The sequence below is a fragment of the Nelumbo nucifera genome, chromosome 8, assembly GCF_055504915.1.
Source record: "Nelumbo nucifera cultivar China Antique chromosome 8, China Antique-T2T, whole genome shotgun sequence".
Classification (NCBI taxonomy): domain Eukaryota; kingdom Viridiplantae; phylum Streptophyta; class Magnoliopsida; order Proteales; family Nelumbonaceae; genus Nelumbo; species Nelumbo nucifera.
Window position 1 is genome coordinate 23,559,189 of NC_142656.1, and position 72,089 is coordinate 23,631,277.

The window sequence follows — 72,089 nt, forward strand, 5'->3', positions numbered from 1 at the left end:
CCCAATATGATTTGGAAATACATGGATACAGTGGAAAATTTGAGACATACAACAATACATAGGATACATATATCGGTAATTCGAAAACTAATTTTGTCCGTGTGACTTGTCCTATATTGACAGTTCTCAAGCCCGGTGAATGGGAGACTGGATATGCTCCTCACACTTCTCGCCTCACACGCACATCCGATCATGCATTGAGAACATCTCCCATACTTATTAGTTATTATTCACGGGAAATATTCTCAATGCATGGTGGATGTACCTGTGAGGCGCCCATTTATAAGGAGCAGATCCTGTCAAGGTGAATGGGGCTTGGATCTGTGATAGTGCTACCCACAAGTTGTTCCTAAATCCCTACCCATGGGACATTACAGCTACGCATTGGGAATATGTGTAGCAGATCTGGAGTGGAATGGAAATAGTCGTATGAACTTGCTAGCTGATAATCACTTTCATCCATCTCTTGAGTAAGATCACATCTCCGCCCCACAAGGAGCTGTCCCACAGCATATTTTTGCCGTGTATTGGGAGCATCTCCTGATGATGATATCATTGGGACTGGTACTATTATTGGGAGATATTTTCAATACATGGCGGAGATGTGTTGTAGGGCGTTGTGGGGTGGAGATGTGAACTCTGGTTTCTGCTGTGTATCGGAGGTTTCCTAACCAATCACGATTGAACACACCAGTATTTGTTACATTGGTAAATTAATCCTATGTGTAGCAGCAGTGGATCGTACACATAGCAATTTTCTCTAAAAGTGATTTGAGAACTCAGTTTGCCAAGCCACACGCTCAGCCACTCTTGTTTTAGTATTATATTTTTGGGTTAAGTATATTGCAGCCCAATGAAGAATTCTGAATTACAGCCTTCCATAGTCTATTAGTAGCCCCCTTATAAATTGCATCCTACCTATGAATTTGACATCAATTCATGGTCAGGATTCATTCTCCGGTGGGGTGAAAGAATTCTGAACTGGACTAACCAGTCATTTTCCCTATATTTTTCAAGTTTTTTTTCTTTTTTTTTTCTCGGCTTCATTACACAAGTGGCGCTAATTCATCCCCATCTTCTTAACTCTTGTTGAGATTTGATCCCAGGTCTCAACAAGTCAGAAGTCCTACCAACTGAGCCACCATCAGTTATTCTTTTTTTTTTCAAGTTTGATTTGATTGGCTTTAAAATCTCAAAAAATGCCACTGTGGTGTTTCAATTTATGAAATTATTTAAAATTTCATTAAGACTTTAAAGCATTTCTTTTAAAACCACCATAATTTGGCATTAAAAAAGAAGAATTAGAGTAGGGAGATAAACGGTTTTTAATCAAATTTTCGTACTACAAATTTTTTTTGTTCACTGTCTTCTTCTTTCTCCACCTTTCTCTTCTGTGGTATCAAGACACGGAAGAGTCATTTGATACTATGATGAAGTGCTCTTTCATCCAAGTTTTTTTTTTCTCAATTTGAAAAAGTTGTTCTTTGCAAGCTGTTCTCTTCAAGCTTTTTTTTTGGTAGATATTTTTATTATAATTTTGAAAATGGGATCAGATCAGACGATTGAACTGATTGACTTGAGAATCAATCATGGCTCTGGATCTGACTTTGGACTTCAAAACCGTCTAAACTACAGTTTGGACTGAATGATTGGACCATTTGATCTAAGAACCGGTGACCAAAGTAGTTTCATTTCCCAATCAGTTTTTAAAACCATGATTTTCATCAAGCATTTTGCCCATGGCAGTGGAATAAAATCTTTTATTGTTGAGGATATTGTTAGGTCAAGCTCAATCAACTTCCGATCTTAAAAGCTTCATATTTTTTATAACCAGTTTATCCTCCAATGACCTAATACTGTGAAACGTCTCCAATAGAGATTGCCCACTTTGTTGTACCCATTGGACGTAGACTAAAAAACTGGCTTTTCTACTTCATTTTAGCATTGAAAACCACCTGTGTGAAATAAGGGAGAGTTAGCTTATCCAAGGTTAAAAGTGGAGTGGGACTTCTTATTTCAAGTTCTCGCTGATATTGGCTTCTGACAACATTTTTGCTCATTAATGTACAAATCTCTACTTCTAATATGGCTATACTAGTGAACTGGTGTTCCCGGAAAGTCATTCTCAAAGTTACCTATTATCTCCTTACAGAAGTACTTTTTCATTTTCACTTTTTCACTGATTCGCCTTTTTTATACGTGGACATTTCACTTTTATCACTGGTTCACTTTTAACCTTTAGTGAAGTCATAGCACTAGTTCACCCTTGGGTCCACTTTTACATGGACCCTCCAATAAAAAATTGCCCCATCAAGAGGCCTAGCAAGCTCCTCGCTCCATCAATCTCTCTCTCTCTCTCTCTCTCTTCTTAGATCCTTAGGCTGCGTTTGTTTGCGATACAAACGTCGAACCGGGGTATTTATGTACTCCGGTTCACATTTGTTTGCGATACATATATGTATCGAAAATGAGTGTAAAACTATATTTTCTGACATGAATGTATCGATTGAAGAGTGCATTACTGCATCGATTTTTTTGATGCAATCTTGCTCTCTTCGCTCGACGATGTAATTAGGGTATGCATTTGCTTTCAACTGTGTGAGAAAAATAGCCGTTTTAGGTGAGAGGAGATCTGCTGTGCCATCGCCCCCCTCCCCACCGCCTTCTAACGGTACTTTCTCACCTCCATCTCCGACCAAGGCATGGTCGCCGGTGGTCGGCGATCAGTATCTTGTGTTTTTTTCTGACTTGTGTTTTGCTATGTTCATTTTTCATGTCGTTTGGTTGCGGGGTTCCTGCCAATCTGATAGGAGGTTGAAGATCTTCACTTCGATCTACACAAGGTAATGTTAGATCTATCTTGAGCTTCACGGATCTGGTATTTTGCTTCGACTAATAAAGCTTTTCATCATTTTTTGTTGATTCTTTCTCAGACCTAGCCAAGTTTACACATCTTTCGCTCTGTCTTCAACAATCAAGTACGTGCATGGTGAAATTCTTCTTCTTTGTTACTCGGCTTCCTAATTAATCATTTTTTATGTTATCATTCTTGTTTGATGGAAGTATCTTCTTGAATATGTGATATTTTCCTTTGAAGGTATATGTATGATATTTGCCTTTGAATATGTGATATCTTCATTAACAAAGCTATGAATTATAAATTGCATATATATAGCACAAAAAGAAACCAAATGAAACCAAATTTGGAGAGATAAGAGGACGCTCTGTGAAGAAATGAAGACTAGAGAGAGACTCTAGTTGGGTTTCTTTTAGTAGGATTGTTCAATATGTTTATGACCCTGATTTTTCTTTCTATTTGTTTTGCTTTCATAGTTAGTTGAATTTTTGTGTTTTGAAGCAAGTTAGTTGAATTTTCGTTGGTGGTGGATTTATTGATGTCTTGCATTCGATGATGCAATGTGACTTTTCTCTCTGTTTATTTTATTTTATTCAATCAGTTCAAGTGTTCAATAGTTTTCATCTTTTCTCTTATCTTCTGAAAATATCTTTTTATATTTGTATTTATTTATTTATTTGGTTTCATGAGGATACACAACAGGGGTAACCTATCTCCCATACCCACAACATCCAACCTGATGGCAATGGGATTTGATCCAGTCTCTGCTACAACTAGTCAAAGACCCCTATGGGGCCTTTCTTTTTCCTTGCTCTAATTTTTGTGACATAAAAGATTACGAAACTAAGTACAAACCATGAACCTGGCAATTAGGATCTACATCTCCAAACTGATGGCTTCATTTGGTGGACAAACCAGGGTATTAGGCTCTAATGCCATGCATCCTTTGAGGGATTGAAGGGAGAGATTGAATGTTCAAAATAATGCAATATTAAATTGGCTTATCCTGAAAATAAAGCAATATTTAATTGGTTCATGCAACTTTACTCATGGTTCCCTGCACCCAATTATTTCCAAATTAAATTGAAAAGTTTGGGCCAATGATAAATTAGATATTTGGGATGACAATGCATCAAGTTTTATCTAAGCACATTAGCAACACTGGGTTATTGAGAAATTGTTCAAGTTTTATCTAAGCATATTAACAACACTGGGTTATTGAGAATTTGTTCAAGTTTTATCTAAGCACATTAACAGAACTACAACCCATGAATTACTTTAGGAAGGTAATTGAGAATTTGTTCAATGTTTTGTTTCACTACAACCTAAAGAATAGTTTTTTCCTCTACATGTTCTTTATAGCCTTTGTATAAATCTTTTAATTTGTCTACCAAAATGGCTGCACAAAGCTAACCTGTCCCACAAGCAACATCTAGTCCATTCCATTCCAGGAAATGGACTGAGTTTGGAAACCAACCTGGAAAAAAAATTAAGAAAGAAATATAAAAATATGCAAACAAACTAATGGATACACCACTATAAATTAAGGACTTATGATGCATATCTAGGTCTTCATAAAGGATCTAACCTATCTTTCCACAATCTATGTAATCCAACACTCCTTAAATCATTCATCAAATCATAGTTTGGAGCAACACTACTGAAAACATTACCAACCAATTTACTCTTTTCTTCTTCCTTAACATCCTTGACAGAAAAACTGATGCATTTTTATAAAGCTAGACAGGCTAGCCCCTACCAAATAAGATGCATTTTTAATACCAGTCCATTGCATCAGAAAAGTCCCTTTCTATCTTCATATGATTTTGATGTTTGAATCTAGTGTATGAAGGTGAAGTATCAAGGAAGGGGAGGTTTAGAGTAGCTGCTGATGTAAACATCTTGTTCCACTTGCTGCCAATTTGGCTAGGGGAGGCATGGATAGAGCCAATTCTTGTTGTTTGTTGGAACATTACATAGATATGTCCCAAAAAATTAAGGTCCCAACATAGATATGTCCCAACACAGATATGTCCCAAGATATCTATATCTTGAAGATTTTAGGATTGAAGGACCTAAAGTAATGGCCCACTAGTACCCAGGTAACTGTTGGCACCTTCACTTGAATACTGAAAATATAATAATATCCATGATAGCAATAACCGAAAAAATTAAATTCTATGATACTTGAATTTGATAGCTTGGTAATGAACCAAACTAGGTCCAAGACACAGTCTGCAGTTTTCCTGCTTCTCAGGCCAAGCTGGAAGCAAGACACAGATTAAATTGAACTCCCCATTTGCCTCTGGTTTTATCTTTGTAAAAATTCCTTACTACTGAAGCTAGTTGTGGTAGATCCAATTTTTTAATAGGGTTATTCTTAGGGGACCTACTGTGCTGTTTGTGATTGTGTCTTTTTTAATAGGGTTATTCTTAGGGTACAGGCTGAGATCCTACTAATATGGGTCTATCCATATTGCATACATCATACAATTTACAAGTGAAGAATCAACGACAAATTGAAAAATAACTCTACTTCTAGAGGATAGAGGTTGATCATATATGGTTAGACTTCTATATAAACATTGACTTATCAGATGTAGTGGATAAGTGTTGCATGACTCAATTTTTCCCTCACAGCAAAGATTAGATAGAACTAGGGCGAAACCAACCCTAACCTATATAAAGCCAATCTGCACAGGTCCACACCAATTCTAAGGTTTATATCGGCTTTAGCCAACTCAGTTGGCTACTCTTAGAGTGGCTAATAAGCTTCAACCTGAAACTGCAGTTCATAATTGTTTTGAACTTTATTTGACAATTCTTAATATAGATAAAAAATTTGGTAGGGTCTCATGAATCCAACAAGGGGAATACCTCATGATGTAAGATTTACAACTTGAATGTGCAAACTTTATAGCTCTAAATAGTGCTTTCATTGTAATAGCACTCTAGACATTGCTTTTTCCTTTTATAATGACCCATTCCTTTCATAAATATATTGGATAATTCTCATGGGCTCTTTTGACTTGTCAATCAAGCATGGAGGTAACACATGACACTATGGCCAAGCGTAAGTGGATTAGTGTGGTCATTAGTTCCATTATGACATATCTTGCGGTGGTTGTCATCATCAAACAGTATACTAAATCTGCGAGTTGAACGATGCAGGAGGTTAGAAGCCTAGGGAAGGGAGTGTTTCTTAACACTATATTTAGTAGTGAGTCATCTTGTTTATCTCAAATTAGGATGAGAAAGCCATGTTTTGATTCCCTTTGTCATTTACTTGTTACCTATAGTGGACTTCGGCTAACCATTAACATGTCTGTCGAAGAGCAAGTTGCAATGTTTTTGCACACTATAGGGCATAATGAAAGGAATAGTGTCTTACATGTTACCTTCAGGCGTTCACAAGAAACCATAAGCCGGTATTTTCACAAAGTCCTGCATGCTGTACTTAGATTGTACATTTTGTTGGTTATACAACCTACTGGAGAACAAGTACCACCGGAGATTAGGAATGGCTCCCGGTTTATGCCATATTTTAAGGTATGTAACAGATTACTACACTTTTTACCTTAACACCTCCCTAGATCATGAAATTAACATAATTTAGTTAAATGTAGGACTGTATAGGTGCAATTGATAGGACCCATATCCCATGCAAAGTGCCTGTTGAGGAGCAAGGCACGTTTCGTGGTAGGAAGGGGAAAACAACACAAAAAGTAGTGGCTGCAGTGACATACGATTTAAAATTCAATTATGTATTGGTTGGGTGGGAGGGTTCGGCCACTGATGCCACAATCCTATATGATTCCCTGTGAAGAGAATGCAAACTCCACGTCCCAGAAGGTAACTTAAATTGATACTTCATCATTTCTAATACTCGAACACTGGACTCCATTGTCTTAACTAATCGCTTGTTGCCAATGATCACTCAATGAAATATAGGAAAATACTACTTAGTAGATGCCGGATACAGAAACATGCCAGGCTTCTTAGCACCTTATCAAGGCACTAGATACCACTTCAATGAGATACAAGGGCGGTTGCCGGAGTCCCCTCGGGAGATTTTCAACCACAGACATTCATCATTGAGAAATGTAGTGGAACGTGCTTTTGGTGTTTTGAAGAAGCGTTGGGCAATTCTTGATGCAACACAACATTTTGACATTGACATGCAGGTCAAGATTGTGATAGCTTGTTGTGTGCTTCACAACCATATAATGGGAGTTGATCCGCATGACCGGTACACCCAAGAAGGGATATATGAGGCAGATAGGCAAAATACATCCGATGGGGATGAATTTGTGGCAGAAAGCGCCAATGTAGATTCTCTTGCACCAAGGCTACAAAGAAATGAACTAGAAAGGTGGTCCACATTTAGGGACCAGATTGGGTCAGACATGTTTCAGGACTGGAGGAGACTGTGAAGGTGATTAGGAGTTGTAGTATTTGGATTAATTGCACATCATCATTGTTAGAACCAATTTGTGTCAATTGTAGTTCTTATAATGTTTAAAACATCCAATTTATTTGTTTTATTAGATATCCATGACTTACTTGTTAGATAGTTTAATATATCAACAATATTGTTTAAACACCATATTTTTGTATTGCACACTTACTTTTATGTTGTTGATTACTAGAGGTATTTTCAATATTTCTTTATGATAATGTATGTACATGTCTATGTGTTATTTATTTACTACATGAAATAGAATACTTTTGGCCAGGGATGGTCTCTAGTAGAGATACAACAAGAACATCTATTAGTAATAGGAAAGATGGCAATAAGGGAAATGATGTGTTGTCTATCTTTCAAATTATGTCCAGCAAGGGTGATCGAAGTCGACAAGTAAGATGGAATGATGCTGTGGATAAGGTATTGATTAAGCTACTTGTTGATCAATTAGCATTGGGCAATAAGATTGATAAGGGGTTACGAACATCTACATACACATCAGTATGCAAGGAGATGACTGCCCGCTTCAATATTGATATGAGAACACCCCATATTAAGAGTAGAGTGAGAACATTAAAACCCATATACATGGAAGCCAAGAAGCTGCTCGGGACTAGTGGCTTCGGCTAGAATGAATCCAATAATCAAATCATAGCTGACCCAGTTGTTTGGGATGATTACATCAAGGTAAATGTGGCATATTTGGTTCTTTAATTAATGTTTAAAAATTAGCAACTGGTAATGATGCCATCTACAATGCAGGCCAATCCACTTGCACTGTGTGTTAAAGGCAAGGTGATGGAGATGCTTGAGGAAATAAAAACAGTTCTGGGAAATGATCAGCCTACGGGTAACAAGGCTATGGTAAGGTTTGACTCCATGACTGAGTTTGTAATGCTGATGTTGATGGTGCTGAAGAGGATGACCCTGAGTTCAATAATGTGGCAACAACCTCACTGACTGTTGATGAATTCATCTATGAAGATGGCACTCAATCAGTCTCCAACAATAATCGGAGTGTAGGTTCTTCAAGCTAAAAAAAAAAAAAAAGAGTGCATGGATCAAAACCGAAGCCCAACCAGGACTTTATTGATGCAATTGACAGAATGAATATTACAATATCAAAAATTGCATTTGCACTTACAGTGGAGACTGAGATGGATTTCTTAAACCGTTTATGGAAGGAAGTTATGGACTTGGAAGGGTATGGCATCCAAGTCTGGAACACTGTCTTTGGGTACCTAGGTGAACATGAGAAGGAAGCAAAGATTTTCCTTGCAAGGGACAAGCCATTTAGGGCTCAGATGGTCCTATCCATCATATCTAAGATGACTGGTTTTGGTGAAATGCAGTAGTACCTCTTCTCTTATTATGAAGTTTAGACAATGGAAGTTTAACATTTCAACTCTTTTTTGTTATAACTTAGGTTGATGCACTTGCTGATAAAATATATTAACTAGTTGGTGGTAGGTATAGTAGCTTTTAACACTCTTTTTAGTACTTATTTATACATTGATACTTTTGACTTATTGATATAATGGAACTTTCTTGCTATATCTCTTTGTTTGTAGTATGTCATAATCTGTCTGTTTCTTTGCAATTTACTCATATAAGCTTGTCAAAATGATGAAGTGTGTAGGATGAAAAAATCTTATGTTGTGTTCAAGGGGAGAAAGCCAGGTGTGTATGACTCATGGCCCGAGTGTCAAAAGCAAGTTGCTGGGTTCAGAGGGAATTCTTATTGTTCATATAACAGTTGAGAAGAAACTGAAGATGTATACTATAAGTATTGTGAAGTACAACTAGATACAACATATTCCTTTGAGAAGTTGGTTGTAGAGCCATCCACATCAACAATTAGGCCATATCTGATAGGAGGCATCATTGGATTCTTTACTGGGATTGTGGCATGGGGGTTGTTTAATTAGCCAAATCATTTGGAATGTTATGGAGAGAGAGAGAGAGAGAGAGAGAGAGAGAGAGAGAGAGAGAGAAAGAGAGTGAGAGAGAGAGAGAGAGATGTGTGAGGGAAAGAAAGAGATAGGGATGGTTCAAATGCAACTGAACTAAACACTAGGTGTGTGTGTTTGTTTTCTTCTGTTATGGTCATGGGTTTGTTTTCATGTATTCCTTTTTATCATATTATCATTAGCATGTCACTTATATTGAATAGGAACCACATGTTGGGTCACTTATCATTTTCATTATCAGATCTGATTTTATCATCTATTATGGATCACTTATAGCGGGAACCAAATTTCATCATTTGTTTTCATGTAGCTATCCTATGTGTTCATTATCGGATCAGATAAACTGATCTCATCACTGTATATTTATCAGTTTTTAGCAGGTCACTTATATTTATCAAGCCTCATTGTTTGAAGGCTGACATGACATTTAATGATTTGTGAATGGATTGATTAGTAATTGTGAATCTAAACTATTATCAGGTATCATTGTTTGAAGGCTGACGGTACCTTCAATGAAATATGAATGGATTGAGTAGGAAATGTGGATGGATTGTTTAGGGTGTGTTAGAATATCTCATGTTTGAATGAAATGTGAATGGATTGAATAGGAATGGGAAGGAAATCCAACAGATGAGTAGATATAGAGTGATATAGTTATCATTCTCATATTTGTTATCAGATGAGTAGATATATGGACTGATATTCAACAAAATATGGGTCTGCCCATATAGTCTACATCATCTTAATTTGAGGGAGATCCAACCCATGTTTCAAAAGTTCATTTGTTAACAAATGAACAGATATATGGATACAATGCGGTGAGAATGCGGTGTGGATGTTGAGAAGAGGAGTTGGATACAATGCAGTGAGAATGAAGTAGTTGCTAAGAAGAGAAATTGTGAAGATGTCACGACAGCAAAGTTTGAACAATGATGTAGCTGATGCAGAATTGGATAATGGATCAGAAAACAAGTTGAGTGTGGAACTTCTAATCAGCTAGGTGCTAATTATCATTGTTTAATCAAATTCAATCAGTTGGGCTTAAAATACCCACAGATGTAGTCAATGCAAAATTGGATAATGGATCGGAAAACAAGTCTATGTACGAGCCTGGATTTAGAGAAAATCGATGATGGTGTGGAACTTCTAACTATCTAAGCAAGCTCTTGTGTAGGATTGAAATAGAATTAAGAAGATGTTTCTCTCCTGCACGAAAATTGTAAGGATTCCTTCACACTAATTTAAGCCAATTTCCGCTAGAAGAAACCTCTCGTATATGAAAGACTGGTATGGATTAGTTGCCACTAGCTGAATTGTGGATTCGGGACTGTAACCATTTTGGCAAGCTCGACCGATTGGCCTCAAACAATATTAGGCCGAGCTCATATGCACATTTACTATCACTATGGTTATAACAATGGATGGTCCAGATTTCTTGCACCTGGACTGGTGGTTATTATTGGAAAAAGCACACTAGGTAGTTAGAGCATTTATGTTTGCTCTCATAGTTTGCATCGATTTCAAACAAATGCCAGCAAATTTGTGCCCTGATTTATATAAATTCCAAACAAATGAGAAGAGTGCAAAAACATACTAACTCTTGAACTGACTTTGCACTCATGAACCGGGATGTGTCCAAAAATGCATGGTACATATTTGTATTTGCATTGGAAACAAACGCAGCCTTAGTGACTAATATATGTGGTCATTGTGTTGTCTTCCATGTTTCATTCCCTCCCGTGCAGCACCGTCACTATCACTAAGGCCCCATTTGGTTCACGGGAATAGGGGTCTGGAATTGGAATCGGAATGGACTATTCCGATTCCAACTATTTGGTTGGGCGGAATCAGAATCCCATTCTCATTCCTGCTGGAATGGTATTCCCCCATTTGAGGGAATGGCCATTCCCTGCCCCTCCCTTGGGAATGAAATCCCATTCCTGCTGATTTTAGTTCTCATTTTCTTTCCTGTCTGAACCAAACAGATTATGGGAATGAACCATTCCGATTCCAATTCTGAAAGATTTTGATTCCGATTCTAATTCCAGTTCCAACTATGAATCAAACGGATCCTAAGATCTATCAAATCACTGCAAAGCTAGTCGACCTCAGTTATGTTGACTATACTCGCTCTATCTTAAACCAAATCGTTTTACCTTTTGAGTATACTGTTGGAACTCCATGATTGGAGGCGTAAAACTAAACAATTTCACTTACATTGGCTTTCCTCAAACATCTCTAAAATTGTTTTCCCTTCTCGACCCTATCCTTTCTCAATGTAGGTGAGGAAGACTTTGGTGTTGTTAAATTTGGATTTGAATCTGACTTCTATGTGAATAATTCATTGTTTGACATGTATTACAAGTGCTCCCATACCAAATCTGCTCACCATATGTTAAATGAAATGTAAGAAAAAAATGTTCACTAAAATTCAATCATTTCGGGGCATGTTCATAGGGGAGAGACTGAAAAGGTACGACAGTTGTTTGAAGAGATTCCAGTAAGAAGGAACGTTATAACGTAAGAAAAAGATGAATTTCCTGAAACTCAATCATCTATAGGATTGCAAATGGATCGGATCGGATTTGTTAAGAAAGTCTGACTAGTCTGATTCTGATAAGAATCTGTCAATTTTTCAAGAGCACGATTCGAATCCGATTTGATTAAAATTATAATAAAAAAATTTGATGATTTAATATAAATAATATATTATTTTATTTTATACTATATAATAATATATCAAAATATATAATAGCTAATCAGATCGGGTTATGGCGGATCTGATTGGTCTATACTCAAAATTGATACATCAAGTTAACGGATCAACTCTTCCGATCCGATCCAATTTATTAGGATGAAAAGAGATGTCCAAATCCACCTCTTATTAGATTAAATTCATATTCAAATTTGATTGGATCCCAGTTATTTGCAGCCCTAATCATTTCTGGGTATGTTCATTGGGGAGAGCTTGAAAAGGTGCGACAGTTATTTGAAGAGATGCCAGTAACAAGGAATGTTATTCATGATGGATTAGAATCTACCACCCACAGAAGGTTAACAATAATAAGCGCATTGCCTTCTAGTATAATATGAGTAAATTACATAGATTGAAAAAAATTCAACCCCCTCCATGCTTTGAAAATCCCCACCCCCCTTATCCATGTTTTCTACTTTTTAGCTCCCTTAAGAAAAAATCTTAGTTCCGCTCCTCATACCAGATGGTGTGTAAGTCCATACTATGGGGTAAGAAGCATGAATAGATGGTTGCAACAAAGAAGTTTGACACAACAAATTATTCACCGGGCTAGATGTGATCTGAGAGACGAGATATGTTCTTCATTTCTTGGTGTTTGGATCTATCAAAATTCACCACTTTGTGTAACTCTTGACTAGTAATACTATCAAAGCAAATAAAGTTATTGAGTGCATACATGACCAAGTTAGACCTAGCTTTGGCCCATGAGTGTTCTAATATACATTATAAAGGTTAAAATATATAGCAAATATGAAAGGATATATGACCAAATGACCTATTTGACCACTACTTGAGACTTTATAACTTTTCTTAACTTTTACAAACAAAGAAAAGTTATTGAGCACATACATGCCCTAATTAGGCATATCCTTGACCTATCTGATCTTGAGTGTCCTAAAATACATTATAAGAGTTATCACACCAGAAGCATGATCACTTGCCCTTACAGCAATTGCTTTAGGGTCAAGAATTGTTTTTTCCTGATTTTCAAGAACCAAGAAATATTATGAAGTACATAGGTGCCTAAATTAGGCATACTATTGGCCATGTGCAATATTAGGCCAAATGGAACATGACCAATGATATACTGGGTCAAATGGCTTCAAGTATAAAACTATAAATATTAGAGGCTTCATGGGTGTTTTGGTTAAAGATGGAACCTAGCATGATGTTTTTTGAAAACCGAGATAAATTCTCCTCCTTAAATCCAAAGTATAATTTTCTTGTTTTTCAATAATCTTCACTATTAAAAGAGCCCTCATTGGTAATTGAATACAAACATTAACACTTGAGTGCTTAAACAATTTCTTCAACCTTTCAGTTTAAATATTTTTACCTATGTAAATACTTTGTCATATGATTTGCTTGATTCACTCAAATTGTGAAATATACATATATGGACCTACCTATTTGTACTGCCTCTTTAATCCTTGGTGCAAGTTATTCTAATTTTCAATTATAACCTATATTAGGATGAATTAATGGCTTGCTCAACCGTATTCCTAAAATCACCACTTTCCTACTATTGATATATAAGAAAAATATTTTTTATTAGGGCCTTGTAAATCCACAAAGTTGCTCATCATAATAATTATTGTAATTAAATCTTTACTTGGTTAACCTATGGTGATAGGGTTATTGGAAAAAAAAGCTTAGGCAACAGAAAAATTACTTTAAACCACAAAGTACATCAATATTTGAAGATAACATTAATAGTCATTGGATACACTAACTTGTGTAAAAACCTAAAATTTTTAAGAAACAAAATTACTACAGAACTCAAAGCTCTTTGAAAGCTCAACATCTTTTCAACAATATCATTAATTCCTCTAATGAGAAACAATTATTCCATTTAAGATGAGCCTATCTTGGGGTGTAAAAGATTATATTCTCTATTAACATTGCAGTCATACAAATAAATTATATTATTTTAATTTCATGGCACTTTCCTATAAAGCCATATGTCTTGATTCTTTAGGTTGTGCATTAGATAATGAAGAAAAAAATTCTAGGAACTCCAATAATGCTCTCCATCAACATTGTATGAATCAAGAATCTTTTCATCGAAATGTAAATGCCAATAAAGGGAAATTCAAGTTAAACGTCATTGAGGTAGAATAAAATGCACAATCTAATACTTAAATTACCTCTTAGATGAAAGGGGAAATCGACATATTCACAACTTGTGTATTAAGATTAGACCTTATCAATAAATTTTCTTACATAAAAATACAAAAAATAATAAACCATTAATTAGTAAACTTCTAAATTGCATTTTCAACTCAAAATCTTCATTGGATATTCCAATAGAAGTTATTTCTAATTCATTTATTCAAGGCATGGTTTTCAAAACCGGACCAGACCGTAGGGTCGGACCGGAAAAACCGAGAACCGGTCCGTTCCCCCCCCAAAACCGGATTTTCTAAAAAAACCATTGATTTTGGTTAGCAAATCGCTGAACCGGGTGGTTAACCATTCGAATCATTTGAACAGTTTTGACCATTTTTTATTTTTATTTTTAATTTTTTTTAATTTTTTAATTTTTTTGTTAGAACGAGCCGACCGTTCAGTTTGAATGATCAGACCGTTTGACCTGGTAATCAGACCCCTGACCGGTTCAGTCTCCGGGTCGGTTTTAAAAACCATTATTCAAGGTTCAGGATCTGCTTGTATTACAATCAAAATTAGAATTGGAGTCAAAACTGGAATTGTTTATTTCCATAGTTTATTTGGTTCATATAGGAATTAGAATGAGAATTGAAATCAAATGGAATGAGATTTCATTCTTACTAGAAATGGGGAATGTGATTCCACAAAGAATGGGAATAAGATTCCAATTCTGTCCAATCAAATAGTTTGAATCAGAAGGGCCCATTTCAATTCCGATTCCAAACCCTTCTTCCCACGAACCAAATGGGCTCTTATAGTGTTTGATTTTTCATCCCAATGTTGATTTTCATGAATTTTTGAATAGAATCCAGATTTATTAAATATGTGATCAAACAAAATCTAGATCAATAGATATATTCAATCAAATCTAACCCATTGGGCCCTTTGTTTGTTTCTTTCAAAACTACTCATGAAATGGGCACAAATAAATTGACATTAAATATGCCATGTAAAGAAGTTTTTCTTTCAAACTACTTCTCTAGTATACATGCATACAGAGATGAGAACATAAAAAAACTATAAAGAATAAGTACTAGAAAAGAAAAAGATATATACTTTTATCAATGGAGAAGAGTCTTGTCTTGGGTTAGGGCTTGAAAATAGGCCAACCACAATACAAAAGCATGTGAGGGAGAAAAAAAGTGGAACAATAGTCTGAACACATACGAGAGAGGGGAGAGAGAGGTGGTTCTATTTATTTGAGAGGTTCAACAAGTTAAAAGAGAGAAAGTTGCAATCTTGGGAGATATTAATGGAAAAAAGAGGGGGTGCTAATTAATGGAAAGGGTAATTCTGTCATAAATACAATGTGTATTTCATACAAATTTCAATGGATACACCTTGTATATTAGTGCTCTTATATAATATTTCTTTCAAAAAGTTGCTTTAAAGCTGTTATTCTGAAAGGAGCATTCCTTTTGATGATATTAAGAGTAAAAATACATAAGCCACCGAACAAATGAACAATGACTGATGCTAAAAAGAAACCAACCAACCAATATACCACCGAATGCTAGCTAAAGCAATAGATCATTAAGACCTCCAAACAAGAAAAATTGACAAAGTAGACACCATAGAGGAGGGGGAAATCAATATGGATGGACCATTGGGGGGCCAACCATGGAGTGGGGAGTAGAAGGGGAAAATATACATGGTATGTGGAATTTTGGGCAATAGGCTTGGGGTGGCTCCCTTGGCTCTACCCTTGGCCAAGACTATTTCTTAGCTGTTTTTTTACTATTTTTGTTGATTGTTATTTTTATAATTGTAATCTGAGCATTTTATGACTGAAATTTGCCTATTTGTTTTAAAAATAATGAAAATTTGCTTCAGTTATAGATGATGTAATTCTAATTTACGTATTCATACATATGAACGCGACATGTATGTTGTTAATTAATTGGGTATGCCTACGATTTATTTTCATATGATGAAAACGAGTATGCGGTATGCACATATGCGCTTTATGTATAATTTATGTGTTTCCATTGATTGTGATTCTTAATGTTAATTTATAGGCATTGCTTTGGTACCTTTAGAATTTTTTTCCAGATATGTTGGATGAAGTTGCCATGGAGCTATATTTGTAACTGAGTCATTTCTTGTAGGCAATAGAAAGACGTGTCACTAAATTGAGGTAGTGTAAGAGGGCAACACAATTGCAAATTTTAGCTAGATCAACTTGCCACTTTGGATAATGTCACATGTATCACTGGATCTGCGAGCATATCTAAACTTTTATTGATCTTCCTTTATCTACATGGTGATGGCTTTTTCTTTTTTATACATTCTATTAGTGTGAACCTCAAATTTCTATATATACTTCTAAAAAGCATCTTTTATTTTCAAATGAAACAAGGGAAAGTATAATCCTCTTTAAAAAGTCTAGCATGTGGAACAATATGTAGTGATAAAAGTAAATAAAACTTTTCACGTTACATGGACAACACTTAAAAGGTTTTGTCTTTTTTGAAGGCAAGGTCATTAAAGGTTATGGATGTGTCAATAGGTTTATAGTCAGATATATGGTGTTATCTTATCTTATATATATATTTAATACAAAATGGTACAAAAAAATGGGAGATGTAACAATATGAGGAATGAGTAAAAGTAGGGGTGGCAAATGGGTGGTTTGGGTAAGGGTTGAATACCAACCCACCCATATTGACCCACCAACCCACCATGACCCATCATTAATCTTTATTAAAGGGTCATAATCCACCCTAACTTTAACCCTAATCCACCCATATTGACCCACTTGACCCATCCACATTGACCCTTACCCATCATCATCCATACTGACCCATCTAGCCTCACCTATTAATACGAAAATTGGTCGGGACGACTCATATAAACGAAATAAAAACTTTTAAGAGGAACATTTTTCAAGGCTGCCATGTGACAAATATGGGTTGGGGCAACCATATACCCAAAAATAACATTTTTGAGAGAATCATCTTTCTTAAGCCTGCCATGTGACAGAATTGGGCCAGGTTGACTCGTATATTCAACAAAAATAAAAATAAAAAACATTTTTGAGAGAACCATCTCTCTCAAGACTACCACATGGCATAAGCAAGTTGGGTCGACCTGTATATTTGAAAAAACATTTTTGAGAGAATCATCTCTCTCAAGACTACCATGTGACAAAAATAGGTTAGGTCGACCCGTCTATCCAAAAATGCAAAAATTTTAGATAAATGTAGGAAATAGAAGAAAAATTGCAGAAAATGAACAAATATAAAAAATGCAAAAAAAGACAATACCAGAAAATTATGAAAAATGCAGAAATTATGCAGAAAATGCAAAAAATAACAAAAAAATCAGAAATTTTGCAGAAAATTCAGAAAATATAAAAATTACAAAAATGCAGAAAAATACCAGAAAATAGTATAAAAATGTAGAAAATGCAAAAAAATGCAAACCTTTTGTAGAAAAATCAGAAAAAGCAAAAAATACTAGAAAATTACAAGAAATGCATGAAAACACCAAAAAAAGTGCAAAACTTATGCAGAAAAACACAAAAAAAATGTAGAAAATGTGGAAACATACTAGAAAACTTTAGAAAATGCTGAAAAATAAAAATTGCAAAATGTATAGAAAAATACAAAAAATATAGGAAATAGAAAAAAATACAAACCAAATGCATAACATTTTTTATAAAAATAAAAAAATAAAAAAGTACTTAAAATTTGTAGAAATGCTTGAAAACACTGAAAAACATGAAAATATATCATAAAGCATGGTAGAAAATGGTAGGAGGAAGTCTCGACCTTTACTCAGAAACCCTCGACCTGAACAAAGATTTTTGAATTACTGAAACCAAGATTTAAAGTATCAGTATTGGGTATCATATCGGATAAAATAGATATGGATATGCTTTGGAAATGCATGGATATAGACAAAAAAATATGGAAACATTTGGATACGCTAGGGAAATACATACAAATTTTATAAATACAATAATAACACTAAATTTAAGATCAAAATAATCACAAAAGAGTATATAAATACATAGAAAATGTAAATTTTAATGATATATATGAAGAAATATATTATAATTAATATATTGGGATGCATAGATATCATAAAATTTTATTTATAATGGATCAATCAAGAGTCCAAGACACTAAACATATACACCTATTATACTTTAATTATTATATCAATTTTTATTGTTTTATTTTACTATTTTAATTTTTTTTAAATTAACAAAAAAACAATTCAAATTAAAATACCAATTAATAATTTATAAATACATAATCTTAACTTAGAGTATACCAAATTTTTTAAAATTTCTAAAATGCATATCATATAGAAATTCATAGCTTTTAAATACTAAAATAATTATTCCATTATTAATATTTTTATTTCTATAAATTTTATGAATAAAAATCATTTTTTTGAAATAAATGAAGATTAGTGGATTTGATAGATTCAATTTAATATTATATTCTTCAATACTTTGTTTATAATAGTTTTAGTTTTTGTAAATAATAAATATTTTGTTATTTCTTATTAATGTAAATTAAAATATTAGTTAATAATTTATAAAATATAAAAATTTTAAGATTTATATCATGTGAAAATTTTTAAATTTTAAGTATTAAAATAATTATTATATTATTAATATTCTATTTGTATAATTTTTTTTGATATTAAAAATCATAATTTTATATAAGTGTGGATTTGATAGATTATGTATTCTATTAGTTTATAAAATATTAGTTTTTAATTTTTGTTAAAGTTGTTAAATATAAATATGTACTTTTTGTTTAAATTGCATGCGAGAATAAAATTTAATAAAATCTATTTTATTTCATTTATAATCACAAAATGAAATTTGGCATGGTGGTTTACAATGACAACGAGATGTGGACGCGTTAGGTGGTTTGAGTTTGAATCACCTCAAGTGCCTTTTTTATAAGACTTAGGGGTTGTTTTATAGTGTGGATGAGAAATTGATGGGTGTGGAGTAGTCCACACCACACGACATTTCGTAGTTGTTTTGGATTATAGACAAATTGTATGGATTGGACTAGTCGACACCCATAGTGGCATTATGTAGAATGGAGTGGACCACTCTACACCACTCCACAAATGCATCAATGAATTAATATTTACCAATAAATATTATTTTTTATAAAACAATAGTAAAATAATTAAAAAATATATTTAAAATATTTAAAAATATTATTTTATTGATAAAAATATTGAAAATTTATAAAAATTTAAAAATTAAGTAAAATAATTAATATTTTACATCATATAGCCAAAATGCAACTGTAGGAATTTTAAAGATAAAATTGAATGTGTATCTCTGCGTATCTACAATCTGTCTTAGATAAAAAATAAACCGTGGAGGGAACGTATCCACGAGTTTTTCCCATTGATGATATATTGGAGTATGGACGGGACCGGTCCTATCTACACCTAATTGAATGGGTATTCATTTTGTGGATGGGACCAAAACCGTCCACGAGATTAACGTGGTGTCAAACACCGCTTTAGTGAATATAGATAGATGATTGAAGAAGATCTCAAATCCAATTCATCCTAACTCCTTCGACTCAATCCACCATTGACCTTTTTCTATTGACCATAATGGGTCATTCGACCCATATTAACCCGCCAATAGAATGGGTGAGTATGGATGGGTTCCAAGGTGGGTGGGTTGGGATCAAAATTGTCAATTCTAGGTAAAAGGCATCTACAGGTGTGGAATTGGTGAAATATTTATCACTAAAGATTTAATTAGTTATAATGCTGCAATTGAAATGTAAAGAAATGTATAATAACAAAATCATGTGTTATTTATAATTAGATAAACTTTTCACATTACAAGAACGACCCTTAAAAGGTTTAATATTTTATAAAATCAATGTCATTAAAGGTTATTGTTGTGTCAATAGGCTTATTGTCGGATATATAGTATTATCTTATCTTATATATATTTAATACAAAATGATGCAAAAAAATGTGAGATCTGGCGGTATGAGAAATGTGTAAAAAACATTTACATGTGTGGAGCTGGAGCATGTGAAATCAATGAAACATTTATCACTAAAGATTTAACTCTATAATACTGACATTGAAATATAGAACAATATGTAGTGATAAAAGAAATTATCATTTATAATAATATAAAACTTTTTACATTATAAGAAAAGTCCTTAAAATTTTTTTCTTTTTTTTTAAGGCAATGTTATTGCTTTATCAACAAATTTATTATCGAATATATGGTATTATCTTATATCTATATAAATACATTAAGTTGGAATGTATACGAAAGAAGGCCTGAGAATGCAAGAAATATAATCTAACAATAAATTTTGCTTTTTTTCTTTATAAATTACATGAATGTCACTCTTTCCTAGAAATTCGTTCTCATTCTTTCCTTAGAAATTACAAGAATGTCACTATCACTCCTACTAATACTATCTCTTTTTTTTTACAAATTACAAGAATGTAACACTCGTATTATGATTCACACGTGGGGATGCCATTTTTTAAGGCAATGTTTTTAAAGGTTATTGTTTTATCAACAAATTTATTATCGAATATATGGTATTATGTTATATCTATATAAATACATTAAGTTGGAATGTATACGAAAGAAGGCCTAAGAATACAAGAAATATAATCTAACAATAAATTTTGTTTCTTTTCCTGATAAATTACACGAATGTCACTATCTCCTACCAATTCACTTTCTCTTTCCTTAGAAATTATAAGAATGTCACTCTCACTACTATCAATACTACTATTTATTTTTTCTTACAAATTACTAGAATGTAACACTCGTATTATGATTCACACGTGGAAATACCATTTTTTAAGACAATGTTCTTAAAGGTTATTGCTTTATCAACAATACCATTTTTTAAGGCAAGTTTTTTAAAGGTTATTGCTTTATCAACAAGCTTATAAGGGGAGACGTGGCTATATGAAAAATCAATAAAACACATCTTCATGTGTGAATCTAAAGCATGTGAAATCAATTTCGTATTTGCTACTAGAAGAAAGTGTTATTGCTTTATCAAATGTGGAACAATATATAATGACAAAATGATGGTCTTTAAAAGAAAGTGTTATTGTTTTATCATTCGCCATTGAAATGTGAAATAATATATAATAACAAAAGAAAGTGTTATTTATAATTAGATAAAAATTTTTACATCAAAAGGAGACTCTTTAAAATGTTTCACTTTTTTTCAGGACAATGTTCTCAAAAGTTATTGCTTTATCAAAAGGCTTATCGTCAGATATATGGTGTTATTTATAATCAGATAAAGTTAGAGCGTGTGAAATCAATTTTCATATTTATTATTAAGGGGGTGTTTTTTTTGGATTTAGAGAGGGGAAAAGTTGATTAATGGGATTTTGATTCTCATTAACCAAGAATCTCATGTTCTTTTTCCATCTTTATGTGGAGACCAGGGAAATTTATTTTCTTAGGTATCACTTGTCCAAGAAAGTGATACACATCTCCTTGGTGGGTAAATAACTTTTCCACATTTGGAGAAAGTTGCCAACACTTGAATGGGACAAAAATTCCCCCTTTAATAATGGATTTCTATGGAAAAATGGTCATTGCTTTATATACCTGAGAAATAAAAGGTGAATGCACTTACTTAGATAAGTGTTTCATAAGAAAAAACTTACCCAAGTAATTTACCTAGGTAAGTAACTTACCAAAAAGCGAATGGGGACTAAAGATTTAATTATTTACAATGCTTCAATTGAATGAAACAAAAAGTACTAATAACTTGTCCTTTGTCATCTTCTTCTTTCATGTTTAATGCTAAACATCTAACTATTTATAATGATGCCACTAAACTCCTACCTCTTATATATTTGTTAAAAATCATCTTTTCTTTTTCATTTTATTTATTTGAGTTTTATTGAACTTAACTAGTTAAACCGTTTAAACTTTTTTGTATAAATTCAGAATGAGGTAAAAAATCATTGACTTGGTAAAAAACCATCTAACTTATATGGTTGGACTGTTGACCTGTTTGACTCGATGATTGGGTCACAGGTTGTACACTAAATGTGTATACAAACTTTGGGAGCCCATAACTTTGCACTCAAATGTTTGATTGAGGTGATTTTTTTTAATTTTGTGTAAATTTTCAAGATCTATTTGTCCCAATGAGCCCTAAGCATCTTACCTTGCCATTTTTTCCAAAACCCTCTTTTTTTGCCTCAAGTTGCAATTTTTAATACTTTTAACAAACAATTGGTCCATTGACTCATTCGACTCAATGACTAGGTCATGGGTTGCATATTAAATGTGTATTAGGGGTGTTCACGAGTCGGGGTTGGGTCGGCTTTAGTCATTTTCTTCAACTGACCTGACCTAGTGGGTTTATTTATTGACTAAACCGAAACTAACCAACCTTGAAGCAAAACCGACCCAAACATGAAGGGTCAGGTTGGGTCGGTTCATTGGTTTAGTCAGTTTATTTAACCTCTCTTTTTTTTTTATCTTTTCAAAACTAAAAGTGAAGACTCCAACTGTTGTCTCTCCGTTTTACTTTCCAAGAGTCCTTAACAGCAATGCTTGCCAAACCCAAAAAGGTAATAAATAACTTTGTTTAACCTCTATTTTTTTTCTCTCTTTCCAAAATTGAAGAGTAAAGACTCTAACAATCCAACATGTATGTCCATTCCAATTTCCATGACTCATTCACACCAATGCTTACTAAACCCAAAAAGGTAATAAGTAACTTTACTTAAATTTATACTTAACTATGACAGGGAGTAGGGTTGAGTAGGGACTACTTAGTAATTACTTAAAACATATAGGGTCGGTTCAGTTCTGTTCAATTTCAGCTTTCATGTATAAAACCCGAAAACTGAACCAAGTTGTTAGTTTATTTTCTCACACAAACTGGAACCGATCGGTGGTTTTGAAAAATTGATCAACTCGAGTTGGGACAGGCCGGTTTGGTCGGTTTGACATTTAATGTGAACACCCCTAATGTGTATGCAAACTTCGAGAGGCCATAACTTTACATTCCAATGTCTAATTGAGGTGATTTTTTTTTTAATTTTAGGTAATTTTTTTGTGATCCATACATCCGAAGGAGTTGTAGGCGCCTTGCCCTGCTATTTTCACCCCAAACCCCTTTTTTGGCCTTTAATTAGATTTTTAATATTTTTAAAAATAAAAATTTAAAACTAAATTAAAATATATTTAGGGTTGCTAATGATTTGGACTTGGTTGAACCCGATTGGTTGAACCTTTCGAACCATCACCCGGTTAAGATTCCAGGTCCAGTTTGAGTAAAACCCAAAGGGAGGTAAAAAATTGTTGACTTAGTCAAAAACCATTTGACCCAAATGGTTGGAGTGTTGACCTTTCAGACCCAATGACTGAGTCACAGGTTACACCGTAAATGTGTATGCAAAATTCAGGAGGCCATAACTTTGCACACTAAATGTGTATGCAAACCTAGTGCCTTGTCGTTTTCACAAAAGAAAACCCTTTTTGACCTCAAATTGCAATTTTGGATATGTTTTACAAATAAAAAATTTAAAATTGAATTAAAAACATAAATTAAATGTAAAATAATTCATATATTACATGTAAAATATAATTATACATTATTTATTAAGAAATATATGTTTATGCATACCTACACACATATGTTTGAATTTCCACATGGCTAACCCATTCAACCTAGACAATCGAACAGATGACCCGTAACCCTGCAAAAATGGTTTGGCCTTTGGGTTGTTTTTTAAAACATTGGCTTGGATCAATCCCCATAATAAATGAAATTTTGTTTATTGATTTATTTTACTAAATTAAATTATTCATTTATTTATTTTAAGAAATTTAATAAATTATTATCCATAAGTTTTTATTTATTAAATTCAAGCTGAGCCCAATGTTTAGGGTTGTCAATGGATCGGGTATGGTTTTGGATAGCTTGGACTAGTCCTGTCCCAATTATTTATTTGTTTATTTTACTATATTATCCATAGGTTTAAATTAATTAATAATTTACTTTACTAACAAATTATTTCTCTCTCCTCGAGCCTAATATATAGGGCTACCAATAGGTTAAACTTGTTTACAAGTTGGATTGATCGAGTTTGGGCTAGGTTTTGCCTTTATATCAATAGAACATATTTAGGCCCAAGCCCAAGCCCAGCTCAACTATTGGGCCTAGATCTTGAGCCCAAGCTTGAATCCTAGCCTAGCTCATTGACAGCCCCAAACCAGACCCAACCCATTAATAACCCTAAATATTAGGCTCGGGGAGATAAAGAAATAATTCGTTAGTAAAATAAATTGTTAATTAATTTAACAGTTTAGTAAATTAAATAAATAAAAATCGATGGATTATATTTTACTTAATTTATTAAAATAAATAAATGAATGTTTTAATTTAGAAAAATAAATAAATAAATAAAAGATCATTTATTATTAGGATTGGATGGGTACAGGCTATCCCAACTAGACCTATTCATGGGCTAGCTAGCCCATTGATAGCCCTAAATTAATTAATTAAATAATTTGAGATAGCCTTCAATGAAATTTTATTTGTTTACTTTATTAAATTAAAATATTCATTTATTTATTTTAATAAATTAAATAAATTATTATCCATGAATTTTTATTTATTTAATTCAACCCGAGCCCAATATTTAGGGTTGTCAATGGGTCAGGTTTGGTTCTGGATAGCTCCGACCAATCCTGTCCCAATTATTTATTTATTTTACTATATTATCCATATATTTTATTATTTAATTTACTTAATTATTCAATTAATTAATTAATAATTTATTTTACTAATAAATTATTTCTCTCTCTATCTCTCTCTCTCCAAGCCTTATATATACTCTCTTGCTTGTTTGTCCTCTATCCCCGATCCCTACAGTGTTCTGAATCTCTGAATTTTTTTAGATAATAGTATTTTCTTGAAAAATAAATTTATTTAAAATATATAAAAATTTTAAATTATAAATAATGTTTTAAATATGTTTTGAATATATATAATATACATTTAATATAAATAACACACACATATATATAATCAGGGTTAGGGTGGGGCAGGGACCTCAATCCCTATCCCCTGACCCCGACCCTGACCCCAATTAGGGATTCCTATTAATTCTTGTCCCATCCCTTCCTGCCCATTGTCTAGGTGGCTTAGAAGACGATTGGTGTTGGTCAATATTAAGGCACCAGGCATCTGTTGATGATGATAATATCTTGGAAGCAAATCCAAATCGATCTAGAATAGATTGGTAGGAAAATTGTGGAAAAATGTAAGGGTGATCCTCTTGCGGTAAAAACATTGGAAAGGTCTCTTACATTCTACATCTGAAGAGAAGAAATGGGATCGAAAATGTGTTAACAAGTAAAATATGGGAACTGGAAGATATGGATGGTATATATAATGCCAGTTCTAAGATTGAGTTACCTACGCCTCCCAGCAGAGCAGATCTGAAGCTTTTCTTTGCTTATTGTTCCATTATCCCCAAAGATTATGAATTTAGTAAGGAGCAGTAAGTTCTTTTATGGATCGGGGAAGGATTTATACATCCCGAGGGAAATAGAGAAATTGAAGATATAGGTAATGAATATATTGAAGAGCTATGTTTCAGGTCATTTTTCAACCGATATGATCAATACGGTGGATTTGTGATGCATGACTTAATTCATGATTTAGCACAATTTATTTCAAAGGGTATATGGTTTGTATTAACAGAAGGGCATATGAATCAAGATTAAGTAAGGCTGTTCATGGGTCGGGTTGGGTCGGTTTACTATGGTTTTTCCAACCGATCCAACCTGGTTAGGTTACCTGACATAGAAACTGAAATCGACCCAGTGTTAAGCAAAACCGACCTGGTCGGTTTGGGTCGGTTTCGGTTCTAAGTTCATCCCTGTGATAAAATCTTGCTAATTTTAAAAACAGTTATAAATTGAACATCATTTTAGCCATCTCCTATGATAAAATTTAAATGAAAAGTTAATCACAAAAATTGTTCATTAATCACTATTCACTAATCCAAAATTTCTTGCAACCATTCAAAAACTATGTGGCCTAATGGGCTTTGGAACTTCATGTTTGAACTAGGAACTAAGTCAGTTCGGTTCGGATCGGTTTTGATTTTCTTGTGTGAAAACCAAAACCGACCCGAATCATTGGATTAGGAATTTGCACAACCCGAAACCGACCCGTATTGATGAAAATCCGGCCGACTTAAATTGGGTCAGTCCGGATTAATCGGTTTAATCGGATTGCGCCATCTTATGAACAGCCCTAATGATAAGTCGTCCAGGAATACAAATTATATAAAGGCTCGTCATTTATCATTACTTCATAGCTGGACGAATAGTACAATGGATGATGACACCATGGACCAATTAGTTCAGAGTAATAATAGTTACTTCACGCACATTTCTGCTACTAAGTTATACCAGGCCCAATGAATATAAAATAAGTATTCCAAGCCTAGTAAAAAAGTTTGATAATTTATTTAATACATGAATATGCTTACGTGTGTTTTTTTTTGAAGGCTAATATGCTTATGTCTGTTGATATTGCGTCATCTTGACTTGTATTATTAGCGATTGCCAGACTCTCTCCTGGACTGGTGGGATTCAAGGGATACCAAAATCAGTGTGGCCTCTATCACTTACAAACATTATTACTCAAAGGACTTGGGTCAGTTGGATTATTTGAAAACATAAGCAGCAACATTGTTAACCAACGACTGGTGAGACATGGAAAAAAAAAATTCATGTTGTAGATACATTTTGTGACGTTTGGAAAAAAATTAACGACGTTTAACTGACATGATCTGGTTTTTGGTGACGTTTTTGTAAACGTCGTTGAAAGCCAATATTTAACATTTGAATTGACTTTTGATGACGCCAAAAGTCATTATTTGGTCATGTTTAGATTAAACGTCATCAGAAGTTAGTTTTGGCGAAGTTTAATCCAAATAGTAAATGCTCGCTTTTTTTGATGATGTTTAAGTAAACGTCACCAAAGGTTTAATTGATGGTTCATTTCCTCATTTGAACCACCAAGCCCTTCTTTGTCAAGCTAGGTCTATAGTGGTGATTGAGTCTTTGGTTCATTTGTACAACTGGTCAATCAATAGAGTTATTTCAACGGTTTTGATGCTCTGTGAGCTGGGGGCCCCATTATCATGCCTAAAAGGGAAGATCATTGGACTTAGAATGGACCCAAATTCTATTACATTGTAAATTCTGAGAAAGAAGAGGTTGTCGAATTGGTTGGGCATGTAGTGATGGGTTGTGTGCTTTCTAAGCCGAGGCTTCTATGTTACAAGGGTTCCAAGACAACGGCTATGAGCCTATGACTACAACTGTCAGTTGGTTGTTCAGCTCGAGTTCTTGTTCTTCGGGCTTGTTTTCCTAGATTGTTCATAGGAGACGTAACTATCAAGGTAGCCTTATTGGACCAGGTGCTGATCTCATTCTTGAGTTGTTGGTAATTTTCGGTGTTGTGCTTGTGACCTTTGTATGACCCGCCCGGATGAGCATACACACCCCGCTGAACTACCTATTGCAGTTGAACACACCAGTGCTCATTGTGGGCTCCATCTGAGATCCAACTATCCTGAACACAGCTGGCGTGTTCAACCGTGATAGGGTGGTGTACGGTGTTTGTCCCGATCTCTGCTATTATTAGGTTTAAAGCATGTTGGGCTAGCGAAGGAAGGGTTTGTTACCAACTTTTGAGTATTGGGAACTGGTTCCAGTTAAGATACCTCGATCTCTCCTTTGTAGTAGCCTTTACCATTTGCAAACGTTGCTACTTGAGGGCTTCAGTGATCATGGGACAAAGGAATTTACCTGAAAACATGGGCACCAGCCTTGTTAACCTTCGACTTATGAAGATTAATAAGTACAGAATTCATCATGTTCCAGATGATTTGAGGTTGCATAGTAAGTGCGTTGGTGTAAAGAATGTAATCGTGTCAGGGTTAGAAAATCTTGACAGTGTTGATGACATTCCAGATGCCATTTTCAGCAACAACAATCAAGTCTTTGTCGAGGACTTGAACATTAGAATGGGATAATGGGATTGGAGTTGGAGAAAAAGCAGTCGCTGTGGCCCAACAAGTAATTGAGCATCTTCGTCCACCAAAGATTGATAACAAGGTACTTGAACTCACAATCAAGGGGTATTATGGTGAAAGATTATTGCCTACTTGGTTGATAGAGATGTCCAATCTAACAGAGTTGAAATTGATAGGATGTAGATCATGTAAGGTTATCTCCTTCCCTCACCTTGGAAAGCTAAAGCACCTGACAATAGGTGATATGGATAATTGGAAAGGAGGAGAGTGGTCATCAGCCTCGACCTCAGACACAGGTGGAGCAAACATAAACCAAGATGAAGTTAATGATCGTGACATACGAAAATTATGTTATCAGCCACTATTTCCTCATCTATCGAGTCTTCGTATATACAAATGCCCCAAACTAAGAACATCGTCAATTCCCTATCACCTTCCTTTCTTGACGTCTTTGTGGATAGAAAATTGTGAAGGACTGGAATCCCTACCCCAAGGGATGCCCCGCTTATTCATATCTCTTGACTGGTTAAGAATCGTAGGATGTCCTCGCCTAATGGCCTTCCCGAAGGCGGGGTTGCCAATCAAACTAAACACCTTTGAGATCAGTGAATGCGGTGAGGGCAAAAGGGGACTCCTACCGAAGGGTGTTGCTTTGCACAGACTTACTTCTCTTCAACGATTGATCATCATGGATTCTTCAGGTCTCAAGTCCTTTCCGAAAGATGATGACTGGCAGCTTCAAATATTGGAGAAATACCTTGCCGGAAGGAGGACTCCCCTCCCAAATTCAGGATTTAGAAATCAGAGGGTGTCCTCTTCTATGACAATCTTGCGAAAAGAATAAAGGCAGAGATTGGAACAAGATAGCCCACAGCCCCAATATAAAGATTGATTACGAATTGATCCAAGGGAGATTTTGAAGACCACCCTTTTAGTGGTGATAACATCATACTGGCCAACCTTGGAGGTTGGCATCAAGAAGTGACCCTTATTCACGCGCATTTGCTGCCCACGTCTTAGCAATCCCATATTGTGACAACTTCTATGCCAATATCTTGTTACATCATACAAAGGGTGATTAGTCACGCATTCGGCTGAGAATCCTCCTTCACAAATATGAGAGCTGTAAATACCAAGCAAGCCTTCATCTTTATGACTTCTCAACTTCTACGGTGACTGCAAAACAGAGGAGTCTCTCATTGGCTGACACCAAAGCAACAAATCAGGTGTCTGTTTTCATTTTTATTTTTTGAGTAAGAAATTTTTAAAAGTTGAATGGATTATTCTAGATTGGTACGTTTTTTCATTTAAACAGAAGTATTCATTTGAAGGTTTGAAATTTAATTTTTTGTTAATTTTTATCTCAGCAAAACTTCATTTATTCTTTCATTTGTTGGTAATTAAATTACCTGGTCAAACCACATAAATTTTATTTTGTCTGGTTCATGTGCACTGAAGAGAAATATTAAATATTTTTCATTAAAAATCATGGCGCTTTTCTTCTTCTTCTAATACCAATCAATGAGGATAACATATCCAGTATCTTGGTAGACCATCGTGGAGGAGTGTCAAGTAGAGGCTTTTATAGGGCATAACAATCACTGTAAGGATTTTAAACCATGGCCACTTGTCTGTTCATTCTGTGTTTTGAAAGCTCTGCTACATCATATTTACCCTTTTAGATTTTTTCTATGATACATCCAATTCACAATTCTCACTTAGAGGAGAATTTTCTTTTCTTTTCTCTTTAATTTGTTTTTCTTTTGAGAAAATGTAAAATAAGATTCTGTTAATATCAGCAAAACGCACCCATACAGAGATTCGCAAAACACACCGATACATGGTAAGGGACTGTTCACTGGGGAATATATAGAGATTCTCAAAAAAAACTAGTTACATAATCTGTCAAAAACAAGTATTGGAATGCCTTCCTTTAAGTAAAAGATTAAGGGCAAGCCAAGAAATCAGCATCCCTTTAATTTTTCCCGCTACCATAGCCTCCTCACAAATTTTATTTTCCAAAAGTCCGGCTGTTTCTTTACCTCCACAGGCCAGAAATCCGCTGCAGGATCATCTCCCATAACAGCGTCCCCTCCTACTCAAACATGAAACCTGCCATCCTTCTAGAAACTGTGGCACCAACTGAGGGAAACCTATATGAATCCAGAATCCCAAAGATACCAAACACTCTTCTCCACAAAGAGTAGGCAAAATTACAATGGAGGAAGAGATGACCAGCTGACCCCAAACATATGTATGCATGGAAAGCTATCTACTGCCATGCCCTTTAACAGATTTTCATAGGCTATTTTCAAGGAGCTATTCAACCTAAAAGCTTAAGCTGTGAGGTGGGGTACCTGATTAGGTATTTATTCTCTAACACACTCCCTCACCCATACCCTATGCTGAAATTTAATTATTTATAATTGAGGTGATGAGGATCGACACTGGACCACTTCGTCAAACAGGCTCTGATACCATCCCAAGGAGCCATTCAACCTAAAAGCTTAAGCTATTAGGTGAGGTACCTGAATAGGTATTTATTCTTTAATAGCCATATATTTAACTAAAGCTGCCTCTCCCATAACAGAAAAGAAATCATTGATGGGATTGTCCTATTACCAAACTTTTGAGCAAAAAAGCTACTTCAGAAGAAAATAGATAATTGTACATTGATTTCTCTGAAAACTTCTTGTATTATAAATAGTTGATAGTAGTTCAACGACAGAGTTGACTTCCTAATCATTAAAGTTCCTTATTAACTGAGGGTTCTACACTATAGAGCCATTGCATATGCCATAGTTATCCCTGACAGAAGACTCCTTGTTTTGAGCTATGTTAAGCAGAGGAAAGTACTCCTTTCTGAGAGGTCTTTCTACAATCCAAGCATCCTCCTAGAAACCTACCCTAGCTCCATAACCCATCTCATATCTCACCGCTTTTGATGAAATGACTGAAAGATTTTTCTATACCCTTGCACAAAGCACAACCATAAGAGGTCCATCTCACTCTGTATTCCATGAGCCATATTTATCAAAGGTAATTCTTCTCCATAAAGAAGAGACCTCCTCATTGTACCTCCAGAACCACTTCCCCAATGAGGCCAAGTTCATCTCCTTTAACCTTTTGCACACAAGTCTCCCAAACCTTTTGGGGAACTCACTCTCCTGGGCTTCCTCCGATTAGCAAGATGGAATTTAAACTCATCTCTGCAGCGCTTCCATAAAAACTCCCTCATCTTCCTCTTAATTTTATTTGCCATACACACGGGCATTGGGAAAAGTGCCATCGTAATAAGTAGCTAGGGAGACTAGACAGAACACTTTTAGTAAGAACCAGCTTGCCACCTTTAGATAAGAACTTTCTTCCAATCTGTTGTATCATCTTTTTGAGGTTTACATTAGTATAACTAGTGTTTACCTCATTCCAACATCAATTTGCTGGCATATGACTTAAGGTGATTTTTCTACAAATATCAAAGTTTTGTCTAGAAACCAGGAGCTTATTTATTTGTTACTTTTTTTTACCACTGTAATTTTCCCATCTTAAGGTAATCTAACATTATAGAAAAACTAAATTTCACTGCAAAGCTATGAATGTTCTTTAACTTTGGCAAACTCCTTGAAGAAGCAGCACAACAAAATGGTTTAAATAAGAGTAGAAAATGTTGTTGATCTTGGGTACAGAAAGGGGTCTTTGTGTTGATACAGCGATAGGGATTTTCTTCCCCCAACTCGGGGAGACAGAGTGCTCTAATTTCTCAAAAAAGGAAGTGACTACCACTCCTTCGCCTATGCTCTCTCCTCACATCTCTGCCTCAAGTAAATCCCTCAACTCTGTTAATTCAGTTTTGGCTACTGATGAGTGCTCTGTGTCCCTTGTTCTAGATTCTCCTCCCAACCAAGAGTCGAAAGCCCTTGGTCTGAAACCAATAGTGCGTCCACAAGGGGGGGAAGTGGGTGAGAAAACTTGCAGAGAGACAAAAATATGGAAAACCATGGGTGAAGTGGAGAGGAAGGAAATGCAAAGAGGGAGCATGGAGGGGACGAAAAGGGTTGTTGTTGGAGGTAATGTGAGAAGGAACGAGAAGTTTCCTAGGAGTGAGGAGAGTGCAACTTTAGAAAAAGAGGAAACTAGTGGGGAAGAGTTAGTTGCAGAGTTTGTGAAAAAGTTGGGGTGCAAGCTGAAGAACCCGAATGATCTAAAAGCCTACTTGCAAAAAAAAAGAGGACAACAAGATGAAGAAGAGAAAGCTGAGTGAAGTGGAGAGATTGAAAATAGATATTGAGGGGGACAGAAAGTTTGAGGTGAAAGGGGATAGAAGAAAAGGGTCTAAATAGATCTTGGAGGAGTTAGGGTTAAGGCTAAGAGTTTTCAATGAGAATCCTAAGTTGGAATGTGAGGGGGTTGGGCAACATTAGGAAGAGAGCGACAATTAGAGAGGTAATTAAGAAGTTTAATCTGGATGTGGTAATGCTTTAGGAGTCCAAAAGAATGGATTTTGATTGCAGATGGGCAAGGAGTGTGTGGAATTCTAGGGGTATAAAGTGGGTGGCTGCTCCCTCGTGGGGTTCCTCAAGAGGGATTATGACCTTGTGGAAAGAAGATTTACTCATAGGTGTGGAGGAGCTAATTGGAGATCATTCTGTCTCTCTAAAGTTCAGAAAGGTGGACGATGGGTATGAATGGGTACTAACAAATGTGTATGACCCCAATGACTATAGGCAGAGGGAGAAATTATGGGAAGAATTGAGTGACATTAGAGGCCTCAGGGATGGACCTTGGTGTGTGGGAGGGGATTTTAATGTAGTGAGATTTACAGAGAAAACCATCAACCCCAGACAGAGAGTGACAACAAGTATGAGAAAGTTCAACCAATTTGTGGACTCTTTTGAACTTAAAGAACTTCCTTTCCTAAATAATAACTTCACTTGGTCCAACCTTCAATCAAGGCCAATTTGCTCAAAGTTGGACAGATTTTTGTTCTCAACAGATTGGGAGGAACATTGGGGCAATATTACTTCTAGGGCTCTCCCAAGACTTACTTCAGACCACTGGCCTATAGTGTTGGTCAAGGAGGAAATAAGAGGAGTTGGGCCTACCCCTTTCAAGTTTGAAAACATGTGGTTGACTCATCCGGGTTTCATTTAGAAGATCAGAGAGTGGTGAGAGCAATCTAATCTGGTAGTTGATTGGGAGGGAATGAGGTTCCACAAGAAACTCCAGTACTTAAAATCACAATTAAAGGAGTGGAATAGGCTGGAGTTTGGAAGATTAGAAGAGAGAAAACAAGTTCTGGTGGAGCAAATTGAGGATTTGGACTTGAAGGAAGAGAGAGGTTCCTTTGGAGAGGAAGAAAGGAAGTTGCGATGGGTTTTGAGGAGGCAGATGGAGGACATCTTGGTTAAATAGAAAATCAGTTGGAGGCAAAAACCCAAGTGTAAGTGGCTAAAGGAGGGAGACAGAAACACAAGGTTTTTCCATTCAGTGGAAAATGGGAGGAGAAAGAAGAATCTCATCTCTAATTTGGAAGTTGATGGAGCAATGTTGTCCCACTCGGTAGAAATTGCAGAGGCTTTAGTAAACTACTTCAAATCTATTTTTAGAAGGCCTATGAATGAGAGTGTGGTTGGAGGGATTGGATTGGCCAACTCTAAGCGCAGAGAAGAGAGTGGCTAGAAAAAACTTTTGATATGGAGGAATAAAGGAAGCAGTATTCTCAATGGATAGGACAAAAGCTCCGGGTCCAGATGGTTTCACAATGGCCTTCTACTAGGACTGTTGGGAAATTTTGGAGAATGATCTTAGATCAGTTTTTGTGGAGTTCTACAGAAGGGGAGAAATAAATCTGGACTTGAACTCAACTTTCATTGCTTTGGTCCCAAAGAAGAAAGATGCATCACAACCAAAGGATTTTAGACCTATTAATTTGGTGACTAGCTTGTACAAAATCATTGCAAAGGTGCTGTCTCTCAAGATAAAGAAGGTGCTTCCCTCTATTATTGCACCCAACCAATGTGCTTTTGTGGAGGGAAGACAGATCACTGATCAGATTCTCATTGCAAATGAGAGCTTGGAGAGCTTTAGGAAGTCAAAGAAGAAGGGAGTGGTTTGTAAATTGGATCTGGAGAAGGCTTATGACTTGGTTGATTGGTCTTTCTTGATGGAGGTGTTGAGGAGTTTTGGTTTTGGAGACAGGTGGTGTAAGTGGATTTGGGGCTGTGTTAGGGCTTGTCATTATTCTATCCTGGTGAACGGGACTGTGGTTGACTTCTTTCCTGCGTTGAGAGGTCTAAGACAAGGAGATCCTCTTTCCCCTTTTCTTTTCACCCTGATTGTTGATGTGCTTGGGAAATTGATCCATATAGCAGACTTGAGGAATTTGATAAGAGGGTGGAGAGTAGGAAGGGAGGAGGTTCCCTTAACACTTCTACAATTTACAGATGATACTATCATGTTTTGTGAAGGAGGAAACTTCAATTGGATCCAGAATCTAAAGTTGATAGTACAACTCTTTGAGTTGATATCTAACCTCAAGGTGAACTTTGATAAAAGTTGTGTGGCGGGAGTGAATGTGAATGAAAGGGACCTAAGGGAATTTGCAGGTGAGCTAGGTTGTGCAATTACGGACTGGCCCCTGACATACTTGGGCCTCCCTTTAGGAGATAATCCTAAGAGTTTTAGCTTTTGGACTCTAGTAGCGGAGAGGTTTGAGAAGCGGCTGGCGGTTTGGAAGAGAAATTATCTTTCTTTAGGTGGGAGAGTCACTCTCATTAGGTCTACCCTAGCTAACATGCCTGTCTACTATCTGTTAGTGTTTAAGATCCCCTCAAAGGTTTCAATCTTTTGGAAAAATTAATAAGGAACTTTCTGTGGGAGCCTGGAGAGGAAAAGAGAGATCATAGGGTGAGTTGGTCACTAGGTGTAAAAAACTTTTTGGGATTGGTAATTTCAAGAAAAGGAATATGGCCCTACTGGGGAAATGGTTATGGAGGTTTTCATTGGAAAGGGATAAATTATGGAATAAGATTGTGGCTAGCATACATGGGCTGGAAGGCAATGGCTAGGATCCTGGAATCTTGGCAAGGGCCTCAGCTGCTTCTCCTTGGAAATCCATTCACAATCTGCTTCTAGTTTTCTCCCCTTGGATCAGGTATGGTCTAAACTTTGGTAACCGAATAAAATTCTGGGAACAACTTTGGGTCGGGGATTCTCCTCTGAAGGACCAGTTTCCTTCCTTGTATGCTCTGTCAGACTTGAAAAATGAATCCATATCTTCTTTCTTGGTCCCTTCAGCTTCCACTTCTGGCATTGGGTGGAACCTAGGCCTGCGTAGGGCAATTAGGGATACAAACATGGATAGCTTGGTAACTTGCTAGCCTCCCTTGAGATTGTCTTCCTAAACCCTGCTAAGGAAGACACCAGATTTTGGACCCCTTCTAGCTCTGGTACCTTTTCTTGTGCTTCATTCTTTTAAACCTCAACTCAGCCTCCTATCCCCTTTGGGTTGTCCTTTCCGGTTAAGGAAATTTGGAGCAGGCCTATTCCTCCTCGGGTTGGTTTTTTTTGTTGGGAAATTTTCCTGGAAAGAATCAACACTTTAGACTTACTTCAAAGAAAGAGACCCAACTATTGTTTACTTCCTAATAGATGTGCTCTTTGTAAAGCTGATGGGGAATCTGGCTACCACCTCATGGTCTCTTGTAAGGCTGCTAAAACTGTATGGGAGTGGGTTTTCTCCCGCTTTGGGTGTTCTTGGTATCCTCCAGAGACTATCCAAGGTTTGTTTTCCGACAAGGAAAGAAGCGAGGGAAGACTATGTGGAGGTGTATTAGGGCAGCGGTATGCTGATCATTGTGGGAAGAAAGAAACTCACGTATTTTTTCCGACAAGGAAAGAACATTGGAAGATTTGTTAGATCGAGTCCTTTTAAGGGCTGTCCACTGGCTAAAATATTTGGAGTTGTTTTCAGATTTTCCTGTGGATGACTTACTATGAAACTGGAAAGAGATTGCTTCCATTGCTAGATGCAAGAGGACTCTTTGTCCATTTTGGTCCCCTCCCCCCTCGGGCTTTATAAAGCTGAGCTTTGATGGCAGCAGTGTAAGGAATCCAGGGCCCTCTAGGATTGGAGGAGTTTTCAGGAATGAGGTAGGGATTGTTATTGCTTTATTCTCTGGCCCTATTGGAGAAGGTGACTCTCTTAGGGCTGAAATCCTTGCAGCGCCTGAAGGAATTCGAAGAGCAAAGGAATTAAATATCAGCCGTTTGATCCTGGAAGGTGATTCGAAGGTGGTGGTTAGTTGGTTGAAGACAAAGGACAGTGGTTTGTGGAACTTTAACAATGAAAAAAAAAACAGTTCTTATGGCTGGGTAGGGACATTGAGATTCAGTACAGCTGGGTGAAGAGGAGTGCCAACTCATTTGCGGATGGGTTGGCCAAGAAAGGAGTGAATAGAGAGTCTGTATTTTGGGCTAGTTTTTAATCTTTTCTCTTTGTACTCCCTTTGTTTTCTGTTTCTGGGAAGATAAGATATTTTATCTCCACTCTTGTATCCATATTCCCTCTTTTCTTTTAATTTAATGAAGCTGGTGTTGTCGATAAAAAAAAAAATGTTGTTGATCTTGGTGGAAGATAGCTCTCTGCACTTTTTAGGATATCTCATTTAAAGGCATGTCTAGTGAATCATCTACATATAGTAACTGTTATAACTTAAATTTTTTATTTTCTATTTTAATTTGAAACTTCTTTTTTTTTTTTTTTTAATTCTCTATGTTCTCGTATATTTTAAATAGTATAGATGTTTGGAAATATAGGCAATTAAAATCTGAGTTTTCCACTGCTGCCCTATGAGATCATCCAAGGAGATACTTTTGTATTTAAGCTTGTGGAGAGCCAGCTGTATGCATATCTCCAAAGATGTAAAGCTATGCATATTGTATGAATCAGATTAAATTGTAGAGCTATTGCATAGAAAAAATAATGATTATTGAGAACTGACTAGAAGTTGATTCAAGTGGATTTTTCTTAACACATAACTTGGTTATGGATATCAAGTTAAAGAAAAGAGGTTCTAGTGCTGCAAAAGGGTTTGGGCCTTGACCCTAAGGAAGGAGTAGTGTCATTTGTCGGCAAATGCCAAGATTGCAAAACCTGAGCCCTAGTAGCTCAATTTAAGGACATGCTAAAGCCAAAATGGTCACATCTCATGGATTGCAAGCCAGTCCTCAACATCCTAAACCATGAAATACTGTGAGTCTTATTTTACTTTTATTTTATATATTTAAATACTTTAGAACACTAAACAGAATGGAATGGCAGAATAGGACTTGTGTACCCAATCCCATGTAGTTGAGACAAGGCTTAGATGATGATGATGATGATATTTAAATGCTTTAGAACCATAAAAGCAAAAATAAGCCAATTGTATATGGAATAAATTTTTTTCTAATAAGTAAAAAATTAGTTATTTATTAGTTAATGAAAGGATTTAAATTGAAGAAGCTACCATTGGACTGTTTTCGAACGTCTATGCCTTTCTCCTAGTATTTGAACCTCCATGCATGTATTATTCGATTCCACCTCATATTGATTTTCTTCCATGTATGACTTGATGCAAAAATCAAGCTCTGTTTTGCTTTTGAATGTTAAGCACAAAATCCTCCAAGATTCTGTTAATTATAGCCATAATTTATATAGTCAATCTGATGACAGCATCAAGATTTCACTTTGGTAGGATTTCATCATGTTGCTCCTATCCATTTTGTGTTAGTATTCAGATTTTTGTTGATATACGGTATTGAGATATAATTCTTATCTTAATTTTCTTTCATATTTTCTTCATGTAATTCAATATCCTGGTGTTCATAGTATTGTGTCAACAATAAAATTTAAGATTGTTGTTTGTTAATCATGTACGTGGCCTTTAATGTTAATTTTATTTTAATAGTTGTAGCAGGTTCATATTTTTTTAACTTAAATATTTCTATTGGAAAATTTTATAAACTGAAATACACAGATATTTACATATTGGGCAATATAGTACCAGTTGATTACTTGAGTACATAAGTTTTAACTTAAAAATTGTAAGTAACAGATTGTGATCCTTTGTATCTTGTTTCATCATTGTCCCTAAGGCTGGGTTTGTTTCTACACTGGTACAGAAGTATGGGGAAACAACTCTGTTTTGTTTTTGTTTCAGTTTTTTACTTCATTTTGCTTTTTAGATGAAGTAAAATAAACCCTGAAGCAAAATAAAAGCCAAAACAAAGGTGAACCAAAATTTCCATTCTTTTTATTTGCACTCTCATGCATTTGTACTAATGTAAATAAAATTGCATTGCAAACAAACAGAACTTAAGGGTTACTGAGCCTAGTGGATGTATCTTTGACAACAATTTAGATGGCATCAGAAACTAAGATGACTTGAGATCACATTCTTTAATCAATTGACTTCTTTAGATAAGTGAGGAAGATCTTTGTACCTAATATGGTAATGGTACAATTCAGTTTCCTTTTTACACATGTGACTGAGTTTTTATAATCAGCATCCCTTGAAACAGGATAGGTTTGTATAGAACAAAGTTGCAAGTTCAGAGGAAAAAGGAGTTAGAACCAAGCGAGCTGATGGAAGCAAATTCCCCTACCATAATTTCTCCTTAAACAGTGTCTCTAGCAAGCACCCCAGCAATTAAGCAAGCTTATCTAGCAACTAATGGAAATAAGGTGTTCAAACTCAATTCCAAAGAAAAATGAATTAGTCTCTCTATGACCAGGTAGAATGATCTCTCTCATCCACCCATTAATGATCTGAGAATCTGTTTTCATCACTAACCTTTAAACCACAAACAAAAACATGGTGTGAACCCTTTTTTTTTTGATTTTGGTAGAGGAGACAAGATCTCATTTCCTACAACTTTATCAACATGATGATTGAGCTCAAAACATATTAGGCCTGTTCAGTTTGCAGCCGGAATTGGAATGATCTATTCAATAGCCTGTTTGGTTGAGACAGGAATAGGAATCAGCTAAAATGGATCTCATTTCCAAGGAAGAGGGAGAGAATGACCATTCTCTCAAATGGGAGAATGCCATTCCACTAGGAATGGGAACGGGATTCTGATTCTAAGCAATCAAACAGTTTGCTATTCTGATTCCGGTTCCAGATCCTTTTTCCTGCAAACCAAATGGGCCCATTGTTCTATTTAAGCCACTTTAAAACTAACTGGTACCATTTATTGAATATGTTACAATTGCATTTTGCATCCTAGGCAACTATGTCAACTTTGTCAACTTTGTCCCTTGTAATATAAATAAAAAATGCTGTGATGGGAAATTTAGGTGATTTCTCCAATTTGTGCCTCCCTACTTGCACTTTAGTTATGTTGGTTCTTTCCCCATCCACATGCCTAATGTTCTTGCCAATGAACTTTGATTTGTAAATATTTTATATTCTAAATAAACACAAAAAATAGGAACCTTGGTAGATATTTTATATAATCTTTTATAATTGCAATATAATGTACAAATTAGTGAATCTGGAAATGACTCCATCGTGTCATGATGAGAAAGATTAACCTATCTTTAGGGAATTCATTATTTACATTACATGTGAATTCATTCTATGCTTTATTTGTACGTCTCATCTTACTGTCTCATAGGTGTTTTCTTTTTCTGTTTTTTTTTCAAAATTACCAAGGTATCTATGATGAGAATTTTGAATATACAAGAAATTTGTGTCAAGAGCAATTGTATTTCATGCAATAAGAAGTATTGCAGAATAGGCGATGAGATGTTCATATGAATATTTTTGAATGCAAACGAGGGTAGCAAACATGAGGTGTTAATGTAGGTAAATATGATATCCAATATTCTTCTTTCTTTATTTAAATAATTTACAAATTTACCGTAAGATAGAAACCATAATTTCACATTCCTGCATCACGGTTTTCTGTATGACACATATATTGTATATTTTTTTCTGAACATCTGCTTTTACTACTTACTTGCACACACACACACACACACACATCAACCATCACCGTCTTCCTTTTGTTTTCTTAATTTGACTCCAGATTTTTTTTGCCAGTAATTTGACTCCTGATTTTGACTATGAAGGAAAAACTAATCTTAAACATTTTGTATAAAGAAAGATAAATTAGTCAAATGGGTGCAGAAATTTTGGAGTGAACGTTGTTTATTCAATTGCAGGTTTTGCTTTTTATAAATTATATTTTATTAAAAAAAGGTTTAAAGTTGAATTTCCAATTTTCCTTAATGAGTCAGTAGCCTTTGTAGTTCGCATACATGGATGTAAATGCATATGCACATTCACCTACATTGCACTCATAAGCATACAAATTCGTAAATTGCCTGCCACTCTATGCATAAGGATAAATCAAGTGCTGAAATCTATATATAACTGATGTAAATGCACCAAATACAGCTTGAGCAGGATGATTTTTGGGTGACCTTATTAACTAACATCTTTGAGAAGTTCTTAATGGATGGAAATGGAAAGGTTGCTGAGAGATGCCCACAAATAACCTCACCTTTCTAGATTGAGGTATGCTTTGTTTGTCTAATTTGACTTTTAAGGTTTCTTAATTATTATTAGTTCTGGCCTGAAATTTTATTTAAATCTAAATGAAACATTGGAAATGTAATACAGTATTCATGAATTGTTATAGGTGCAAATCGGACGGGCTGGGTTGGGTTTTAGCTCAACCCAGGCCCAACCCTAAGAATTTGGCCTGAGCCTGGACCAAACCTCAAGTTAAGCTCAAACTGTTCAACCTGAGTCCAACCTGCATTGAAATTTGATGCACCCAGGTTGGGTTTGAGCCTGGGAGGGGTTGGATTGGTCAATCAATCCATACTAAAAATATATATATTTTTTAAGTCAGTTTACACTAAAAATAGATATAAATTTATTAGGCGCATGCTGTGGGGACTGAAACACATATCCATACTAGGCGCTTGTCAAGGAGTGCCTCACCCAAACGCCAAGAAAAAATGTATTAGTTTTCATAATAGGATATGTCGCATGTTGTCATGTTTTCGTGATGAGGAAAGTAAAAACAAAATAATCTCAAGGGTTTCACTTTGACAAAAGAATCGAATGAGGAAGAAGAGAGAACAGCCGTCCATCGTTCTCACACAATCCTCTAAGTCAAGGTTAGTTAATCAGTTTCCTCCTTCCTTTTGTTCTCTTTTTCCACTGGTTTAAAACAGTGGTCACACCCTATTGTTCTCCTCTTCCTTGTTGGATTAAAATCGTTCTTCTTTCCTGGTTTGAACAGGGGCTCCGCCCCCTTCTTTTGTTCTGAAATTTCGTGCGTGTTTTCAGCTCTTTTTCCTTCATTATTGGTGTCTGAAATTCTTCATATTCTTCTTTTATTTTAGTATTTTTTTCACCAGCTTTTCTGGATCTAGAACATGGGCTCCACCCTCTTCTTTTGTTCTTAGCTTCTTGCATTTTTTAGCCCTTTTTTTGTTCTCATCATTGTCTGAAACAGGGGCAGAGCCCCTTCTATTCTTTGTCGTATTTTTTCTTTTATTTTAATATTTTTTCACCCTCTTTATCTTGGTCTAGAACAGGGGCTCCGCCCCTTACTTTTCTTCTTCATTTTCTTCTTAATTGTTCTCATCAAGTAACACTGCATGAAACACAAGCACAAAAGTAAGTGCAGAATACATAAAACCAAAAAAACTAGTACAGAAGGGGTAGAAATCCATTGGCTTCTTATTTTTAAATTCCATCGCTTAGGCGAGGACTAGGTGCCCGTCTAGGTGCCTGGGCACCCCATGGTTGCCTAGCCTCGCCTTGGCGCCTTGAAAACTATAGTCTATATATGCAAATATACATGCATATAATCTGGAGGAGCTCAGTCTGGGATGAAGTTGAACCAGACTTAGGTTGGGTTCAGGTTACTCAAGGGCCTAGGCCTGAGCCCAGTTTGAAAAAGAAGAAAAGCCCTGAAAATCCAAGTTCAGCCCATATAAAATTACCCGTTGGATTGGGGCCGCCCAAGTTATACCCCTATGAATTATTAGACCTATTTTGAGTATAGAAATGAATCAAATAGACTGTTTCAATCGTCATGGTCACATAGATGAGCCAAGGCTTCAAATCTTTGATATAGTCTATGAACTGTTCTTAAACAATTCCTTGTTCTTATTTCTACATTTGATCCTTTTTGTTTCAGGACATTCAGAAACCACTTGCAGCATAAATTTCAAGCAACTACAGACAAAGTTTTCAGAAATGCACTTTGTTCATGTGTTTTTGAACCCCCCTTACATTGAACAAGTGATGGTGATGGAGAAGTTTGAAGAGTCAAAACTGGAATTTCATAGCTTTTATGTATTTCTGAATTTTTGAAAAGTAGTAGTATTGTCATTTTGATCATTGTATCTGGGGTTCAGTAGTTTGAATTTTCTAGCCATAGTGCAGTTATGCTTAAATTTTCCGTGTCATTGGTTAAGTGGTTTAAGAATTATTTAGTTTTCTTTAAGAATCTGTTGAGAACCACTTTAAGCCAAACAAGGTCGAACAATGATCCATCTGAGAAATTGGGAGGAAAGAGATGCAGGATTTGATGGGGACCCCCCCTACTATAGAGGGGGTATATGGAGTTTACCCCCACTTAAATTTTTTTGCTCAAAAAGTTAAACACAAGACACGATGAGAAGAAAGGGAAAACAGTAGAAATAAGCTTAAACAGAGAAATGAGGAGATAAAAGAACCTGATTGTTGACTCCCTTGTTCTAGAATCATGTGGAAATGTCAACTGAGTCATTGTTATACATATATCTTGGAGGTGTGGGCTGTCTTGGACCAATCTCTCCCTTTATTCTTTTTGTAACATTTTCTCAGAAGAGAACAACCATAGATTGCTAAGATGCTCAATTTGGTCTGAGAATCCCCTTTTTCCGACAAAGATGTGAGCCCTGGAGCATTATGAATCTCCAATAGAAAGGACTCTTTCTTGAGATGGAAACAATTACTGATAGTCAATTTTAAAGACATGTAAGTTTATATTGGCACTTTTGGGTAGGAGTTCCCTTTTGTCCTCACCACATCCATCAATGGTTACTCGGCATAACTGGTTATTAGTTGGTAACCACTCATCGGGAAAGGCCTTTATGAGAGGGCATCCTATGATTGTTAAATTTTCAAGAGATATAATGTTGTGTATCTCTTCAGGCAAGAATTTGAACTCCTTACATTCTTTTATCTCAAGATACTTCAGTTTGGCGCTTGGTAGTCCTCCATCAGGAAAGGCCATTAGGCGATGACATCTGTAGATGCTTAATTTTTCAAGAGATCTGAATAAACTATGCATCCGTTCAGGTAGGGATTCCAGCCCTTCACATTCCCATATCTCCAGGTTTTCCAAGCAAGGAAGCGGATGGGGAATTGCCAATGCTTTTAGCTTGGGACAGCTATATATGCGAAGCTCCTTTAGATAAGAAAATAGTGGTTGATGATGATCTGCAGAAGAAGAAGAAGAGGATGAGGGTGATTCTTGTAGGCCATGATCATCACCTTCCACTTCATCTATGTTTGTTCCACCTGAGACAGATTGAAGACCATTCTCCTCCTTCCCAATTATCCATTCCACTTATTGTCAGTTCCTGGAGAAAGGGTAACATCCCAAGAGGAGATAATGGGATAACCTTACATCTACATCCGATCAAATTTAAGACAACTAGTTTGGACATCCCTGCCATCCAACTAGGGAGTCTTTCACCATAATATCCCTTGATCGTGAGATTACGTAGGCTAGTATGAGCTGGATGAAGACACTCGATCACTTGTTGGACCTTTGCTACACTTTCTCCAATGATGTAGACTTTATTCCATTCTAACCTTAACACCTTTAGGTCTTGATTGTTGTTGAAATTAACACCCACAATGTCATTGATGGTAGCAACATTCTCTAACCCTGACAATGATAACTTCGCTTGCCCCTATACACTTAGCATACAGCTTCAAAACATCTCCCATTCCTTCATTCTTGCATGGAATTCTACACTTGTATGTTGGTATCTTGACAAGTTGAATGTTAATAAGGCTGCTGCTTATGTTTTCAGGTAACTCATCTAACCTGTACAACCCTTCAAGTAATAATATTTGTAAATGGTGGAGGCTGCAAACTGCTTTTGGTAGCTTTTTAATCCCAGTCCAAGAGAGGTCAAGGTATCTCAGCAGCTTCAAGTTGCCAATGGAGTCTAGAAACCCATCCTCACCCAGTCTAAGATGGCGCAAGCTCAATACACGAAGGTATCTCCATTTATCAAATATGTTATCAAGCTTTGCTACGAGCCATGGGATGCTAATCATATAACCGGATCCACGTAGTAGTAGAAATGTGCGTGTTGAACTACTCTTGCTCTTAACTAATTGGTTTAAGAAGGCATCATCGTCTTCATTTATTGACTCTGTAATAAGCAATGACAAATGACGTGCCTTTTTAGGGATACTAATATTTCTTTTATTTTTTGACCACTCATCATCATTTTCATTACTTAGTCTAAAACATATATATATCCTTAGAAATAGACTGCTAAATCGTGAATCAGGTCATGCATCACAAACGATGTTTTGTTATTTCCATAATATTGAAAAAATGACCTCAAAAATAGCTCATCAAAATACTCACTGCCTATGTTTTTCATTTGTTTTCTTCCTTTATTAGAATCTACAATAAATCCTTCCCCTATCCATAAATGAACTAATTCCTCCTTAAATGTGTATTCTTTGGGGAAAATGGAGCAATAAGCAAAGCATCGCTTCAGATGAGCTGGGAGATATTCATAACTCAATCTCAATGACGATATTATACCCTTATCATCATTTTCTTCTAATTCCCACATTTCATTTTCCAATACAAATTCCCATTCCTTTTCTTCAATTTTGAAATGTAGAAGGCTTCCAAGTGTCTTTACTGCAAGTGGCACACCCCTACATTTTTCCACAATTTTCCTACCAATTGCTTCCCATTTCCCCATATGTCAAAGGAACTTGTAGGACTTCCCAAGCATGTGGGTCCTCGTTCCAAACATCATCCAAAAAGATCAAAAACTTTTTACCACACAATCTCCTTGAGTTTCATTTGGAGTGTCTCAAGTTTCCTGAGAAAACATGGTTCCATGGTAGCAGACTCGATGATATCTCTTGTTATCTTAGCACTATCAACTTCTTCCGATAAACGAACCCACGCTTTGAGGTCGAAATATCTGTTCACTAATTTCTCGTAATTGTATACAGACTGAGCAAGCGTTGTTTTTCCAAGGCCACCCATACCAACAATGGGAATCACCCCATAAATTTTCTGGTCACTTGGACCATCCCAAATCAACAGTTTGGAAATTAAGTTGATCTTATCAGTCTCTCGACCATAAAAATAAGATTCATCTAATAAAATGGAACTCGTTGAAGACCTATTTATGATTTCGTTACTCATCCTCCCTTCTCCATAGATACTTTTCAATCCAAGCACAGTCATTCGATTTTTAAGTTTCTCTAGCCTTTCGTTCATCTTCTTTATCTCAGATTTTATATCGTTTTTTATTTCATGGGGGATGGAGCAGCGTACCTGGTATTTCTCAACATAGATTCCATACTCTTCAATTGCGTCTTCGGCATCATAAGCCAGATCAATGAGTTGATTTAACCATTTATTGACTTCCTTCTTTATTTTCTCTGGTGTTTTCTTGTTATTCTGTGGCCGCTCCACATCCACATCCGCATCCGTGTGCACAGTCTCGATCATCAGCAGCGTTTCCTCTAGCTTTTCGAGATCTGCATCAATTCCACAGTCGGGTGAAGAATCTTTGATAATTGGGTTATCCAATTTGTCGAACAACACCTTAAAAGAAGCTGATAGAATTGGTTCTCCCACTTCAGCCATGATCTTGTTCTGATAGAAAATAAGACATGCATTCAAGAAAGATTCAGAGATCGATCTTGAATCTTACATATTCATGTGATGACAATTACTGATTACAGGGTACTCTCCCCTCCTTCCACGAAGAAGCAAAAGTGGACTCTCTTCCCTCTGTTTTTTTTTTTTTTTTAATTTTTTTTTGCGCGTGTGGGCATCAATTGACTTTTTTTTCTTGAATCACCCCAGGTTGAACCGTTGATATAGAAATGAAAATTTAAGCCCAATTGGAGGCTAGCACATCATTTGTATCTGTATAATTCTACATAATTTCTTCTTTTCATAATTTTGTATAGAAATTATCCGAGACATGGTTATTTCCTCTATGAATGGATATTAGGAATTGATGTAGGCTCATGTGGCAGGACCCATGGTGGTGCCATGTGGCATCGTCCGAATGCAATCCTGACCGTCTGCTGCTAACCACCTCCAACCACTCCCTGAGTAAGGTCAAGTATAAATCGGGGTGTCCCTCTCCTATTAAGATCACTTGGCTCATTCCTGCTCTCGAATGACCTCGATTGAGTTCTTTCCTTAGGTCTCGTCTGATCCCCTTTATGCATTTAATTAATTTGATCGTCGGAGTGTTCACCCCTGGGATAACACTCGAATACATCGGCCCTCGCATACATAAGCCTCGGACACGTCAGCCCTCAGCTAAAGAAACGTATTTAACTTATTACCCTCAACCCATCCTTGACAGGAGCCAATCAGTCAACTGACCGTCTATGAACGGAATGGGACGAGCTAACGAATTCAGTCGGTTTGTTTGAACGATGTTTGCTAAATGAAATTTGAGTAAACAATGTTGGAGCCTATATTATAATGCTTATCTTGAATTTCTTGTGGCCATGGTTGCTCTGTTATTCTAAAATTCTGATGGCGCTAATGAGACCTGATTTTGTGAAATAGGGCTGTTCTCATGGGTCGGGTTGGGTTAATTTATTAGTGTTTTTTTAATCGATTCGACCTGGTCAAGTTGTCTATAGATCAAACTGAAATCAACCCTCTATTAAGTAAAATCGATCTAGTCAATTTGAATCGGTTTGGGTTTCAATCAACTCCAAGCTTGTACAATGCACATGAAGTCAAAGTGCTAATATTATATATAATATTTCAGAATATATTTTATAGAAATATATATTTAAAACCAAAACATATATACAAATATATTGGAATATATATTTTTTAATTTCTGAAAATATATATTTTAGAAATATATATTTGATATATTTTATAATATATTTAAAAGAGAAAATTCTCGATAGGCTTCATGTACCTTAGGCTGAGTGTCAATTTAGTATCCAAACTTTAAAATGCGACAATCTAGTATCGGAATTTTTATTTTGTGACAATTTAGTACCTATCGTTAATAAACCACCGATTTAACATTTTTAAAAATGTAAAGATTACCCTTAGACAGTTCGTCATCTTCTTTCTCATGAAACAGAGCACAAACACACCGATTTCGGAACGTCAGTAGTGGGCTCAGGACCTGACGCTAACTTCGGCCTTGCCCAATGCTATGGGGACCTCTCCTTGCTCGACTGTGTACTGTGCTACGCTTAGGCTCGTACCATCCTTTCCCAGTGTTTCCCCTACAACAGGGGCCGCATATTCTTGGACGGTTGCTTCATGCGGGCAGAGAACTATAGCTTTTTCCAAGAGTTCACCAGTTCTAATGACCAGGCCGTGTGTGGGAATGCCACCCGGAAGGGACAGAGGTTCCAAGAGTCGGCCAGAGACCAAAATAAGCTTGGTTGGACATTCCCAAAACAGGGGCAGAGCACCCAGAACAGTTTATGTGAAAGCTTTTCTTCCCCTACCAAACTAACCGAGTATCAAATTAGAGCACTCAATGAGTCGCAGCAAATAGTGGAGTTTCAGAGACCCGGAGCTTGGCTGGACATTCACAGAATATGGGAGCATCAAAAACAGAAACAGGGTAGTGCTTTACCGCTCATCCAAAATCCAAAACCGAGTGAAAAACCATTGCTTTCCGGCATGAATAATGTTTTCCGGAATTATTCCGACATGAAAATAGGCCGATGACGTGCAAAACCGTGCATAAAATGGGTAGAGATTTACCGGTCAGTCTCCCTGTTTTATGCTCATTTGGACATTTTAATTTGGGGAAACCATATTTTGGGGATTTTTTTGCCATCAATGGGCCGTCTTGGGTGTGAAAAGACGCTGAATATCTCCCATGAAACACTACTGTGTTCGCTGATTTGAGTGAATATTGTATCAAAAAACGGGTGAAGAAGAAATAAAGATTCAAATAAGCTAACGAAAATCCAAAAGAAAAGAAGAGGTACAATACTTGGAGACAAAGAAGAATACAAAAGAAAAGAAGAGGTACAATACTTGGAAACGTATTAACTTCCCTAACCTCGCTGAGAACAATGATGGTGATCTCTGGCTTTTCTTTTTTTGAATTTCTGTATTTATTTTCTAGGATTCCAGGTTCAGATGATGCATTAAAACTGGTAAAGATCCAGACCCTTAATGACAGTAGCTTGAACTTCAAGTACTCTACACTAGAAAAGGCCACTGGATCTTTTGATGACGCCAGTAAGCTTGGGCATGGAGGATACATTAATGGAAGGATGGCTCATAAGTGTGGACGGTTGGGAGTTTACATAGAAGAGTAAGGTTGGGAGTATACACTTGAAGGGTATTTTTGTTTTTTTGCATGCCACTTAAGGGCTGGTTAACACCGGGTATTAGATTATCGCAAAATGATGGTATAAGTACTAAATTGTTACGTTTTAACGTTCGGTTATTAAATTGACACTTGGCCTAAAGTACAGGATATTTATCGGAAATTTTTCCTATTTAAAACTAAAATATTTATATTTTACAGATATTTTTTCAGAATATATATTTTCCAGATAACTTGGTTCGGTTCAATTTGGTTTTGATTTTCATACATGAAAACCGAAACCGACAGATAATAAAAAAAATGATCGACTCAGTTGGATTGAGCCGGGTTGATCAGTTTGGATTTATTTATGAACAATCCTATCGCGAAATTTGAATTCTGAATGAAACACCAAATCAATATGATTTTTTTTTAAGTTTTTGATGTTTTACTGTGAATGTTTGATATAACCATAGGTTTTTTATAATTTTTAATATTTTTTACAGATTTTTAAGGGGTGTTTTATGAAATAAATAACTTTTTTTGGTCATCTTATGAAATAAATAACAGTGTTTACAAAATTCGACAAAACGACCAGATTTTAAAAATATATGTTTGAATCAGTGAAGGACAAAAAGAAAGATTTTCGATAAAATTACCTTTATACTGAGGTCTCTCACTCTTATTTTACAAATGAGTTTCCTGCTCCTTCAAAAATCCATAAACCCATCCGGACTATACAACAGGATAGTCCATCGCCCAAGCCTATAACCCGATTAACCCCCAATCCAGGTGCACGCCGGATTCCGGATTCGATTCAAGTTTACAACTACAACCACATGAAAACTTTACCAACCAGCCGGTTGACACCTTGCTTCAATTCCTTTATATTTATTAATAAAAAATTAAACTCTTATTCTATAATTGTGAAATGTGGATTTTTCACAATCCTCGCAGCTGACACCGAACGGATACGATTTCTCGTCATCAATAAAAAAAGAAGGGATTTTTAGATTACACTTTAATTAAAAATTTTAGCTGTAGACCTAAACAATTTAAAATTGTAAACAGTTCCACCTATAGTACTCATACCCACTCTGAATTGGTATAAAAACGAACTGGTGACCGAACTGGTTAGGGGTCCGATTATCGGTTCAAATAGTCTAACCATTTGATCTGAACAGTCAGCCCATTTTAACAAAAAAATAAAAAAATTTAAAAAATTAGAAAATAGTCAAAACCGTTCAAACGGTTCGAACAATTAACCAGCCAGTTCAACGGTTTATTAACCAAAATCAACGGTTTTGGAGAAAAAACGGTTTTGGAAGAAAACAGAACCGATCAAATGACCGGTTCCCAATTTTTCCGGTCCGGTCCAGTTTTGAAAACGCTGTTGTATGACAGAACTAGAAATTCTGGGAGTGGACTAAACAGTAAAATCCCCCAAAAAAGAATACCATGGCGTCTGTATTATATTGGTGCTACTGATTTTTTTTTATTTCTTTATTTAGGTATATATATTAATATTACTGGAAAATTGTATGCCATCTAACAAACAGATGGTTAATAATAAGTATTAAATTAGAACGTTTTAGAAGTTTAAATACTGGATTGACACGTCTTAACGTTCGGGGACCAAAGCGAGACTAGGTTCCAAGTACGGGATACTAATCTGCAATTTTCACAATAAAAGAAAAGAACAAAAAGAAAAAATTTGGGGGCCATGAACCAACCCCCTTCCACCACCCAATTGAACTGATCATGGCCAGACCCGTTTAAACCATCAGTTGATGATTATTTTGGCTCAGGCTCAGTTTGAAAAGAGTATAAATGCAAATATGTACAGAATAAATACATACAAAATATAAGGTTTTACACTCTACATATTTACATTTGTACTCCTTCCAAACTCAACCTCAAATTAACTCCATACATGTGGCATAGTAAGAAGTAGGGGGTGATTATGGGCCTAGGCCCAGTCTGGGTTTTCCACCTATTATAAGGGCTGTATCCAGAGGCTTGGGCCATGTTGGACCGTGCTTGATCCTGAATCTATATTTTTTATTTAAAATATTACAAATATATTGTATTTTATATTGAATAGCATATAATATGCATATAAATTATTATTTTTTATTAAATAATGTAGAATATTACATACCCAAGCCTGAAATAATCACCCCCTAACAAGAAGTGTAGGGAGAGAAAGAAATATCACTACCCTCTTCTTGAAGGTTTCTCACAGAAAATAATTAATATTACATGGATGACTATTATTAATCTGAAGAGTGACTAATTTATGGTAAGAGCATCATTTTTGTTGAAATATATTATTAATATAAGATTTAACAACCCTCACCAAAAACTATATAAATAAAGACCTTGAACAAGTCACCCCAAAGGAATAAATCTAATTAAGGTTTGATGTAATCTTGATTTGATTGATTATTGAAATAAATTTATTGAACTTTTAAAAATAAAAAGAAAAATCGCCCCAAAGGGACAAATCAAAGTTTCAGAAATTAACTAGCAGAGTTCCTCTGATACATGGGCTGGTGTTAAAAGATGACCAACTTAAGAATTGTGCTGATCAGTCAATGGTCCCACCGTGTGAATTTTGTTAAATGTAGAGACAAGGGTATCAAATAGGATTTGTTAATGTAGGTAGCTAAGATAATCCAATCTTCTTTTTTCTTTTCCTAAATAATTTACATATTTACTGTAAAAAACGACACAACTATAATTTACATTGTTTTTATGTCATGGGTGTAGGTAAATAAGAGAAAAAGAAAAAGAAAACTCTGCACTTTAATCTAGTAAATGTTATCTCTCACATTTCTTTAGAACTGGCACTTACATCTAGTGAAGTGCGTGCAGCATTTCGTGGATAGGGATGGCAATTTTTCCTATTTCCCTAATTTCTGTGGGAATTCGCCCCGAATGAGGTGGGGATGGGGATGATTTTTTCTCCGTAGGGACGGGGATGGAGAAGTTTTCATCCCCGTTAGCGGGGATGGGGCAGGGACGGGGAGAGCACTCCCCACGAGGTGGCTAACCTTGGCACGTACATCTATATATTAATATTTTTAAAAATATGGTTGAATATATTTGAATCTTTTCTAATAGGATTGTAAATATTAGTTATTTTACTTTTATTTTTTAAATAAAATAAAAAACAAAAGTAAAATGGTTAGCATTATAAAAAATCACGGGGAATGGGGATTCCCACGGGGATGGAGGTCCCCGTGGGGATGGGGATGGGGATAACCTTGTCCCTGTTATCGGGGAAGGGGATGGGGACGGGGATGGAGAGATTCTCCCCGTCCCCGCCCCGCCCCGTTGCTAACCTTGTCCCCTTTAGGTTGGAGGTTAATGGTTCAATTGACCGGTTCAGACAAGTCAGATTGTAATACGTTATCAATATATTTATTATTTATATTAGGTGTAATTTATAATTTTATTTCAGTTTTTAATAGAGCTTGGAAAACACACACACACACACACCTATAAATCAGGCCGTGCCCGACTTGGGTTTTCAGGCCTAAGGGCCAGCATGGCATGGCACGACGTGGGCTGTACTGGCATGGGCCCATGGCATGGCATGGCCTAGTCCAGCCCAGACCGTGGCACGACCCATATATATTATATGTATAACAATTATCTAATAATATATAACATAATATATTATATATATATTTTTTTATTTTCAATATTATTTTAAAATTTTATTCCAATTGTATTGTAGTTTTTTAAATTCTAGTTTATTATTGCATATATAAACAATTGTATACATCAAGGTTCATATATAATAAAATTGTAAGATTTTTTCAAATTTTAATCTATTTTGTTAATTTATTTTAAAATTTTCATTATTTTTTTTCAAAATTTTAAAAAAATATATATCACTCATGGCTTGGCCCGGTCCACAGCCCTGCCTGGCCCAAGGCTTGGCCTATTGTTACGGTTCAAAACAGGCTTAGCCTTGCCTACTTTTGGCAGGCTTACGTTAGGAACATGACCGTCATTTTCGCCTGTAAGATTTTTGGGAGAACTAATGTTATCTTCAGGCAGACCACCAAAAGCTTAACGTACTCTTTGAGGAGGGGTAGTTGACCTCCTTGGGTGCCTAACCTTGGCACTCCTAGACCATTATCCCCTTGCGGGGCGGCCCTGGTTAATGGCTAGCATGGCTACCAGGGTTCCTCATGGGCGCACACTTGCTCATGGGGACAGTGTTGGACCGGCACTGCGTTATCATTACTCAAGGGAGGCTTGGCATGCGGGCTTGGCTCTAGCATGACCCTACACCACGCCAACCCCTTGCCCAAGCTGAGTGAGCTATCCCGTTGCCTCTAGCGCACGAGTGTGTTCCGGCCCAAGCGGTTGCCTATCATCATGGCACACAGGTGCCTGTCATCATCGACATTCCGGAGTCCCTTCACATCGGTGCCAAGTCACCTCATCGGCGCATGGTCACCTTGCATTATGGTTGTCCCCCTTTAGCACGTAAGCGGCGCCTCCCATGGACCGGTCTGAGCCAGGAGAGTGCCCTGGCCATTGGACTTGAGGTCATGATCCAGTGCTACTGACTTTGGTGGAGCCATCCCATCGGGCAACTCCTAGCCTCTAAGCGCATAAAGGCTTGTCCTGGCCTACCTTGGCCAGGACGCCGCACGGGTTTCTTCCGCTGTAGAACTACCCCCGTGACACTGTGGCACGACACAGCATAGTCAATGCCTGCCTAGGCCCATGTCAGACGAGACCTCTATCTAAAGGTAATAAACACATGCACAACATGACCTGATTTACACCTTTACATCAAACACAAAGTTATAGCCTTCAAAAATTATACTACATTTTAGTGTATAACCTGTGACCTGATGAGCGGATCAAGTTGGTCAATGGTTCGACTACTCCGATCAACTAGTGTCTTTCCAATCAATAGGTTTTTTTTTTTTTTTGAAAATAAACTGAAATGTACTACACAACGGGGGGTAGTACGTCCCCAAAAGTCAACAGAAGAAATAAGAAGAAGAGAAGGGGGAAGAGATAAGATGCTAAAATCTAGAGAAGAAGAAGAAGAAGAAGAAGAAGAAGAAGAAGAAAAAGAAGAAAAAGCCTCCTGAGCCAGCTAGTCATCCGTTTGATTTTCTTCTCTGTAGACATGTTGATAGTGAAGATCTCCTCTGAACAAATCTCTTTCCGTAAGTAGTTTGAGATAGTACCTTGTAGATTCCAAGGAACATTCACCTTTCTTTTGAGGCAAGAGAAGACAAGAGACTAATCTCCTTCTATGATTATAGGAAACTCCCTATAGTTTGTAGCTTGGACATGGACTTCCTATGCAACCCAAGCTTCAGCCTGGTTAATGGAACAAATACCAAGTTTATATGCTTTGACCACTAACACCTTTACCAAGATGATCCCAAACTATACAGGCCACTGAACATCATCAAAGTTTATTTTGATAAAACCATAATTTGGAACATTCCAACTAATTTATTTCCACCACTTGTGAGATATAGTGAAGGTATTGAATTTATTCCCATAAAAAATTTTCGTAAACATAATTAAAGCTCTATCTAATAATATTGGAATGAGAGTAATATCATCATTAAAAGAATGGGAGTATACCAACTAATTTATTCCCATTAAGAATCAACATTTTATTTTGATAAAGTTGCAGATTTTAGCAAATGGACCCAAAATGGATCGAGGTGACGGACAAATCCCCTTTTAATTTAATTAAAGTCTCCGTCTACCCGACCAACTCGTTATTTCTTCTTCCTTTTCTCTCTCCTTTTTTTAAAAAAAGCCAACAGACAAAAGCTTTTCATTCATAAAATAACATTACATCTAGTAAACACCAGATTCCTATAAAATCAGGGGGCTAGACTAAGTCATGGATTTGTTATGCATCAACTCGTTACTTCAAATATATGTATTTTCATGATTAAAAAATTAAGTTTATTTTAAACACAGCTCTACCTTATCTAGATTCCACAACCATCTCTCTCAACTGATCATTACTTATGTCCTCGTTTAGTCATATCAACGCATTATTTTAAATATGTATAAACTGTACCCCTCTCTTTCTCTCTCATTTGTATAAGTCAAAAGAAAAAAATAGTTGAGTTATAGATTATTTCTAATTTTCTATCGCCCCTAGGGTTTTCGTTAAAACCCCCAATTTTAAGCTTTGTGCTTTGAGGTTTAAAAGCATGTTTTGAAAACCGTATTGGACCAGATGGTCGGACAAATTGACCCAGGAATCGATTAGGTAATCTGTTCTGTTTTACTTTAAAATTGTTTTAGGCAAAAAAATTATTGATTTTATCAGCAACCCACTAGCTTGAGTGGTCAAACTATTAACTATCGATTCCGACAGTAATTTTTGACCATTTTTTACCTACTCTCAAATCCTTTATTGGCTTATGTTTCTATCTCACAGCGCAAAGCTCAAAAGCAGAAGCTTATCCAGAGTCTTACTTACCCCTCAGTTTTGGGTTTAGTTAATAAGGGTTCCGTTTGGTTTGTGGTCGGAATCAAAGCCGAAATTTCCTGAAATTAGAATCAAAATGACCTATATATTGCACCAGTGTAGATGGAGAAGGAGCTTGAAAATAGGGTTTGGGAGAATCCCTTTTTATTGTCAGTTGGAAATTTGAACGGGATTCTCATTCATCTAGGGGAGGGAAACCAGTATAATGGGTATTCTCCAAAATGGAAGAATGCCATTTTTACTTACCAGGAATAATGAAAATCAGATTCTAATTCCACCCAACCAAACGACATGGACCTTTCAATTTTCAATTCTATAACCCCATTTCTGCAAACCAAATGGAGCCTTCCACCCTTCCACTTTCAATTCTATTAAGACTTTGAAAAGTCTATTAACCCTCTTATGACACATTTTTATATATCACAGACAAAAAACGTTTGCCTTCATCTCTGCTTGTTTGAAGTGAAATTATTTTTATCATAAAGTTAAGGTGGGATTGAAAAGCTGAAAATTAAAGTAATTACTTGTATAGAATAAAAAATATCCGCCAATTTAAGTCAAGCACGTTTATATTAAAAAAAAACGAATTTTTGATGGGTACAACCACCAAGCCACCGAGTCCTCATCAAAATCATCAACATGTCAGCAAGTTACTGTCGCGTGCTAGAGTAATCACGAAACTAGGGAGGTTGATGAAGCGAAAAAATATATTTATATTAAGAGGTATATTGGCATTGGTGAAAATTATAAATTCTGAATTTTGAACACTATCAAATATCCATTTTGATTCCATATATGAGAGTTTTTATTTATCTTTTTTAGGATTTTTTTGAAAAACAAAAATATATATGATTGCATTTTAAGAAATAAGACAATAGATAAAAGAAAACCAACAACTAATTTTTTCTTAAAGTTGAAAGATTTGTTTTAATAGATAAGAGTTAATAGGAAATGGAATAGGCATTTAGAGTGTGATTTGAGCTTCCCGTACACAAAACAGGTCCATCTCTCTTTTCTTGAATCTCTTATTTCCTTCCATCAGAGTTCAAAATAAGATCATGGCGGAAATGGGAGAACCAATCCTGTCGGCCTTTTTCAAGGTACTGTTTGATAAGTTGGATAGCGCAATCATCAAAGATTCTTCGTCCAACTGGGGAATTGATGGAGATCTCGCAGAGCTAGAAGAAACATTGCTGATGATCGAGGCTGTGCTCATGGTTAAAGGAACTCAATGATGTGGCTTACGATGCGGAAGACACATTGGAGGAGTATGCAGTCTATGTTAAAGAATACCAGGTGCGCCGCTCCATCTCCCCTGAAATGAAAAATGAGATAAAATCTAAGATAAAGAAGATCAAAGAAAGGCTACAGAAACTCAAAAGGCGAATAAGTGTACTAGGATTGAAAAGGGTCTATGTAGAAGGGACTATGAGCAATGAAATCATAAAGAGGCCTTCAACAAGTTCCATTTTGGATGAATCTTGCTTTTTTGGTCGAGAGACTGATAAGAACAATATAATTACCAAACTGTTGACTTGGGGTGGTCTAGGTGCTGAAAAAAATTATGGAGTGATTCCCATAGTTGGTATGGGTGGGCTGGGCAAAACTGCGCTTGCTCAATCTGTATACAATGATGAAAAAGTAAAGGGACATTTCGACCTCAAAGCATGGGTCTGTGTCTCAGAAAAAGTTGATACTGCCAAGATAACAAAAGCTATTCTTGAATCTGCCACCACGAATGTTGTTCCACTCACCGACCTAGATCCACTCCAATGCAATCTTACAGAGAGGTTGCACAGGAAGAAATTTTTAATTGTTCTGGATGATGTTTGGAACGAGAAATTGGAGGACTGGGAACAACTACGAAAACCATTTCAGTCTGGGGAAAAAGGAAGTAGAGTGATAGTCACCACTCGAAGTAAAAAAGTTTCATCAATCATGGGTACCCTTCCTGCCCACCGTCTAGGTGGCTTAGAAGATGATTGGTGCTGGTCAATACTGAGGCACCAGGCATCTGTAGATGATGTTGTCTTGGAAACAAATCCAAAAATAGAAAAAATTGGCAGAAAAATTGTTGAAAAATGTAAGGGTGTGCCTCTTGCAGTAAAGACTCTGGGAGGCTTCTTGCATTCTAAAACTAAAGAGCAGGAGTGGGAGAATGTGTTGACTAGTGAAATATGGGAACTAGAAGATACGGATGGTATAGTGCCATCTCTGAGATTGAGTTACCAACGTCTCCCGGCGCATCTGAAGCGCTGCTTCTCTTATTGCTCCATTTTCCCCAAAGATTACATATTTAGTAAGGAGGAGGAGTTAGTTCTTTTATGGATGGGGGAAGGATTTATACATCCCGAGGGGAATAAGCAAATTGAAGCCATAGGAAGTGAGTATTTTGAAGAGCTATGTTTCAGGTCATTTTTCAATCCAATAAGTCAATACGGTAGAGGATTTGTGATGCATGACCTTACTCATGATTTAGCACAATTTATTTCAAAGGATATATGCTTTTTATTAACAGAAGCGTTCATTAATCAAGGTGATAACTCGTCCAGGTATACAAATAATATAAAAGCTCGTCATTTGTCATTATTTCATACAAGGACAATAGATGATAATGCCTTGGACCAATTAATCAAGAGTAAGAGTAGTTCACGTACATTTCTGTTGTTTGGTTATATAAGTTTCAGTCAGTACGAATACAATATTCGTATTCCAAGCCTTGTAGCAAAGCTTGATAATTTATTCGATACATGGAGTTGCTTACGTGTGTTGAACTTGCGCTATCTTGACCTGGAACACAATGGGTTGCCAGAATCTATTGGTAACTTAAAACTACTAACATACCTCGACCTATCCTATACTAAGATTATAAGGCTACCAGAATCAGTTTGTAGCCTCTACCATTTACAAACATTGCTACTTGAGGGATTGAATGATTATATGAAGGAGTTACCTGAAAATATAAGCAGCAGCCTTGTTAAACTTCGACTTGTGAAGATTGATAAGTACAAGTGTAGAATTCAGGTTGAAGATGATCGGAAGTTATACGGTAAGTGCGTCGGGCTAGTGCATCTTATCGTGTCAGGGTTAGAGAATTTTGCCATTGTCAACGACATCCCAAATTCCATTTTCAATAACAACAATCAAGTCTTTTCCAAGTTAGCATTTGAATGGGATAACATCAACAATATTGGTGTTGGAGAGAGAGCAGCAGCTATGGCCCAACAAGTAATTGAGCGTCTTCGTCCACCAAGAATTGATAATAAGAGACTTGAACTCACAATCAAGGGGTATTATGGTGGAAGATTCCCTCCTTGGATGGTAGAGATGCCCAATCTAACAGAGTTGGAATTGAAAGGATGTAAATCATGTAAAGTTATCCCATTCAGTCAACTTGGAGCTCTACCCATGCTTAAGATTTTGACGATAGGTGAAATGGATAATTGGGAAGGAGAATGGTCATCACCAGCACCACAATTTCCTCGTCCATGGTCACTTTATAAATACCGTTGTTTTCCTAGTCTATTGTCACTTCATATATACAGGTGTCCCAAACTAAAAGCATTTTCAAGTTTCCTTCCCCTTCCTTACTTGCAGTCTCTGCGGATAGAACATTGTGAAGGACTGGAATCCCTACCTAAAGTTGAAGCTGAAGGGATGTCCATCATTTTCCCATCTCTTAAATGGTTAAGCATCGTAGGATGTCCTCGTCTAATGGCCTTCTCAAATGGGGGGTTGCCAATCCAACTACAGCGACTTGAGATCAGTGGATGCGGTGAGGATGAAAGGGGACTCCTCCCCTACCTAAGGATGTTGCCTTACAAAACCTTACATCTCTTCAAACATTAATCATCTGGGATTGTACCGGTCTCAAATCCTTCCCAGAAGACGACGATGATTGGCAGCTGCCAACATCTCTTCAACAACTGGAACTCAATAATCTTCAGAGTCTCGAATTCCTACCATCATCCATGTGGTTTAATAGGCTCACTGCTCTTACATCATTGAATATTAATAATGCTCCAAGGCTCGAGTCATTTCCAGAAGGGGGACTCCCCTCCCAACTTCAGACTTTAGAAATCACGCATTGTCCTCTTTTACGAAAATCCTGTGAAGAGAATGGAGGGAGAGATTGGTCCATGATAGCCCACATCCCCAGAAAGTTGATCTTTTGACAAAGGATGCAAACAAGTTGTTGAATCCTAGTCTCTAATGAAGCCGGATACAAAATTATTATGGGTGCAATAACAGCATTGCCCGCTCCCCAAAGGCCTTTTGTATTTTGTCTTGGGCTGAACCTCCTTTTTCAAAAGCACACAACTGTAAACTTCATGATGATGCTGGGACTTCTAACTTCTACAAAACAGGGGAGTCTTGTTCGCTTCCATCAAGGCAGTAATCAGGTTTTTCACCTTCTTATTTCTCTCTTTTAAACGATAAATGGATTATTCTTGCTCGATTTGCATTTTTATTTGAACAAAAGGCATTCATTTGAAGGTTTAGATTTTTTTTTTTTTTTTACTTTTTATGTCAAGAAAAACTTCATTTGTTCCTGCATTTCCCTTTTTTCCTTAGAAAACAAATCGATCCTTAATATATATTCTACTGCATTTCTATCATTCTATAACATGGTTGAAAAATTAAATGTTTTTCATTGAAAGGCAAGGGGGCTTTTCTTCTTCCAGTACAAATCATCAATGAGAATAACATGATCAATCTCTTGGTATACCTTCGTGGATGAAATTAAAACTGAATAAAAGGTTTTGTAGTGCATAACAATTACTTTAAGGATTGTGAATCTGGTTCGTTTTACTATTTTTGTTTTTACTTTGAAAATTGTGTTGTCTCATTTGCACTTTCGCATTATTATCCGTGGTTCTTCCAATTCATAATTCTCAGTTTCTCACTACTTTTCTTATCTCCATGACAGGTTTTCATATATGAAGCAATGCTTCTGGTAGTGGTTAAATGAGCATTTTCTTCCAGTCTGTTGTATCTTATTTCTGAGCTCTACTTTAGTAATTTAGTAGCATCAGCTCTTACCTCGTTCCAACCTCAATCTGTTGACCCATTGCTTGCCGGAGAAAAAAACGAACATTCTGGTGACATATTGCTTAAGGTGATTCTCTGCTAGAAATATTGAATTTTTGTTAGAAAACCAGTAGCTTATTTATTTGTTTACTTTTTTGAAACCACTAACTATATTTTTCCCATCTTAGAGTAATATATCCAACTATCTACAAGACATTGCAAAACAGTGAGAGTTCTTTATAATCTCTAGCAAACTCCTAGAGGTTACACTAACAAGATGATTTCAAAAGTAGTAAAAAATGTTGTTGTTCTTAGATGTTTTAATGGATCCAAGTCATCCACCACTGCCTTATTGTGAGATCACCCAAGAGATGCTCTTGTATTGAGGCTTGTATAGAGGCAACCGTATGCATAGCTTATATATAAAGAGCTATGCATATTGTGTGAAATCAAATTAAATTGTAGAGCGCTATTGTATAGAAAAGATGGTGATCATTGAGAACTAACTAGTTGTTGATTCAAAATAATTTTTCTTAGCACACTATTCTGTATGGATAAATCAGGTTCAAGAGAAGAGAGGATTTAATGCTGCAAAAGGGTTTCAACTTTGAGAAGGATTTAAAGCATTGTTTGTTGGCAAATGTCTATTTGCAGACCGTTGGCCCCGGTAGCTTACTTTAAGGACATGCTGGAGACAAACATAGATTGGCAACCAGTCTTCAGCATCCTAAAACACCATTGTAAGTAAGTTGTTTGTTAATTTTATTGTATACATTTAAATGCTGCAGAATCATAAAAGCCATACAAATCAATTATATATGCAATAAAGCTTGTTTTTACCAACTGTCGGCTGGCTCATCTGTGTGTTAGCTGGTTTGTTCCAGCATTGAGCACAATCCAATCCCGCAACCAGCACTTTGGGGAAAAGGGGTAAAGGGGAAGTTATTAATGGTGATTAAAAAAAAAAAACCCTTGTTTTTAATGAGTAAAAAATGACAATGAAAAAAAAAAGGTCGAGGGAACTTATTCTTCATCCCAACTTGGGTGATCATTGTTCTTGATAATTTAATTGCTTATTACTTACTTATAGGATTTAAATTGGAGCAATTTCCCTTGGATAGCTATCAAATGTCTAAGCCTTTCCTTCGCTTCCATCTATAATCTTCTTTTACATGTATGTCTTATTAGTTGTGGTGGCAATTGGGTGGGTTGGGTTTGGGTTGAGTTTCAACCCAATCCATTTAACCTGCCAACCCGTTAATGACCCAGTTATATAAAATTAAATGGGTTGGGTTCAACCTAAACTCGCTTTAACCCAATCCAATCCGTCCAAACCCATTAATCTTATATTTATGTACTTAAAACAAAAAACTAACTCTTTTATAACAAATAAGTTAATCATAATTTAGTGGTAATAGTAGTTGTTATTTACACAAGTGGTGAATGTTCAAATCACATTACATGCATGTTATTTTTATACAAGCAGCAAAGCCATTTAACTATGTTTGGGTTTCAGATTTGACGAACCACATAGGTTCAAACCGGTCAAACCAACTTGAACTATCTAATTGGATTGTCTTCAAGGTAATCACATCAAGTTCAAGAGTGGTTGGACCGTTTAGATCCGGATCAGTCCGGTCGGACTAGACCCATCCTGAACCGGTTCGATCCGATCGGACCAGACTGGACCGGTTCAGTCAAATGGTGGATTGACTTGGGTCGGCTCATATCAAGTTTGTGCACGGGTTTGGGGCCGAAATGATTGGCCCGATGTGGGTCAAAAGAAGTAAATCGGATCGGGCCGGATTCGGGTCGTGTTGTACGGATATGAACCAAACTGGACGATCCAACCAGGCAAAGCAAGCGAGGCGGTTTAGGGTTCAGACCCCACCCGGTTCGACCCGGATAAGCTTGTGCCGGGTCGAACCAGGCTGTGTGACCAATGGTTGGACTGGACGACCCAAACCGGGCAAAGCAAGTGGTACCAAGTCATCCCGTCTGAGGTCTATTTCGGATTTGGGTTGACCCGGATCGGTATATGTTGGATCAGGTCAGACTGCATTGAACTGGTCCGAACTTGGGTCAAATTGATTTGGATTTATGTTGGGTGAAGTATATTGATTAAGACAAAACTAAATTCAGTCAATAATTAATAGAAAATTAATGCATTAATTATAAATTATTTAATTCAAATGAAAAAAATAAAAAAAAGCTAAAAAATTAATACTAATGTCTGTAATAATTAACCCAATGGTTATCCACAACCCAACCCAACCCAACCCAACCCATTTAAATGGATAGGTTGAATGACGGGTTGATCACACAACCCGTCAAATAAATAGACGAATTGGACGGGTTAGATACTAAGCGGATTGGGTGAAAAATTGCCACCCAACCCGCTTATTAGACTCCGTCTCGCTAAAATCAAGTTTTGTTTTACATTTGGAAGTTAAGCAAAGAGCCTTCCAAAATTCTGTTGATTTAATCCATGATTTATTTTATCAATTTGAAGATAACATCAAGATTTCACTTTGGTAAGATTTTAACACGTTGCTCCTATGCATCTATGAGATAGCATTTAGACTTTGTTGATCAATGATATAGTATACAGATTTAATTCTTAATTTTATTTCTCTTTCACATATTCTTCAAATAATTGAATATCTTGGTAATTATGATTTGCCTAAAGATAAGATGTAAGATTGTTGTTTTTGATTCATGTGAATGATCCTTAATGTTAATCCGATTCTAATGTTAGTTATAGGTTTATTTTTTGCACTTAACGCTGCGCTTGTTTGCGATACAAATGCTAAATTGGGGTACTTATGCACCCAAGTTTGCATCTGTGAGCGTTTTTATTAAAGTAAAATTGCATTTTTTGACACTTTTATACTCTAAAAAGAGAGCATTATTGTACCTATTTTTTGGATGCAAATTTGTATTCATTTGATAATTAACTTTTTGACCAAAGTTGAGGCATTGGAGCATAAGATAGTTGGAGCAGGTAATGATGGGGCCACACCTTTGCACCGATTTCAAACTAATAGAATGAATGCAAAAACGGTTTAAAATGTGAATCGTGTTTGCATTCATGAACCAAAAATGGGTAAATATGTAGTGTACATATTTGCATTTGCATTGCAACCAAATGCAGCCTAAGGCTCATTTTGGAAGGAGTACAAATACGAGTCCGGATCTCCTTCTCACAAGAACTCTGTCCATGTTTTCTCACATAACATCGCAGCCACACATGGAGAATATCTCATCCCCTTGCATAATACTATGCAGGGGGAGATGTTCCCAATTGACGGGGGTAGTGTGTTGTGAGTAGGGTTGTTCACGGGTCGGGTTGGGTCGGTTTACTGTTGTTTTTCCAACCGACCCGACCTGGTCGGGTTACCTGACATAGAAACCGAAACCGATCCAGTGTTAAGCAAAACCAACCTGGTCAGTTTGAGTCGGGTTGGGTCAGTTTGGGTCGGTTTCGGTTCTAAGTTCATCCCTGTGATAAAATCTTGCTAATTTTAAAAACAATCATAAATTGAACATCATTTCAGCCATCTCTTATGATAAAATTTAAATGAAAAGTTAATCACAAAGTTGTTTATTAATCACTATTCACTAATCCAAAGTTTCTTGCAACCATTCAAAAACTAGGTGGCCTAATGGGCTTTGAAACTTCATGTTTGAACTAGGAACCAAGTCAGTTCACAAGAAAACCAAAACCGACCTGAATCATCGGTTTAGGAATTTGCACAATACAAAACCGACCTGTGCTGATGAAAACCCGGCCAACTCGGGTTGGGTTGGTCTGGGTTGGTCGATTTGGTCGGGTTGGGCCTTTTTATGAACAGCCCTAGTTGTAAGTAGACGTGGGTAGAGTTCTCATGAGTAGGAGACCCCACGTCTACAAATACAAATATGTAGAGTGAAAAGCCTTGTATTTTGTATTATTGTGTATTTATTTGCACTGTACATATTTGTATTTGTACTCTTCCCAAACTAAGCCTTAATATGCTTATAGGTACTTTTTTATTTTGATACAATCAGGGAGCAAAGACCTAATGAAGCAAAGCCCTATCCCATATGTCCATCCAATAAATATAGGACAAGGGCCAAGGAAAATTATCTACGAAGTCCACAGAAAAATAATGACCAACATTTGCTAGCCAGTTTGTTGTTTGATTTCCCTGTCCATGTGAGTGAATAAGTAATGTGAAAGGTGCATTCCCAAACTAGGGGTCTGTTAGTGTTTTGGATTTTGAGAGGGGAAGTTGGTCAATGGGATTTTGATTCCTATTGACCAAGAAACCCATATTCTCTTCTTAGATTTATGTGGGGATCAGAAAAATTATATTTTCATGGATATCACTTGGATAAATAACCTTTTCCATCTGGAGGAAAGATGACAAAATTATAATTGTTTTATTTCAGTTTGGAAGGAATACAAATACAAATATGTACAGTGCAAATATATATAAAATAATACAAAATACAAGGTTTTGTACTCTATATAATTATATTTGTATTTCTTCCAAATTAAACCAAAAAAACATAGATAAATGCATTTACCATTTACCCAAATAAGTAACTTACTGAAAAACTAATGGAGCATAGGGATGAACATATACATGGAAGCCAGACACTTTTTGGAAGACAATCAATGACAACTTTAGAGTCCCCTTGATCCAAATGTTGTTGAAGCCACTTTGAGCTGCTAGCTTGTATGCCTCTACCACTGCACAGTGCTCAGCTGCCACATTTATATATGGAAGTGATACTAATAAAATCGCCTTCCGCTATTTGCACCAGACCTGAAGAATTTGGTGCAATACAACCAAACGAGAACACCCTATTTGATTTTAAGGAAGCATCAAAATTTATTTTCAATGTTCCCTTTCTTTTGAAAAATATCATTGCATCTATTTTTCCAGATGAACCAAAAAGAAAGCAGTTTTTTTTCCCAGAAATTGGGACACAATTTATGAGTTTCGTTCTCTTCTTGCCGATTCCAATCTCCTCATTAGCAAGGGATACAGCATCACCTGATCCCCAAATTTGTCTTGATGCACTGGTATTTTCTTATGATATGATCCGTATCTTCAGTTTCCCCACAGAAAACAATTTCCTTGTCTGTTTCTATACCCCTTTGGTGAAGAATGTTTTGGTTGAAAGTTTTCCACATTTTAAGTTTTCACTTTTAGGCTTTTTTTTTATATATTTTATTATTTTTCTTTTGCATATAGCCTTGTATTCTGACTTTAAAGTGAATTTTCCTTTAGGTCATGTTTGGTTTGAAGGAAAAGTTAGGGAAAGGAAGAGAAAGACAAAAACTAATATAAGGTTTGTAAAGATTTTTTTTCCTTTTCCTTCTTTTCCCTACTTTTCCTTCAAACCAGCATTAGTGTCTAATTTCCAAATTAATTTGTCAACCTTCTTGTCTGGGAATTGGGATTGCCTTTGACCTCTTCTAATATTCTCTCTAGAATCTAGTTCCCAATCTCTGTAGCTTCCACGATCCATTATTTGGGTTTATTAAGGTCTCCTGATACAGATTGTGGATTATGGTCTTGACTCTAACCATGGGTAAATTTAAAAAAAATTCAAATACACATATTGCATATTGGAAAATATAGGATTGGTTGACTGCATAGTTTTAACTTAAACCTTAAAAGTAACAGATTGTGGACCCTTTGTATCTTGTATTCAGAAATATCCCTGGCTGTGTTTTGTATTCCGAAATATCCCTAGTCTCTCTATGACCAGGTAGAATGATCTTTCTCATCCACCCATTAATGGTCTGAGAATCTGTTTTCATCACTAACTTTTAAACCACAAACGAAAGCATGGTGTCAACCTTTTTGTTGGGATTTGGCTGTAGTTTCAGCTAATTATGAGTGCATACAAAGTGGAGAAACAGAGAATTTATATGCAGCAGATTGAAGTAAAATACAGAGTAAAACAGAGCAAGAGAAGGGTTGAAAATTACTTCATAGTATTCTGGTTTTTCTCTTGGTTAGAGTCATACAAGAATAGTTTCTTGGGCAAGCCAAGCTTCTTCAAGTACACTTTTCGATTAACCCAGATTTTACAAAATGTATAAAATGACCCAACTAAAATTACTTTTTACCTACTACATGAAAAGACAAAATAAATATAAAATATTTTAATTTCCTAGCTTAAGCCTGTTGGGTTCACAGTGAGACAAGCAAGAATGGGATCTCATTTAATTTCCAAGAGGGAGAAAGTAGCCATTCTCTCAAACGGAGAATGCCATTCCACTAAAAATGAGAATGGGGTTCTGATTCTATCCAATCAAACAATTGGCCATTCCGATTCTAGTTCCAAATCCTTATTCCTACAAACCAAATGAGCCCATTTTTCTATTTAAGCCACTTTAAAACAAACTGGTACCATTTATTGAATATATTACAATTGCATTTTGCATCCTAGGTGATTTCTCCAATTTAAAACTGACTCATTAATATAAATAAAATATGCTGCGATGGGAAATTTAGGTGATTTTCTCCAATTTGTGCCTCCCTACTTGCACTTTAGTTATGTTTGTTCTTTCCCCTTCCACATGGCTAATGTTCTTGCCAATAAACTTCGATTTGGTAGTATTTTATATTCTAAACAAACACAAAAGGTAGGAACCTTGGTAGATATTTTATATAATCTTTTATAATTAATTGCAATATAGTGTACAAGTTAGTGAATCAGGAAATGACTCCACCATGTCATGATGAGAAAGATTAATCTATTTTTAAGGAATTCATTATTTACATTACATGCATGTGAATTCATTCTATGTCTCATCTTACTGTGTCATAGGTATTTTCTATTTCTGTTTTTATTTTTCAAATTACCAAGATATCTATGATGAGAATTTTGAACATACAAGAAATTTGTGTCAAGAGATTGTATTTCATGCAATAAGAAGTGTTGCAGAATAGGCGATAAGATGTTCATATGAAGTGTTAATGTAGGTAAATGCGATATCCAACATTCCTGCAGTATGGTTTTCTGTACGACACATATATTGTATTTTTTTCTGAACATCTGATTTGACCACTTACGTGCATACACACATGTACATTTTTTCACCTATTATAGATCTATGCATCAATTGTCACCGTCTTTCATTTTTTTCTCTTAATTTGACTTCTAGTTTTGACTATGAAGGAAAAACTAATCTTAAACATTTTGTACAAAGAAAGATAAATTAGTGAAATGGGTGCAGAAATTTTGGAGTGAATGTTGTTTATTCAATTGCGGGTTTTGCTTTTTATAAATTTTATTTTATTAAAAAAAAAGCTTTAAAGTTGATTTTTCAATTTCCCTTAATGAGTCGGTAACCCTTGTCCTTCACATACATGGATGTACATGCACATGCACCTACATTGCACTCACAAGCATACAAATTCGTAAATTGCCTGCCACTCTATGCATAGGGATAAATCAAGTGCTGAAATCTATATATGACTGATGTAAATGCATCAAATACAGCTTCAGCTGGATGATTTTTGGGTGACCTTATTAACTAAGATCTTTGAAAAGTTTTTAGTGGATGGAAATGAAATGCAGGTGTGACACATGGGTGGATTGGCTTGGGTTGAATAAGGGTTGAATATTAATTCACTCATACTGACCCTCCAACATTATGATCCATAATCAATGCTTCTTAAAAGTGTCATAATTAGGGATGTCAATGGACCGGTTTTGAGTTGGATTCCATCTAAATCAAAATCCATTTGGACAGATTGGACGGATCAATAAAATATTTGAATTTGGACAAACTCGTTAGACCAATATGGCATATTGGATTGGACCTGGTCCGTCTATAATGAATTTATATTGGACTGAGCCAATATATGGTCCATTGCTAGAAGATAAGAACATAGGTGTCAATGGACCAGGTTTGAGATGAAACTGATGAAGGATAATTTGACCCGACCTATGAAACGACGATACGTGGACGCTGACTCAGCATAAGCGACAGCTCAGTATCGTGGTCCAGTACGGCTAAGTGATAGACCCATAAAGCAGCTCCTACATGGTAGCGAGGTAAAGGAGGGGCTCGCCACAATGCGGATTCCGGGTCCCCTGAGCTACCTCAAGGGATATTCCGAGTAAAACTTTAACTTGCGTGCTAAGAAAGCCGGCTCGCCTGAGCTCCCGAACAAGGCAAGTCATCCGAGGACCAATTCTACTATGGGTACTTCTGAAGTATTCGAAGCTCGTTGCAAAATAGCTCGCGAATGGGCCGCACGAGCATTTCTCAGGAAGCTTCTATTTAATAAGCCGTACCAGTCGGACTGGGCCATGTCCCTAACTGACGGCGCAGTCCCTGTCGACAGTCTGCGCCCACGTCTCTCAGTAGGTGGAGGCGTGCCTGTCACTGTGGGGATGTGTCACTCGCCCGAGTAAGGAGTACGTCCCAATGGCCACCTACTTAGCCCTGGCAGGTAACGGCTGTGGCAAGGACCCAGTGGCGGTTATGCCCGATCTCGCAAGAGCGCTCCTATAAAAGCCCTCAAGGCAAAGGAGAAGCTCTCTCTCGGTTGAGACCTCTAACCTCTCAAATATAGTGATAAATCGCGACCTCCACTCTTAGCTCTCGTTTTCTCTCTTTACTCCCCATACACAGTACTAACTTAAGCGTCGGAGTATTCCCACCGAGCAGGTCCTCGGGAATCCTTCCTTTCATCTTCTCAGGTGCCGCGTGTTGACCGACAAGGAGCCAGCCAGCCGCCAGCTAGGAGTGCCTGGATCGCGCTGCACCATTTGGCGTTGTCTGTGGGAATCGCTTCAAAAGGCCTTCCCCTTTAAATTCTTTCAGTTACTTCTTCTCCCTTGAAACAACCCAACGCTCATGGCTTCCTCTAGCGACGTCGGACGAGGCACGAAAATGGGTAACTACAAGGAGCAACTCCAGTCTCCTACTGTTTGTATTGGACAGTTCACCGTCCCCCTCTTAGCGGACGGAATCCCCAGTTTGAACGTGCCTCTCACAATGGCACCTGTCATCGCCCCACTCCCCACTACAGTCGGAACGACGTTCACCGAACCCTCGGTTGTGCCCCCAGCGGCCAACCCGAACCGGCTAGAGGACCTGATGCAGTGCATGAAGGCCATGCAGGCCCAAATGCAACAGTTCCAACAACTCCAGCTCTATCAACAACATGTGCTGCACCAGGTCTCCCAGTACCAGTATTAGCAGCAGTTCCCCCAGCTGCCCCAACCTCAGCTTCAACAGCCTCAGCACCCGGCCTCGCAGCAAGCCAAATCTCGCCGCCAGAGCGAGCACTCCGGCCGAGGAGAGGCCCCCCAAAATCTCCCAAAGAACCAGGCCTCCCCCCATTGCAGACGGGAGAGACCGGCTACCCTGATCTCGCCACGGGTGGACAGGTCGGGAGGACCTCGGCACGGTAGGTCAACGTCGCCTCGACAGTCGAAGTTCGGAACCCTGATCCTTGAAAACCGGTTCGAGATCCTGGCAACAAACTCTAAGCAGGCTCCTTCTGTCCGCAACCATCATCAACAGACCGGGCTACTCCCAGTGCAAACCGTTCTAGACAGCGCGGAGGTGAGCAGCACGAATGCCGAGACCACCAAGAAGCAGAGACGCCGCCGCCGAGCTCGTCGATCTATCACCCACGATTTGCCCGGGTTCATGGGCAAAGAAGAGGTAGGCTCAGCCGAAGCCAAGGCTCCCCTCCTCTCGGTTCCGTCCCCCCTGTCCTCCTAACTCTTGGCAGTCCCGATGCCCAAGGATTTCAAACTTCCCCCTCTTGACAAGTATGACAGGTTGTTCAACCCGAATGACCATGTAGACGCCTTCAGTCACAGATGCACCTGGCGCGAGCCAGTGAGTCATGCATGTGCGTGGCCTTCTCCACTACTTTCAGGGGAGCAGCTCGCACGTGGTACCGGAACTTGGCACTCGGGTCGATAAGAAGTTGGGCGCAGTTCGCACAAAACTTCACGTCCCACTTTGTCACCAACAAACGGTGCCCGCGGACTGAAGAAAGCATCTTCAACGTAGCCCAGAGAGAAGGGAAGTCCATCCGAAGTTATATCAAGCGGTTCAACGACGCTTATATGCAGATACCGCGCCTGGACCCCGCCGTACGCCTAGCAGTGGCCAAGAAGGGCGTAAAGCACAAAGAGTTCAAGTGGCACATGGTCATTGACCAACCTACGACCATAATTGACTTTCTAAAGCTTATAGATAAGTTCATAGCCACCGAGGAGGAGATCAACCAGAAGGGTGAGGGCGCACCCGAAAAAAGAAAGAGAGAAGGGGAACCTTCCAGTCAGGAGGACACCCGAAGAAAAAAGGAAATAGTTCGGGGTGCAAAGGCGGGTCAGTTGTTCCAAGCTCCTGCACCAGACTGAGCTGACTACACTCCACTGAACGCAAAGTGAGCCGAAATCCTGATCGCCATCAAGGATGCCCCGTACTTGAAGTGGCCGCCCCGTCTGAGGGGGAATCCCAATGAAAGAAACAAGAGTCTATATTGCAGCTTTCACAAGGACCACGGTCACAGTACCGAGAGTTGTAAAAACCTCCGCGACGAGATAGAGGAGCTCATCCGTCGCGGATATTTGAGAAACTTTGTACAAAATAATAATAACACTAATAATGGTAATAGAACAGGTTGGCAAGGGGAGCATGGCAAAGACGCTCCCGAGTCCAGTAGCAGGCCGGCCGAACAATCGCAGAAACAGCCCGCAGAGGAGAGGCCAGTTTGGGGAACCATCCACATGATAGTGGGAGGTTCGATCGTTGCAGGGTGCACCTTTGCGGCAGCTTGGACGTCGGTTCGCGAGGTCACCCGAGAGGAACAGAACCCCCAAAGCGGCCGAGAACGGAAGAGCCAATTCTCTTCACTGAAGACGATGCGCAAAGGGTCCATTACCCCCACGACGACGCGCTCGTAATAAAGCTGAGAATCAACGACTTCGAGGTTAGGTGCGTACCCGTTGACTCGGGCAGCACGGTCGACATACCCTTCAAAGCCGCATTTGACCAGCTCCAGTTGCAGAGAAGCGACCTGAAGCCCGCAGACACTCCTTTGGTAGGCTTCAGTGGAGAAGAAGTCCGGCCCCTTGGGAAAATAACAGTACCTATAGAGATCGGCACATGTCCTTGTGTGGTCAGATTCGAACACAACTTCCTAGTGGTAGCAACCCCCTCTCCCTACAATGCCATAGTAGGTCGACCGATCACCCATTCCCTATGGGCGGTGGTCTCCACTTACCACTTGGCCATGAAGTTCCCAACAGACTTCAGTGTGGGAGTAGCGTGGGGCGACCAGCTCGAGTCCCACAAGTGCTATGTTGCCGCCCTAAAGGAGAAAACCAAGGTGGCCGATAACCTTGAACTGGAACGACCCACGGAGCAAGGCGAAGAATGAGCTACGCCCACGGAAGAAGCAGTCGCAGTCCCGACCTCAACAGCAGACCCAGCTTGGACGCTCCAGATCGGCGCTTTCGTCCAGGAGCCCCTACGATTCGAACTGGTATGTTTTTTACTTCAAAATTTAGATATTTTTGCATGGTCCACGACAGAAATGCCCGGTATAGACCCCGAACTCATAACTCACAAGATGAACGCCGATCCTGTAGTTAGGCCCGTTAGATAGAAGAAATGCAACCT

At 36.9% G+C, this 72,089-nt stretch overlaps 2 protein-coding genes, 1 long non-coding RNA gene and 1 pseudogene across 6 annotated transcripts; 3 read left to right on the forward strand and 1 right to left on the reverse strand.

Moving 5' to 3' along the window:
• The first annotated feature begins 16 nt into the window (after nt 1-16).
• LOC109115552 (uncharacterized) lies at nt 17-8,948 on the forward strand. Its single transcript, XM_088893682.1, has 7 exons — nt 17-2,843; nt 2,934-2,978; nt 6,262-6,406; nt 6,484-6,709; nt 6,809-7,292; nt 7,694-8,009; nt 8,085-8,948. Exons 1-4 carry the CDS (start codon nt 2,761-2,763, stop codon nt 6,679-6,681), a joined length of 471 nt encoding a protein of 156 aa, XP_088749808.1. The 5' UTR covers nt 17-2,760; the 3' UTR covers nt 6,682-6,709; nt 6,809-7,292; nt 7,694-8,009; nt 8,085-8,948.
• Nucleotides 8,949-28,237: 19,289 nt separating this feature from the next.
• LOC104609150 (uncharacterized) lies at nt 28,238-42,757 on the forward strand. Of its 4 annotated transcripts, none has more exons than XR_016079800.1 (4): nt 28,238-28,377; nt 28,472-29,521; nt 38,859-40,861; nt 42,504-42,757. It is a non-coding gene; the product is annotated as an uncharacterized LOC104609150 (long non-coding RNA). The 4 variants fall into 4 exon arrangements; XR_002023316.2 differs by lacking the exon at nt 28,238-28,377 and having other exon boundaries at nt 29,384-29,521; nt 38,859-40,147; nt 40,742-40,861; XR_002023314.2 differs by lacking the exon at nt 28,238-28,377 and having other exon boundaries at nt 29,384-29,521; nt 38,859-39,071; nt 39,995-40,861.
• Nucleotides 29,336-46,518, reverse strand: LOC104609151 (uncharacterized). Its single transcript, XM_010275385.3, has 2 exons — nt 45,900-46,518; nt 29,336-29,471 (listed from the first exon to the last, which is right to left on the reverse strand). The coding sequence occupies exons 1-2, from the start codon at nt 46,212-46,214 to the stop codon at nt 29,463-29,465; spliced, it is 324 nt and encodes a 107-aa protein (XP_010273687.1). The 5' UTR covers nt 46,215-46,518; the 3' UTR covers nt 29,336-29,462.
• A 9,873-nt stretch (nt 46,519-56,391) lies between these two features.
• LOC104609217 (putative disease resistance RPP13-like protein 1) lies at nt 56,392-59,755 on the forward strand (annotated as a pseudogene).
• Nucleotides 59,756-72,089: the final 12,334 nt, after the last annotated feature.

Excerpts from the sequence above, each read along its gene's own strand:
- LOC109115552 (XM_088893682.1), top strand. The coding sequence starts at position 2,761 with ATGTTCATTTTTCATGTCGTTTGGTTGCGGGGTTCCTGCCAATCTGAT. Across the intron at positions 2,979-6,261 it reads GCTCTGTCTTCAACAATCAA|GCGTTCACAAGAAACCATAA; the intron begins GTACGTGCATGG and ends TGTTACCTTCAG. Across the intron at positions 6,407-6,483 it reads GGTTTATGCCATATTTTAAG|GACTGTATAGGTGCAATTGA; the intron begins GTATGTAACAGA and ends AGTTAAATGTAG.
- LOC104609151 (XM_010275385.3), bottom strand. The coding sequence starts at position 46,214 with ATGGCTGAAGTGGGAGAACCAATTCTATCAGCTTCTTTTAAGGTGTTG.